We start from the raw sequence: 72089 nt of genomic DNA on the forward strand, positions 1-72089 counted from the left end.
AGACTTTAGTGAAATTCGAATCAAACGATTGATAAAGTCTTCATCATCATGAGGAGTAGCAATGATTCTTCTTCAGCGTCTTGAAAGTTATGATGATAATCACATGAGCCTTAATTAGTAAAGAAGGAATGATAGTGGAGAATTCTATTAACTCAATCTAAATATCTTTGGGTACGGGACGAATGACCCAGTTTCTCATCGTGTTCACCTTTACTCATAGAATTTAGTGTGGTATATATACAATAACTTCCAAGTCTTCTTCATATTCCATTATCATTTATCATTTATCTTGCCTCATTAGTTTCTTGATATCTTTGTTCGTAGTCAGCCTAACTACGGAGCTCTGACTTTCTTATTGCATAGTGAGAATACGTAGACACAAGGATTCAGATTCTCCGCGAGCTACCCTGTTTATTAATTCTTCATTCTCTTCCACTCATCAATCAATACCATCCTTTTGAAATCAAATGCATTTCCCTTTGGAATCCAGGATATCCTTTTAGGATGATTTAATTGGAGTCCACCTTGTAAACCAATAGTTGTTTGGCTTATTATCAAACACTTAATTGTCTTTGTTTTCGGTCATTCCAATCGAGTGATACCATACCTTAGGCCCCTCACTTGTTGATTTGCCTGTTTACTCTTTGGTTCAGAGTTTATTCCTTCATGGATTAATTATACCATTCTTTTGGTTTCAAATTGTTTGTTCCCTACAGTGATATAATGTTCCTTGTACCAAACGTCATTTTCCTTTGGGTCTCCCATATATCCTTTTAGGATGATTTAATTAGAGTCCACCTTGTGAATCAAGAGTTTTTTGGCTTATTTCCAGACACTTAATTCTCTTTGTTTTCGGTTATTCCAATATAGTGATACCATGCCTTAGGCCCCTCAATTGTTGGTTTATGCTTGTTTACTCTTTGTTTCAAAGTTCATTTACCTTTATGGTTTCCCATGCTACCATTGTCTTTTGGTGTAAGTTATACTTTTCATCACTTCCAATCTCTCTCTTCTCTTTGTTTTCATGGTACCACGAACTACGAAGCTCTGACTTTCTCATTACACTATAAGAATATGTAGGCACAGGGATGTGAATCCTTGGCGAGCATAATTATTATTTCTTCTTCCTTAGGGCTTCATCCATATCTTCAATGAACCATCATATACCTTCAATCATTAAAACCATTCATTTCAATGACATATTGTCTTTCTTTGGAACCAAATACCACTTTTCTTTGGAATTTCATATATACCCTTTTAGGACAATTATCCACCTTTGTACCAAGAAATGTGTTTCTTGATTCTAAACACAAAATTCCTTTATTTTTGGTCATTCCAATGCAGTGGTATGATGCCTATGACCCCCCACATCTTGGTTTCTACCACCTTTACTATGTGGTTTCAAATACTATTTCTGTTATGGATTCCAACAATACCTTTACCTTTGGTTCCAAATCATACATTTTCAGTCACTTTTACAAAATCCTTCATTTCTTTGACTTTGGTTACCACTCCATTCATCTTCGTGGACCATTAATCACTACATTCACTCAATACCTATTACCTTCATTCACTTCATATGATATACCCTATTTGAGCCAAATACATTATTTCTTTGAGCTTCATTCAGTGTCTACTTTTGAACTGAGAGATGTTTGCCTTGATGCCAAACACGTAATTCCTTTATTTTCGGCCATACCATATACAGTGATACCATGCCTTAGGGCCCTCACTTGTTTGTTCATGCTAGTTTTACTCTTGGGTTCAGATTTCATTCCTCTTTGGAGTCAAACAACATTATCCTTTGGTTCAAACCATATTTGTTATCACTCTTCTTTCACCTCCCACCATTAGTTTTATGAACTACAAAGCTCTGAATTCCTTATTTCACTATAAGGATACGTGGGCATGAGAGCCCTAATCCTATCCAAGCACTTTATTTATTTCTCTTCTTTTCCTTTATTATTTTGCGAGTAATCTTTAGATATAACACCTATCCAAGGAGAACAATCAAAATGATTCCTATTGAGTACAACGAATGTAAGGGGTGCTAATACCTTCCCATTGATAATACCTTGGTAAGATTACATTGTAGGAGGAGAATATGAGGCACAATCTGAATCAAAAGAGGGATAAGGCACTTCAAGCGGACAACGAGGTTCAGGCTGAGTTGTACAAGAGAAGGAAGGTAGGCAGAGCATTGAAAGGACCTTATGCTAGTCTATCTTCCAAGAGGAAGCGGTTGGAAGAAACTCAATATCAAGCCATCAATTTGGAAATCAACTACAAGGATCAAATCAAGAATCTTCAAGACCAATTGGAGGTTTGTAAGAAGGGGTTGAAAGATGAACAAAGTTATGTCAATCAACTAGAGGTTAATCATTTTTAGCGCCAGAGTGAACTGGACCAGTGGTTTGAAGAGATTTGAGGGCTGAAGGACCAATCACATAAGGATCTAGAGAATACTAATTTTCTCAAGCAAGAGACTGACCATTGGGAGATGCATAGTAGCCACCTTTAAAGACTCCTTGGATGGACCTTATCACACTCTATTGCATAACCTTTATAAGGACATTGGAAGGAAAGACATGCACGCATGACCCAATTTGCTGAACATGCCATTGAAGACCTTCCAGAATTGTTGAAGGAAGTCTTTGTTGTAGTGTTTCCGCGTAATGTTCCTTGAGATATATTCCATTTCATCTCTGTTTGCAGGGTGGTGTTTGATAGACTTAAATGAGCTTATTGTAGCCCTTCGGGAAGATTCTTGATTTGTATTTGTACTCCTTTTCTGGATATTGAATAAAAAAGAGTTTCCTTGTTATTTTCTTCATTTATTGTCTCTGTCTTTATGCTTTATGATTACTCATGATAATAAAAAAAACTCAAGGATTCCCTAGAAATTTTTCTTACAAAAAAATGAATGATAAAAAACGAAAATATGTATATGTCAAATTCTTTTACATGCATTTATGGATCCTTGCATTCACTTGTCTTTGGCTTACGGAAAACAAAATGCTTACCTTATTATCTTTCCGCAGTAATTACAACGACTCTTCATAGATATTATACCAGAGCTAACAAATCTAGACTCATGGTTGACTTTGAATATGATAACGCTATTGTCAAGGAAACTTTGGCCCAATTCCAGGGAAAATTGGACCTTTTCCAAGGCAACATAGAAACCATCATGGAGTACCTTCAGGCATAGAAGGCTACTACCTCTGCAAACCCTATTGTTGTTACTATCGTAACCAGTGCTACTGCGGTGACTACCTCTACTGCTCATGTTATTACTACTGTTGAGACCCCATTCGAGATAGTGGTTCCACCAACTGTGAATCAGCCCATTTTTGAATCTGCTCCCAATAGGAACGTTGCTTCCAATACCTAGGGATTACCTCAGAATTTTGATTCTCAGTTCTCTAATGGAGGTGCCTTCATTCTGCACTAACCCTTTGATGCCCCTTCTGCTGCTAGAAATTCTGCTTTTCCTTAGGGCATGCCCACACTTCAGTCTCCTCAGATGGTTGATGCTGGAAACTCTGAGACCCTTCAAGATCAGGTTCATCATGCTCCAGGGCCGATCAATGCTAACACTCCTGATAATGATACTGAATACTGAGGCTTGCGCCTCCACTTCTAGATTCCTTCCCAGGCTGCTCAGCCTGTGGTCCCAAATGTGGTACTTCCTCAAAAGTTTAAGGTACTGGATTTACCATAGTACAAAGGATTAAGTTTTCATCGGAGTCATGTTACGATGTACTGTAGGAAGATGGAATCCACATTGATAACGATGATTTTATGATTCATTATTTCCAAGATTGTTTATCTAGGGCTTCCTTGGATTGGTACATGAGTTTGGAGCATACAAAGATTAGGTCGTGGAGAGATTTGTCTAAAGCCTTTTTAAAACAATATAAGTACAATTTGGATATGGCACCGACTAGGTTGAAATTATAGAATCAATCTTAGAAGTCCAGTGAAACATTTAAAGAATACACGTAGAGGTGGCGCAAAATGGCTTCTCGAGTCAGGACAACTTTATCTAATAATGAACTGATTGACATATTCATGGGTGCCTTGCGGGGTTTGTATTTTGATAAAATTATTGGAAGTTCCTCATCCATTTTTTCAAATATTGGGACTATATGAGAAAGAATTGAGAATGGGGTTAAGTTAGGAAGATCGCAGGTATTGTTCCTCAGCAAGTTGTGACTAAGAAACCACATGGTAGCTTCCAAAGATGAAGTAAGGTGAGACAATTGTTGTGACGGCAAGTGTCCACCCTCTGTTTCAGAATCTTATGGCTCATGTGTCGTATTATCCTTATCCATACATTGTTGTTGCTCAGTATCAATAGCCTCCTTTTTAGTACCAACCTCAGAACCAAAATCAGCAGTCCGTATCGGCTCTGCCTGCTCAAACTCAACAAACTGCGCAAGATAATAAGGGTCAAGGCAAGGGGCAAAATTGTCGTTGTAACTATGGTAGACGTCCTCAATATGAAAATATTTGTGTACCATACACTCAGTTGGTACCTGTCATCCTAATTTTCAACCCTAAGATGCCACCATCATTTGTATCATTTGCATGGCATCTAGAATCTTTGCATTACTAACCTATTGAAAATACAAAAAGATTTTTTACTTTGTTTGTCTTAAGCTAGGGTTTTGCACCAAGAGCTTTCAAAGATTGATAAATCAAGACTTGCCATGAGTTTCAAAATTTCAAACTCCTCATCTTTCCCAAGTTATCAAGTGACTTCCATCAATAAGAATCAATTTCAAGATAATTCCATCTCAAATTCATCAAGGCCAGAGTCCATCTGATACCCTCAACTAGGGTTTTAACCCAAAGTCAAATGTTTGACTTTTTAGCCAAGGCATGATCCCAAATCTTGAAGTATGATTCAAATACTTCAAATACATCATAAGTTATCCAATCACATCATCCAATGTGCCCAAGATATCCCATTCATTAAAGATTTCAAGAATTGGATTCATCTGATACAAAGTCAACTAAGGCAAAGTCAAAGTTTGACTTTTGACATTTTTGGTCAACCATGGACTTCTCAACTCAAGGATCATGAAAATATGTTTGATATATGTATTTGATCAAGAAAAAAAAGAAATTGGAGGTTACTTGCAAAAAGGGCAAGATTTGGTTTTGTAATTTTTTCTAAGTTATGAAAAAATACATGTTTAAGTACCCATCTTTCCATAACCATAACTTGTGATCCAGGCCACCATTTTCTTTGCTCCAATGATCAGATTAAAGGTCTTACTTCATACTTCAACTTTTCCTTTTATGATTGATTCCCAAAAAAAGCAAGGATTTCAAGTTATGAAGCCATGAAGTTGGTACCATAAAATTAAAACACTTAGAAAAAATTTCAACCAAATCTGCCTTCAAAAAATGGCTTACTTGATCATCACTTTTTACCATAATCCACATTGATTCAAGGAAACCTCACAACATGAAAGTTGTATAGGATTGTCTTAGATTTCCAAAAAGTCCAAGAGCATAAAATTATCATATTTGATATAGGAGTTTCAAAGAGATGAAGTTGGCTATCCAAATCTGAATTTTTGGGTCATTTTCATGACAAGTTCATCATGCAACCTTGAGCCAAATCTACATAATCTTACTTTGTAGGTATCTTCCTTCTAAATATCACCTTAATCAAAACATAAACCCCTGGTGCATTGCACAAGGGATTGATCCATTGACCAAGTTTTGATGCCATATTTGGAAGGTTTTGCAAAAAGCGTCATATCCATTTTGATAAAGGACAACTTTTCCAGCCACTCTTGCATTGAGCTTCCAACTTGTTTCTTCTGATAACACTTAACCTCTAAACCATAAGCAACATCCTAAACCTCAAGAAAAGTACCTCTAAACTCCTCCTTTCACTCCACTTTTTCATCACGATCCATTATGAATTTTTATGCAAAATGAAACCAAGTCACCAAACTAGCATTCCAATTGAACCAAGATTGATTTCTGCAAGTTACATGAACCATATGGAGCCTCTATAAATAGATAGACAAGCCTCATAACTCAATACACCATAATTGGCACAAAAACTCCATTGTAGCAAATTCTCCAAACCTCAAACTTCTAAATTCCATTGTGCTTGTGTTTTCTCCAAACCAACGCTTCAAACAACTTCTAAACATCCATTAGAAATTGTCCAAACACTTGAACAACTTCTGTAACATCCCTACCATCATCTTCCAAATCATATTTTAATAGCTAGAAACTTGATTTGGAAAGGAATAACCAAGCACTCTAAACTCAAGTCAGGCATTCAAACACCTTCCTTGAGGTGTAAGGAAGCTGTTCAGATCATAAAATCATATCTGGAACACCCTTATTCCAAAGGAAGATTTTCTTTTTTGAGGTATGTATTCATTTCTGCAATTTATGATTTAAGGTACCATTTTGCATCATTCTTGTTACCATTTCACTTGCCAAGATATGAGGAACAAAACCCCTATGATCATTGGTCTTAATCGGTGATGTTTGGAATTTAATTTTAAATTCAATTTTTAGGGTTCATATGCATTTTGTTCGATTTCTGAATATTTATGAAAAATAAATGAAATTGGTGAGTACCATTAGATTCCTTGCGAAATTCTAAGCAATTTTGGTCTTTACAATTTTTGATTTCATTAAGAATTGAGAGAGTTAGAGTTTTGACAATAAGTGAAAATGGTGGAAATTATGGACTACGGGATGAATGAGGAAGTTAAAGTTTGGAGCCATTTTTAAATTTTAAAAGTGACTTTAATATATATTTTAATTTATGTAACTTAATACATGAATTGACATTGTGTCCAAGTGGTAAAACACTGGTTTGTTAAGTCACTGGGTGTGGGTTCGAACTTGGGTAGTGTAATGTTTAATTTTTTCTCACTTGTTAAATGTTCATTTTTTCATAACTTCATGATCCCTTAACATTTTTGATCCATTCTTTTTTCCATGTGTTCATGAGAATGTCTATTTTATGATGACGCCCAAAAAATCGCAAAAAAATTATTTATTTCACCACTTTTGATTGGATGGAAAACATGTGTTTTAAGTGTTTTTTAAGGCTCATAACTGATTCTTTTGGCTTATGTCTTACTTGTTCTTGATGTTGAAAGTTTGTATGATTAAAGAAAACTCTTTTAAATGTCGATTATTATCATTAACATGTTTTAACTTGATTATCTTCATACAATGTATCAATTGATTCACCTTGAAAACATATTTGAATGAATGGTTAGGAGGTGATTAGGTTTCCACTTAAGTTTGGTCTTATCATGAACTTTGATTCAAGTCTAATGTTTATTTTGTGAATACTTATAATGTGATGCATGTTTGACCTAAATTGATTCATGTTGTGTTTACCATGTACCAATGAATGCTTTTACCATGTCAAATATGATTTTGTCTTCACCATCAATATGTTGTGTCTTGTGATGTTATGTGAAACTTCGTCATGTCTTGTTTATGTTTATCTCAATGCCTAAAAACCATGATTAATATTGTCATCCATACCTCACACCTTGTGATTGCCATTGTATTTAGCCATATTTTGTGCCTTAATGTTAATGCATGTTCAACCTTGCTATTGTTTATATCCAAGGGAAAGGAATCATGACATTATTGTCATTTTGCACGCGTGTGTTTATCTGCATTCTATACAACTTTGCTTCCCCTTAATCCAAAAACTTCTAGATGCAATCTTAGGTTCCCCTCAATGTAAACCTTAGGATTATATCTCTCTCTCTCCTTCTTATAACCACTTTCATAATAAACTTTGACTTATGTCATTATTTTCACTTTTATTTCTTAATCAAGTGCTTCAAAACACTTAAGCATATTCAAAGATCTTTTCATAAGACCTAAAAAAACACAAACTTAATTCAAACCATTTTGCCACTTTGGCTTTTCCATGTTTAAAACCTTTTCATAAAAGGATTAGACATGAGTCATCCCTAGTTAAGATTTAAATCTCCTACCCCATAACATTGTTGAGATTGATATTAATTCTTTTCCATTTGGAAGAGGTGTGTGGCATACTTGTTGATTTTATATCCAAGTGAGGGCCCTTATTTCAATTTGATGCAAAGATCTATCTTCCACATGTTTGTGGTGGTTTAAAAGTGAGTTTTCTCCTTAAGATGACAGTTTGTCTCTTTCTCATAAAATCAACCCCAACAAATCCCTTCTTACTTTTGGACCCAAATTACGAGGTTTTGGTCCTTCACGGGTACGTAGGCATAAGACTCAATGTCTTTACAAATCATCAAATAATAAAAAGATGTTCTTTTTCTCATCTCCCCAATCAAATAGCAAACAATTTTAAACCAAACACATATATTTAAAAGGTTCATGTAGAGTACTACATATGATTAGGGTGCTAATACCTTCCATTTCCATAACACACCCCCGTACCTTAGAATCTCCCCCCCCTTTTGCTTAGCTTAAGTTTAATCTTCTAGCTTTGCATATACATATTGGGTTATTTGTTTAATTTGTCCCCCTTCCCTTGGATAAATTAAAGTTCGGTGGTGATATTTTGATTCATGAGTCAAGTCTAATCAATAGCTTGGTCTCCGATTCTTCACCGTGACAGAAATGGCAACTTCACTGGGGACAGAATATTAAGTGGGTGATACCTAACTTGTTTATATGTATTTATTATTATTTGCTGATATTTTTTCTTTGGTTTCATTATGGAGATCTATAACTGGTGAGGAAATCATAACCCAGATTAGAGAATACAAATAAGATAGGATGGTAGTATAATCAAAGTTACATGTCTGGAGTAATCCTAAACATGATTAACATATGATATAACCCCGCTCAGTGGAGACCCCTTTGATGGTAATATTTGTTGTTACGAGTAAATCATAGTGGCATTATTATCTTCGATCTGGGAGTCTAAGAAACTGAGGATCTTTAAAACCTTTTCAACCCCTCTAAGCCTTTTTAGGATGCAGTGCGGAGATTATCTAGGTGTAAGATCTGAGGTAATTGTTACGCGATGCTACACTTAGACGAGTTTCTCTTGAGAATATTATTGGTCTACGAGCAAGTCGTTAAACTGATAATGACATTCTGGTATCAGATATGAGATGTCGAAGGTAATGTCATGACACTAATATCAGAGTAATGCAAACAGGATAAAGATAGAGAATAGTAATGCAAGAGACACAAGCAATTGTTAACCCAGTTCGGTCCAACTCACCTACATCTGGGGGCTACCAAGCCAAGAAGGAAATTCACTATAATAGAATCAGTTCAAAGACTCTCCGTACACTTCAACAAGTTACAGTCTTTCTCACCTAATCTCTACCCGTGCAATTTCTACCTAAGCACTCTTACATATGAGAACCCACTCACTTCCCTACAATCACACCTGTGATTTTAAACAACAATCCCTTGAGAAAAGAAAACACTTTTCAATAACACACTCTTGATTTTACTTCACAGTTTCAATCAAGAAGACACACACTTGATCTTGCTTCACAACTTTGATCAAGTAGACACACACTTGATCTTGCTTCACAGCTTTGATCAAGTAGACACACACTCTTGCTTAACAGCTTTAGAGTGACAAATTACAACCACAAATCAGTCCAATTCAATCATCAAAATATGACTTGAATGGCTTACAAGTCTCACGACTAAACAGACACAAACCCTAGCTCTCTCTCTATATTTCGCTCAGTATTGGTTGTGTTGTAAAACAGGTTTTCTAAGTCCCTTTTTATAGAAGCTTTCAGCTGGGCTTGGACATCTTGAAAACCCTAAATCTATTTTCCAATTAAATCTTTTCATAACAGCTGGTTAGATCTCCTTGGAAAATAAGTAAATCAGGTTGTAATCCATGATTGGATGTGCCTGCAAATCAGATCTGCAATCATACATAGACTGCCATTAATTGTGCAATCACAAAATACCAGATATTCACACTGAATATTCTGTATACAGGATGTCATGACATCGGGTCTGACATCCTGGAAAAATCCTGCATAATTCCATAATTCCTTTTATAACTTCCAGCAGGTACACAAACATCAGATGCCATGACATTGTATATGACATCCTGATACAATCCTGCATAATTATGTTCTTCCATTTTAACTCCAGCAGTCACATTATCAGAAGCCATGGCATTGTATATGACATTCTGAAAGCATGATTATGTTCTTGAACACCAGCAGGTACATAGGATATCTTATGTTAAGACATCACACATAACATCTTGTGAACACTCTTTGTTTTACCAAAATTGATGCCAACACTTAGAACCAACAAACTCCCCCTTTGGCAAATTTTGGCAAAAACATATATCTGTCCTTTTTGTTCACAAGAGAAACTATCAGCAGTTAAACAGCATAACGGCAGTTTAAACAGCAGCAGAAGCAAACACAATTACTAGTTATGGCTACTAGTAATACACACATGCACAAGGGTACTTCTCCTCCCCCTAAATTTGTGCAACACAAACAAAATTACTAGTTATGGATGCAACTAGTAAGACACACAAATGCACAAGGGTACTTCTTCTCCCCCCTAAACATGTGCATCACAAACATCTCCTTTAATAATAACAGCACCTATAACCACAACACCTGTAACAATCAGAATATCATTCTGACATCTGCTTCAACATGTTAACATTCAGAATTTCCTTCAGACATCTCCTTCAACATGTTAACATTCAGAACCTCCTTCTGACATCTCCTTCAACATCACCTGTACAACATAGAGCTTGCACAGAACATTAGACATCTCCTCCAACATCTCAGAACAGAACACCATTCTGTCTTACATCAGACATCTCCTCCAACATCACAGAACAGAACACCATTCTGTCTTACATCAGACATCTCCTCCAACATCACAGAACAGAACACCATTATGTCTTACATCAGACATCTCTTCCAACATCACAGAACAGAACATCATAGAACATCATTCTATTCAACATCATCAGTTGTCATCTGTTTAGCCTAGCTAGCTACATCAACACTGCAGATCTCCCCAACCACACATTTAACTGCAGCTCTCTACATAATCACTTCTCCCCCTTTTTAGTCAAAATTGACCAAAGGTGACTTAAAACATAAATGCTAGGAGATACATACCATAATTATACACAACTGTAATAGCTGAGATAATTAGAAATCCATGGAACTCATTAAGAGCCCAAATATTACATCAAGGCATCAGTAAGGACTGCGACAAAATACAAAAATTTCAATAGAAACAAAACATCCAAGCTTCCAAAACAGTCATAACAGCATCCAAAACAGTACACATGTCATCATAACAGGGGGACCATCACCACAACTTAGTCTGAGGAGGTAGCATCTTCTTCACTTTCAGATTCAGAACTGCCACTAGATTGATCTTGAGAATTAGACCTCTCACTTGAGGTATGGGCATCTGACTCCTTGGCTTCACCATCTTCGAGATGGAAGGAAATGTTGTCCAAATGCACAACTGCAACCTTAGCTGGAGACTTTCTAACAGTTTGCCTTTTAGCAGGTGAGATGTCTGGGACATCGTCTTCGACATCATCTTCAGAATCAGAGCTTTCTTTGATTTTCCTCTTCTGAACCTCTACTTTACTCCATGATTTAGAAGGACCTACAGCAGCAGCCTTCCTACTAGTTCTAGCTGTCAACATCCCAGCCATAGTCTTGCCTTTCCTGGTTTTCATTTTCTTTGCAACACTTGGTTTCAAGTGATGAACCAAGGTGTTATCTTCCTCTTCTGAACTCTCTTCCTCCAAATCAATGACTCTCTCAGCAGTGTCATACTTCTTTCTTGGCCATTCTTTGACTTGACCAGTAGTGATTATCCTACAGACTTCATTGTCTGTGGCTTCTAACTCAACAACTCCTTCTGTTCCTCTCCCTAGGAACTTATTCATTATAGTTGAGGAGAACCTTACACACCTTCTTCTCACAAAGACCTTGCAGAATTCTTTGTTATTCTTGTCGAAAATATCCTCTGGGATATTCACCACAAACTCCTCCACTAAACCTTCAAAACATTGGGGTAATGCACTGACTGTTTTCATCAAACTAGAAAACTTGATTAATTCCATAACCTCCTTCACTTCTACAGCCTCCTTCCCTAGCTCCCTTTCTACAACAACTCTCCTCTGTATAACAAATTTCCACTTTAATTGCTATAAGTTCTCATGAATACAAATCCCCAATTTCCCTCTTAAACATTCAAACTGATTAGCGTCCAAAGCTTTTCTAAATATGTCAGCTAATTGCATTTCAGTAGTAACATGCTCCAGTGCTATGATTTTCTCTTCCATAAGTTCTCTAATAAAGTGATGACTAATATTAATGTGCTTTGTCCTGCTGTGCTGAACATGATTTTTGGAAATAGTTGTAGCACTCAGGTTGTCACAGTACACTGTCCTGACATCTTGTGTGACATTGTGTTCAGTCACCATTAGTTTCAACCAACCCTGTTGAGAACAACTACTTCCAGCTGCTATGTATTCAGCTTGATATATAGCACAAACACCATTTTCATCTTTGAATACTTTCGAATGTGTAGAAGCAGGAGTCCTTGTACTCTTCATGCCAATCTTCTTAACATTGTTCTTGGCACATTTGCTTTGAGATAGAAAAATAGACTCTTCTATCTGCTTGACTTGTAGCCCAAGTCCAACAAAGCTCTTCTAAACTTCAGACTGCATTTGACGAGCAACCTGTTCTACCATCTGATCTGACCTCCTACCAAACCCAATATTATCCACATCTGTTTGAGCCACCATGAGCTTTTCTCCTTGAGGTTTCAGACAACAATCTTTGAAGATTTCAACCACATCAAATTTGTTTTTGGTCCAGATGTATCTGGAGAAATCATCCACCACTGCAAACTTCTTTCCACCAAGGCTTTCCACTTGCATGGGTCCCATCAACTTCATATGGAGGAGTTTCAACCCTTTGGAAGTGATGTTAAGTCTGAGTTTCTGGTGTGACATCGTTGTTTGACATTTCCCACAGACTTTCAATTTGGGAGTTTCTCTAGCAGATATAATCATCTTCATCCCTTTCTCCTTGACTGAGGTACATTTTGAGGAGTAACTAATTTGAGAGTTCCACATGTAACAGTTGTCTTTGGTTCTGACTCCTTCCATGATTACTTCACTTTCTTTGTTGGTAATCAGACATTCAGTTTTAGTGAAGTTAACATTTAGACCTTGGTCACATAGTTGACTGATGCTTATTAGATTTGCAGTCAAGCACTTAACTAGTAGGACCTTGTCAAGTTTAGGAACTCCAAGACAATCAAGCTTGCATATCCCCTTGATTTCACCCTTTGCTCCATCACCAAAGGTTACATAGCTTATGGCATGAGGATGAAGTCCAGTTATCAGGTCTTTGTTTCCAGTCATGTGTTTGGAACATCCACTATCAAAATATCACTCTTCTTTGGCTGAGACTCTGAGGGGAATGTGAGCTATTAGACTTGTAACATTAGTCTTAGGAACTCATTGCTTCTTGTTGACAGGCCTGTGCTGTTTGGGTCTGGGTTGATAGTGAGTCTGATGATGAACAGGGCTAGGATAACCATACAACTTATAGCAGAAGGGCTTCAGGTGACCAAATTTCCTATAGTAATGGCATCTACATCTTTGGTGTTTCCCTTTCTACTGTCTTCTCTTCTGATGTTGTGACATATGATGTGACATCACAGGTTTGCTTTTACTATGGCTGCATTTAGGTTTGGCTTAAGGTTTGCAACCAGTGTAACTGCACTCAGGCTTAGATTCATTATACCCAATGCCAGATTTGTCTCCTGTTATTTTTCCAGTTTGGAGAATCTTGTCTAGGGAGTCAGATCCATTGTTTAACATTCTTACATACTTGGTCATCTCTTCTAGTTTAGAATTCAAGAACATATCTTCAGTTTTTAACTTGGAGATGATTTCCACATGGTCTGCCTTCTCATTCTTCAACTGTACTATCTTCTGGCTTTCAACTTGTTGACTTTCATATATCTTGGCCTTCAGAACCACTACTTCTGTTTTTAATTTGGAGATGGTTTCCAAGTGTTCTACCTTCTCATTCTCAAGTTGAGTTATTTCCTTCTTCTGGCTTTCAACCTGTTTACACCACTCTACACTTTTGAGACACAACTTTCTGTAGGTAGTGGCTAACTCTTCAAAGGTTACTTCACCATCACTTGAGTCTTCATCAGAATCCCATCTGACCAAGTGGAAGCAAGACTCCTATTCTGTTTCTTGAGGCAGGTCCCACATTCAGTTCTAATGTGTCCATACCCATCACATTCATGGCACTGAACTCCTTTTTCTTCTTTGGGCTTTTCATCTGACCTTGTTCTTCTTCCAATATTTTTGGATTTACTGATGTCAGATGCGATGTTCTTGACATTAGCCTTAGATCTTTCATCCATCTTTTTCACTAGCTTGTTGAACTGTCTTCCCAGCATTGCTACATCATTTGCCAGATCTTCATCAATATCTGGACCACCTTCCTCCTCTTCCTCCTCAGTGTTTGACTTGAATGTTATGCTTTTGGCTTTCTTTTCAGATCCATCACACATTCCCATCTCAAATGTTTGAAGGGATCCAATTAGCTCATCAACTCTCATATTGGAAATGTCTTAAGACTCTTCTATGGCTGTCACTTTCTTGGCAAATCTCTTAGGGAGTGACCTGAGTATTTTCCTCACTAATTTTTCATCTGACATCTTCTCACCCAGGGCTACTGAGGCATTAGCAATTTCAAGGATATTCATATGAAATTCATGAATATTTCCATCTTCTTTCATCCTTAAATTTTCAAACTTGGTAGTGAGCAGCTGCAATCTAGACATCTTCACTCTAGAGGTGCCTTCATGAGTGGTTTTGAGAATGTCCCAAGCATCTTTAGCCACTTCACAGTTGTTTACCAATCTGAAGATATACTTATCTACACCATTGAATATAGCATTAAATGCTTTAGAGTTCCCAAGGGCTAAGTCATCCTCCTCCTTGGTCCATTGTTCTTCAGCCTTCTTATCAGCAGTAGCTTCTCCATTCTTGGTAACAACTGGATGTTCCCAGCCTGTTAACACGGCCTTCCAAGCCTTATTATCCATAGATTTTAGGAAGGCTACCATTCGAGGTTTCCAGTAGTCATAGTTGGATCCATCTGTAGCGGTGTATTCGTCACTTTATGATTTATTGACTAAACCAAAAGCAAAGCATCAAAGAATCGAGTCGCCACCGCACTTTTATTTATCCAAAGGAATGGCTAAAAAGCGAACAAAAGCCTAAGAAGTTTTACACATAGAAAACCAATGAAAAGATCAGAGAGATCTGGGTAAGGGGTTAATTACGCAATGGGGAGGTGTTAGGCACCCAAAACGTCCTAGGTACTCCTAGGGAGCCCTTTTTCACAACTTGTTGTATGAAATGTTATTTGTATATGAAACATTTATTGTGCAAACATGGATTGAAGAGATGAGAGAAAGAATATACAAATTATTATTTTTGTGTTTGGATGGATAGCCATTGCCTACGTACCTTTACAGGATCAAAACCTCGTAGTTCGGCTAAAAGATTTCCAAAATATGAGTGGGTTGATTTTAAACAAAAGCCCTAAGGTCTTTCGTTATCCACGGGATAAAACTCAACCTATACAACCACAAGTCCACCATGTGAGAAAAGCTTCAACTTGCTAGTGAGGGGTTAACCCTATAATAAGCAAGGAAGTCTTACAATTCAATCACTAAGGACAAAAGGTGTGATTAACATCAACCAACTAGGATAAATCAAACCTAAGGCTAATGTATGAAAACTTATCAAGAATGGACAAAGCCACAAAACAATTGAATGAGTGGAATTAACCAATTAGAATTTATTCATAAAAGATGGTCAAAGTGTGATTAGAATTCAATTCAAGAGAAGTATTATGAAAATGAAGTTTGAAAATCAAAGGCCTAAAGCCTAGGTTTCTAATTTGAAAACAAATGAAAATGTTTGCGCAATAGTTTTCAAGTTTGGGTTAACATGCAAATGGAGGTTTAAAGAAACAAAAGGTGGGAGGGTGAGGAAGTAAAACTTCTTAGATGTTCACCTCTTGAGATCATATGTAGATGATCCAAGTGATTCCTTTGGAAAAGGCAACAATGCAATAACAAATGGACAAAGCAAATGGATACCGGATGCCAATCAATGGACTTATTCCAATCTCACAAAACAAAACATGGATACCAGATGCCAATCAATGGACTTATACTAGTCTCCTAAAGAAACAAAAATGGATATCGGATGCCAATCAATGGACTTATACCAATCTCCCAAAGCAAAAAAACAAACATGGATACCAGATGCCAATCTATGGACTTATACTAGTCTCACAAAACAAAGAGAAACATGGATACCAGATGCCAATCAACGGACTTATACTAGTCTCCTACGATATCACAGGAAACAACTGCCAATCAATGGACTTATGCTTGCCTCCTCCATGGACAAAACAAAATTTTACAAAATGATGAACAATGTTTATGAAATGATATACAAGTAATGATGACAAATGCACAAAGGCACACATAAGAAAATATGCACAGATGAATCAAGTAAGCAAACAAACAAATCAATTAGCACACACTATATACAATCAATTAGGCTCAAGCATGGTTAGGCTTTACAGCCAACTGGAATGGGGTATTTTGGAGCTCTTAACCCTAACATTGAGAGTTAGGGTGAAGCAGATGAAATGGAGATGAGGGGTGTACCTCATAGCTCTTATCCCTGGTCAGGGAGAGCTTTAATCAATGGAAAGTGTGGGAGTTCAGAAAGTTGGAACTCTTCTCCACAAATGGACTCTATAAGATCTTGGGTTATTATTCACAATGCATCAACACACGGTGTGAGCAAAGTGAATGACACACTGAGTAGCAGGAGATGGATTATACATCTCTTTTATCTGCCAATTGCCTCATAAGAGGACTTTACCTGCTTGGCACAACATTAAACAAACACAAGCATTGCCTCTTAAGGAGGACTTCAGACAGGTGCCTACCAATAACAGTAGGTCTTCCAGACTACATGAAGATTAGAGATTATACCTAAGTGGTTAAGCAACCAAGCAAAATCAAAGTTCAAATGAACTTAAAGCAACTTAAGTACCTGTGGAAACAACTAAACCAATCAGTACAATACTCAGACAATCAGACAACAGTCAATAAGCAACAGACAATCCCAATGTACAAAAATGTGTAAGCCAAAAGGCAAACTCAAATGAGTTAGCATCAACCTACAAAACACTCAAGTGTTAGTAATCAAAAGCAAACAACAATACTCAAATGATGGAGCATCATCAACTATGGAACTTGGATGTTTAACCTGAAATCAAAGCTCATAAGTAAGTAACAAACCACTAGGTCAAAGCCTAGGGTCAAAGATGGAGAAAAAATTCAAAACAGGAGCTAAAATTTAACATGAATCAACTTCAATCACATCTTGACACATTCCAAAAGGTCTCACATCAAAATCAATCACCAAAAGCATTTCATGATCAAGTGATGTTCAAGACAATTTCAAAGCTCATATGTGATCAACAAGAATAAAAAATTCAAATCAAAATAGAAATGATTCAAATAAATGTGGAAAAATTCATGCTCAATCAAGACATCTAAAACATTCATCACACAAAAAATCAGAGGCATTGGACATCATTTGGCATGACAATCACATGGTACAAGTTGAACAATCAAAGGTGTGACACAAATTGTCACACCAAGTTAGCACAAGCATAAAACAGCAATGGAGCATAGGAAAAATACCAAACCAAAACCAAAATGTCAAGCAATGTGTCTAGTTTCATCATGTAAAATTTCAAGTTCATTGGATAAGAAACAAGAATTTCACAATAGTTTGAACAAGGCAAGGTCAAAAGTAGACATGTGATCAATCAACCTAGCACAAAATATTTTTTCAGCCAGGCACAACTTGCAAATTTATGCTTATAAAAAAGTAGACAAACCAAGGAGCATTGTGCAAAAAATTGGAGTGAAATTGATGCACTTTTCAATTTATAATGATTTTTGGAAGTTTGGAAAGAATTTGAAAATTAAAATGAAAATAGCATTGCAAAATGGGAGGGAAACATGGAAAATGGAATAACGTTTGAAAAAACGCCTCAGCCAAGGATCGAACCATGTGGATTTCAAATTTGCGCGCTTCAATCAAAACGGTACCGTTTTGACTGTAAACCCTAGCGCTGCAAAAATTCGTAGCTAATCAAAATTTCGTAGCAAAAGTGCAGCAGTTTCGTAGCTAATCTGGAAAACGATGAAGTTCCAAGGTTGAAGATGAAGATCATGATGATCTTCATCTGGATTTTCCAGATTTTTCAAAAAGTGTCCAAAAATCAAAATCAAGCACAGCATTCGAATCCTCATGACATGTACATTCAAGATCCATAATCATTTATACATAATTCATCACAACCAAGCCAAATCGAAGAAAATAAAAATCAACATCAAACTTTCAGTTAAGCATATCTAGCTCAAAACAGCAGCAAATCACATGATTCAAAGCTCAAATTCATCATGACAACACGATCTACAACAAAATAGCAATGAATTTCAAAAATAAGAGATTCGAATTGTGACCTCTTGAAGTGCAGCAAGCTGAAACTGTGCTATCCAAGACTTGAAATGATCAAAAGCTTCTTTGTGATGCTTGTATAGATGATTGGAGGAGAGATTGAAGCTCAATTGCACACGAATCCAGCAAATTTTGAAGTCACCATGGATGCTTCAAGCTTCGAGTATGGCTCAATATGGCACGATTTGCTTTGATTTCACGTCCAAATCTCCTCAAAAACACCTCAGGAGCATCAATCAACCAATAGAATGTGCTTTTGTTTGAAGAATTTGCAAAAAAAATTGAGAGAAAAGTTTTGATGATTTTTGGATCTAGATATGAAATTCAATGTTAATGGCAAATGTAGTTATGATTATTCTTATATATGCTATGCTAATCATGTTTAGAACCTGTTTAAGCCAAATGCAAATGAGATTAATCAAGTTTTAAGGTGTATGCCCAAATTGAATTTTCACCCCCATGCATGGAATGCATGTGTAAACAGTGCACGAATCTGATCCATTTTCACTTAAAATCAATTTTTAAAACCAATGGTAATGGCAAAAAGTTCAAACAATGCACCATTTTTGAATTTTGTAATTTCCCTCCAAAAAAATATGGATTAACAAGTGATCATGTGATGGCAATTCATGTAATGTGATGCATGATTTGGAAATTAGAGGTCAAGAGGAGAATATTGAAAAAAGAACCACTCATTTTGGATCTTTGGTTGAAAAGTTATGCTCATTTGAAGTCCCATGCACACTTTGCCATGATTTGATCATATCTCCTTAACCACACATCATATGCTCATGATCTTGGACATTTTGGAAATGGGAGAGAAAGATCTACAACTTTCATGTTCAACAAAATTTCATTTGAAGCTTTTTTGATGATGTAATATTGAGTTGAAGTTGGTCCAAAATCTTTCCATTTTTGGAAAGTTCAAATTATAGGTCACTTTCTATTTTTGGAAATTCTTGACTGGACCTCAAATTCTTCAATGTGAGTGTTTGAAATGTCAAATGAGACTTGTTTGAACATGAATGAAGTATTTCTTATCACTTCCCACCTCCAAATCTACAGTTGACTTTGCAAATGACTTTCTAGGTCTTCAGATGACTTGACAATGTTCTGATGAAATTCAAGCGTCTACCACTTGGGATTTTGCTTCAAAATGACATCATAGCTCATATGAACTCTTGTGAATGATTGTGGGGTCCAAATCTCAAGAATGACCATCATCTATTGCTCAATGAATGCCTTTGATTGCCTTGACCTGTTATTGCTTCATCTGCAAGACAAAGGTTAGATGACATATTTTTGTACTTTTTGGTTAGTGATAAAAAGAAAAGCAAATGATATACAAATGCAAGGAATGCTTGGTGATCAAGAACCACTCAAAAAGGATCCCACCCACAGGGAAGGAAGCAAGGTGTCCAATGATCCTTGAGGCAATGTGATGATATGATATGATGCCATGAGGGATCTTAGGGACAAAATTGGGGCCTTACAGATGCCCCTATTTAAGGTCATTCTAGCCGGAGAAGTGAAGGTTAAAATCTTCATCTCGACGTGGTAGAATGGGCTTAAATAACAATAATGAGACAAATTTTGGTCCCTAAGAGACCTCATGATGCAAATGTATGCATGCAAAAGAAACAACCTCTGTGGGGAATAACGGTCCACAAAGAAAAGACGATCCATCGGAGTAATGCACTCACCAGGAACAGAGACTCTAACAGGACTCTGACGGGGATAATAAAAAGAATTCGTGAGCAAGACATGACTCTGAATTAGGGGAAACTGACGCGGCGCGAGCAGGACACAACTGGACAGGAGACCTCACTGGGGAGTAAAGGACTCCAACTGGGAGAAAAGAGTTCCAAAGGAAGACACATCCATTGGAAAGACTCAAACTGACTCAAACTATCCACAAAGGATACTTCGGATAAAAATCCGGACTCGGACTGGGGAAAAAGATTCACACAGAATCTCCCTGCCGGGGAAAACTGCATATATTGGGGAAAACGCCAATACAACAAGAGGGCAAAAACACAACGGAGACTCCACTGGAGAATGTCTAACAAAGAGACTCTCCTGGAGAAAAAGCTGCAAGATGAGGTGTTACCGGTTACTGGGTAACAAGCTCAAAGAGACATGTGATCTAAACACCGGCTACTGGGTGAAAGAACAACAAGCTCAGGAAGAAAGAATATCTAAGACCGGTATAAGGGTGAGAGATATCAATCGACCAAACATCTGAGAAAGCCCTGAAAAAGGTACATCAACTCAGGAAAATCTGACTCCACAGGGGACCAAGGTTATAATAGGGAGCAGAAAGCAAGGAACACCAGGGATACCGGTTACTGGGTATATAATAGGTGACCGACCAAAGTGTGAATTGGTATATATGCCAAAACACTCATCATCCGAAAGGAGGGCTTGAAAAAGCAAATCAACTTACAGGATGGACATTCGACTCCGCAACGGGAAAACGAACCTTACTCAGTTGGGAAAAAACCAAAGAGCGCATGAGATATAATATCCATTACCGTCAGAACATGGATAGTATACTCGCATGAGATATATTATCTATTACCGTCAGAACGTAGATAATATACTCGCATGGAAGGAACACCAGGGATACCAGTTACTGGGTATATAATAGGTGACCGGCCGAAAAGAGAGACAATCGATACCAATACCAACAGGGTAAACGAAAGATAACTCACAGGGGATAAATTGCAAGCATCCGGCAATTATCCAGGAAACATATCACCGATTACGGGGAGATACGCTAAAAAAAAGGAGAACAAAGAATATTTGATTCCACAAAGGAATAACAAATCTTACTCGACTGGGGAAACACAACAGGCTTCGACTGAAGAGTGCATGAGATATATTATCCATTACCGTCAGAACGTGGATAACATACTCGCATGGAAGATTATCCACAACCGGTTACTGGGTTAATAAAGGATAAATCGACCAAAAAGAAAGGCATCGGGATGCCAAAACTAGGTATATGAAGATGACCGATCAAAGGGAGCAACCATCATTACCGTCAAAGAGGGTAAATGAAAGAGAAACTCACTGGGGGATGCATTGATAAACATCAATGATCCGGGGAACAAATCACTGGCATACGGTGAAAGGACCCGTTAAGGATAAAATTGCTAGCATCCGGCAATTATCCACAAGGAAAGATCTATTGGGGGTACAACTGCTAGCATACGGCAATTACCCAGAAGAAAGAGGGAATATCAACATCGAATACTGGATGAAGATAACTGTCGCATTACGCGAAAAACCGGCGGGAAAACAAGAACAACAGAGCCGCCACCGTGCGTTATTTATCCCAAAAGAGGGAAAGGAAACGCTCAGAGTAAACCTGGAAAAGACATGGTCTCGCGACCAAAGAGAATGGGATCGGGAGTCGGTTATGCGAAGGGAAGGTATTAGCACCCCTACGCATCTGTCGTACTCGACGGGATCCATGCACAATAGGAAGAAAAAATGGTTGCTAAAGACGCTGCTCACACACATACACACTGGCTGAAAGAGACACAAGAAAACTGACTGAAACTGACTCGGCAGAATACCGCATCCTGGGCCTACTTAGTCTATCAGGCATAGACATCAGAGTCGAAGTAGTTCGGACTGGGGAAACGACACATGCTCGCTAGGATATCGCATCCTATGCATACGTATCTTCTCGGACGAGAGAAGAATCAGAGCATTCGTAGCTCGGCTGACACGCACACCAACAAACACAAGCAAAGGCAAACATGGAGCCTGAATGCCAATCACTGGACTTACATCAGCATCCGAACCAAAACGCACTCAAGAAGGCAAACATGGAGCCTGAACGCCAATCACTGGACTTACATCAGCATCCGAACCAACAAACCCACACTGGAACCCAAATGCCACTCAATGGACTTACATCAGCTTCCAAGCACACAACAAGACAAAACAAAGACACAGGCGCCCGGAGAGATCAGCTCATCTCCTGCCTACGTACCTCATCTGGTATGAGGATCAGGGCGACGTAGTTCCCCTACAGAGGGACAAAGGACTAGCCTAACCAGATAACAGAGGGAGACACAACACTAGGGAGACTACGACTCGAGCCTAGATGTTGTCATGCAAAATCAACCCTAAGTTAAGGTTTCTAACTAACTGGCACAGGGAGCCAGCCTATCCTAGACATGACTTGCACAGGAAGCAAGCCACACACACACCTAACTTGCACAGGAAGCAAGCCAAACAATCCTAACTTGCACAGGAAGCAAGTCAAACAATCCTATCTTGCACAGGAAGCAAGTCAAACAATCCTAACTTGCACAGGAAGCAAGTCAAACAATCCTAACTTGCACAGGAAGCAAGTCAAACAATCCTAACTTGCACAGGAAGCAAGTCAAACAAACATACAAGCACAGGTAGCACACACTATACACAAGCAAGTGGCTCAAACAAGGGTTAGGTTTTAGTCGAGGGGTCATATCAACCTCAACAAACAAACCTCTGGAACTGGGTGAATGTGCTCTTAACCTTGCCATTGAGGGGCTAAGGTGAAGCAGATGAAAGCTGAGTGAAGATAAGACTTCACAGCTCTTATCCCTGGCCTGGGAGAGCTTAAGACAAGAATGTGTGGGTTCAGAAAGTGGGAACCCTTCTACACATTTAAAACTGACTCAACTGTACAATTGTACAAGATCTTGGGTTTGTATCTGCAATGCATCAACACAGTGGTGTGAGCAAAACAGAAGACACACTGAATAGCAGGGGATAGGTTGCATATCCCTTGGGTTCTGCCAATTGCCTTTTCACTTAGGAGGTCTTTGACTCTATGCAAGGACAAAATTAAACATCCACAAACATTGCCTCTTAAGGAGGACTTCAGACAGTTGCCTGGCCAAGTAACAGGCCAGGTCTTCCAGACTACATGAAGTTAGGAGATATACCTCAATGCAAATTGCTTATACAAGCGAAGCAAAGCAAAAGTTCACAAAGAACTAAGCAACTAAAAGCACCTGAAACGGTCAAGCAGACATTAGTATACAACTTCAAACAAAGCAAAAGGAAACAGAAGTCAACAGTCAGTCAGAAGCAAATGAATGTGCAAGGCACAAGGCTTAAGGCTTGTGGGCCAAGCCACCTACAAAACAAACAAGTTAGACAATGATATTTAGGCAAGCTCAATCAAAAGAAATTGGTCTCATTGGTCATTTATTGGTCAACCTGAAAACATGAGCTCAAAGGTGAGTAACAGGACCATTAGGACAAGCCTAGGGTCAAAAATGAATGAAAAAGTCAAAACAGCAAGCAATGCCCAATCAAGGTCAAGTTTAAACATTTAAGAAACAAACCCAATTGGTTTCACATTCATATCAATCATCATCATCATTTCATGAACAAATCAGGTCAAAACATGGCATTTAGAAGCTCATAAAAGTCAACAGCAAGACTTGCATCAAAACCAATCTCAAACATTTCCAAAAATCACCAAATAAATCATGATCAATCACAACCCACAGAATGGTAAGCATGTCAAATTCCAGCTCATTTGGACAAGTGGAAGGCAGTCAATGAAAATCAGAAAGTCAAAGCAATTTTGAACATGCTCAAAGAAGTCAACCAAACATGCATCAACTTGAAAAATTCATAAATCAGAGATGGCATATGATAAATGAATGGGACTAAAACCATGGCACAGATGAGGATGTCTAGTTATCTCATGTAAAATTTCATGTCCATCTAATAAAGTATGAGAATTTCACAAATGAAATGGGAACATGTATCACACAAAGTCAACATTTGACTAGACAGGGGAGAAAATCTCAAACAATTAGGAAATGCCACAAATAATTCCAAGAAAATTCACATGTAAACTAGACATACAAGAGTAGGTTCATGCAAAAAAATCAGATCAATTGGAGGTCAAGAAGCATGGTATCAAAAATCATCAAATTGGACATCAATGGTGTGACACAAATTGTCACACCCTAATTCAAAAAATCATAACTCACAAACCACAAATGATAAATTCACAAACTCTACACCAAAATCACCATGAGTGTGTCTAGTTTAATCACAAAAAATTTGGGAGCCATTGGATAAAGTATGACCATTTTACAAATGTTTTGGCAAAGTGTACAAAATGTGCATACATGTCACAAACCCTCATACAAATTAAAATCCATTGATCACAAAATTCTGGAAAAATTATGATAAAAAAGTAGAGATCATGATGAACACAACACAAAAAATCCCATTAAATTTGGATCAAAATTGGATGAATTATGAATTTTGAAAGATGAAGATCACAAATGAAATAAAAATGGAAAAATAACATGATTTAATGGGACATGGGGGCACGCTGTGGCATTTTTGTAATTATTTGCGCCACTTAACAAAACGCTGCCGTTTTGGGCCATGAAATGAAATAATTTGATTGGCTCTGGGATTGGAACAGTAACCATGCGCAGAAACAAGCCAAGCACGAATATTCTGGGCAAGCTAGGGTTTTGGTACTGTAGCATTCATCATTTCAAAATTCCAGCAAGAACTTTTGTCAACCAAACTCAAAAAACAGCATATCAACGTGTTCCTCTTGCAGTGTATATCAACATTACAACATCCATTTTCATTAATTTATGCTAAGCAAGAAGAAATAAACAAAGAAACATTCACATATGAAACTTTAAGACAACATAACTTCCTTGATATGCAACTATTTTAAAAAATAAAAACATCACGAAGCTCAGCATGGAAAGATCTTTTTAAAGCATGTATTGGTTTAGCAAAATGAGGAGGTCGAATCCTTACCAGTTATGAGGAACAGTCGTGATTCAGTTGCTTTTTCGCGTGTTTGGCTTGAAACAGATGTGCTAGAGGGCTTTAAATGATGAATGGTGAAGTTGGCTTGGCTTGGAAAGGCTTGAAATGGCTTCACACTTGGACTGCCATGGATGATGTCTCTTTAGAATAGCAGTGGAAAAGGGACTTCCAGTTGGGAAAATATGGTTGCAACAGGTCCACAATGTTGCTTGGATATTGTATTAAGCAAGGCAAAGTTTTGTTCTTTTGGAAGTTTTTTGACAGAAAGTTCTCAAGATGAAGAATGAGCAAAAATGAGTTTTTTTTAGCATGAGTGAATTCTGTGTTAGATGGCTGCAACTGAGGCTTCCAATTGACAGAAAATGAGGAAAAGATCTGCTGTTTTTTTGGTACAAGGCCTGGTTCATGAAAGTATGGAGTAGAGTGGGTGAAAGTGTACTTTTCCTCCAAATTTCAAGCAACTAGGGCATGGCTGTGTGTACTTGCACAAAAAGGACTTCCAACAAGTTTCAAATGCATTTTCAGATCATATTTGGATAGTAGGAATGGTGGGAAATGATTAATTTGAAAAGTCAAAATTCCACTCACTTGAATTTAATTCATGCAAGTCCAAAAATGCCATTTTGATTGGTGAAGTTTTGGTACATGAAAGTTACATTTTTGGAAAGAGGGGATCAAATGTGGTTTGTAGGAAAAAACCCCACCCAAATTGGCCAAATGGTTTGAGAGATATGGCCTTTTGAAGTTCAAGAATTTCTGAAAACGATTCGATCATAACTTGCCAACCATACATGGGAATTGAGTGTTCTTGGACTTTTTGGAAATGGGAGAACAAGATCTTCACCTTTCATGTTGGGCAAAAATTCATTTGAAGCTTGTATCATGATGTAAGTTTGAGGATCAAGACTTTCCATTTTGGGTAGGTTTCAATTACAAGTCCAGTTTCCATTTTTGGAAATTTCTGATCTGGCTTCAAATTCTTCCATGATGGTGTTTGACATGATATATGAGGACTATATGGACATGAATGAGACCTCTCAAACCAATTTCCATCATCAAATCACTGATTAAATGGACAGTTGACCAACAGTTGACTTTTAGGGTTTCTGACTGACTGTGCATTGACTGATGACCTCTGAGCCTCCAATCTTTGACCTAATCACTTCAAATGGATCCCCAAGTCATGTGAACATGTTGGACCAACCCTAGGGCTTTGGCTCCTTGAGAATTGAGCTTGCTTGCTTGACTGACTGATCTCCTGATCAGTTTGACCTAATTTCTTGACTTGCTTGCACTTGAGGCAGAAGAGGCAATGCAATGCTATGCAATGGACGATGATATGCTATGACCTAATATGAAAATGTATGTACAATGATGGGTGCAAATTTGAGGTGCTACAGCTGCCCCTATTCAATCAGCTGGGAACCCGAATGGATGAGAGCAACGGCTGTCAGACTTTCAGGGTAAACAGGGATTGAATATCAAGAACCGTAGAATTTGCACAATACAGGGATCCACCAATGGAAACGTCCACTGGGATTTGATTTTTATTACTGGGTATATATTTTGGTTTTTGTTTTCAAAGGGTACGGCCACATCCAGACATCGCAACGACGATGAATGGGAAAAGAAATCACAACTAGATGCCAACGGACAACTAGGAAAAACTCAACGTTTACCAAGACCAACGGAGAGGTAACCAGACATTAATGAATGACTGGAAGGGATACAACCATACGTCAACGGACGTAATGGGAAAAAACTCAACGTTTACCAAGACCAACGGAGAGGTAAATCCACGTGGGGACAGGTACAACTAGACGTCATAGGACGAATAGGAAAAACTCGACGTTTATTGACACCAACGGAGAGGAGAATACTTCTTCGATTTGAAAATCGGAAATTGGCCTGAATGCCATGAGCACATCGACCTGATCGTCGGAAACTCCTTCGGTCTGAATACCGGAAAATTGGCCTGAGTGCCATGAGCACATCGACCTGATCGTCGGAAACTCCTTCGGTCTGAATACCGGAAAAACATAAGTACATCGACCTGATCGTCGGAAACTTCTTCGGTCTGAATACCGGAAAAAACATAAGTACATCGACCTGATCGTCGGAAACTTCTTCGGTCTGAATACCGGGAAAGTGGCCTGAGTGCCATGAGTACATCGACCTGATCGTCGGAAACTCCTTCGGTCTGAATACCGGAAAAGTGGCCTGAGTGCCATGAGTACATCGACCTGATCGTCGGAAACTCCTTCGGTCTGAATACCGGAAAAACATAAGACATATTATCTATAGCCGTCAAAACGTAGATAATACACTCGCATGGAAGATTGTCCATAACCGGGTTGTAGGTTGTTAAATGAATAATCGACCGAAAAGAAAGGCATCTGGGTACCAGACTAGGTATGCAAAAGATGACCAATCAAAAGAGGATAAAGTTGCTTATTCGGAGCAAGTATCCAAAAAGAAGGGGAAGACCCACTGGGGACAATACTGCTTGATCAAGGCAAGTATCCAGAGGGGAAAGAATGTCAATATCACGAACCGGATACTGATAACTGCAAAGAGGGGATTACATCTACCGGTTAGTAGGCAGAAAACCACGGAAAAGTAACCAGTCATCGATAGGATGAACACAAAGGGTTAACTCCAACAAGGGGATGAAAGTGGGATTTTACAACTACCAGCTAGTAGGTAGAAAACCACAAAGATAGGACATACAACTACCAGTTTGTAGGTAGAGGCCAACAAATTCCGCTGAGGATGAGATGAATGAGTGCCGGTTAGTGAGCGACTATTCATTTATGCCCCAGGGAAGCACAGGAGACAACGGAAAGCCAATTTAGGATTGATCCAAAAAGGCAGACTGAAACAAGACTCATCCTAATGAGGAAAGAACTCAATAGGGAAAACCCATCCCATTAGGGAGGGAACGGAAGCAACCGTCATCCACGAGGATGTATCTCAGTGGGGAAATGGCAGGAAAAGATTGACACTTTCTGCTTAAGGGGTAGACTCTACATGGAGAGATCAGACACACCCATATCTGCTTAAGGAAAAAGACCCAAGCTGGCAAGACGCTAACAATTGGGGAGTAACACTGCTGGGGATACCCACTCGACTGAGGAATCACTTGTTGGGAAAAACACCAACCTTTCAACCATGCTGATGAACCCGATTCTGAAGCCGATCCAATGGCGCGATGCTAAACTCTTTCCAACAACCCAACCTCGGTTGGTCGCCACGGCCTAGGGCTAATGGGTATGCTTGCAATGTTGATGCATGAGTTTTTTCTTGCTTTACACAATGCCCCATGATTATGGAAATGCTATGCACTAATGATGCGATATGCTATGCTTATCTAAATGACGAATGCATAAACACACGTCTCCTTCGGAGACAACACCGGGGAACTCCAGGAACTGTGCTGGGGATCCTATAACCATGTCAACTTCCATTCTGCTGGGGAAAGACAAACCTTGCTGGGGAAAAAACCATCAACATAACCTCTGCTGGGAAGACAGCTTCTGACTTGGAAAACAGTCACAACTCCGTTGGGGATACGGCCACCTTCAGGCTTGCTGAGGAGACACGGATCTCAAATCCGTTATGGAGGTAACGCTCTCACACCTACTGGGGAAATACAGCTTATTAGACACGGAACACCTGTCGAGTCGCCGAACTGCGGCATCCATCGTCCACCCATAGTGTCGGCTTTCCTCTTTTACGAACTTCCAGACGCTTCTGGACTTTTCTGCTCCATCATCTTGTATTCCCAATCTCGTCCGTACTCCACGGGGATCGAACTCCTGGTATTCATACAAACTTTCCAATCATCAGACTTTGAAGAGTCTTCTTGATTAACTTTCCAGAACCGTCGTCGTAATCCTTCACTGTCTTTTCACCGTTCAACCATCCCTTGCCCCTGATCAGGCTCTGCCAGGATCCCTTGTCAAAAAGGTTCAAATTACCACTGGTAAGTGAATGAAGATATCTAACAGCACCTGCACAAGAGATCGTCAGATAAAAAACGTGCCCCAGGTATGCCCCAGGTGTTCTGATATTTCAACACTTAGGTCACTCAGACTTCCAAGTAAGATTTCCAGATTTCAATCTCACAAGCATGCATCAGAAGGGACCTCTATGTTTCAAAAATGCAAATATTCTTATCAAAATGAATAGATGTTTTCGTAATCAAAACAGTAATGACACAAAAACAAAATTTATTTGACCGAACACACGCTTTATTTGACTGGAATAAAAGATGGCTCACAATTGAGCAACACACAGGAAGCAAACCCTGGAAAGAGGTGATTGCACATAAAAGAAAAAATCTATCCTAATGGCAACGTGAAACTGCGATCTCATCGGGTTCCCACTCAGTTACACCTCATATGTCCTCAGGACTTTCCGCACCTTCTGTCTTCTGAACAAGACGCTTCCGATCGGCCTCTGTCGGAGATTATCCAAGTCATCATGAGCAAAAACGATCATGCTGGACGCAGTTGTTCGTTTCATTCCCTCTTTTGCCTGGACCGCCATTTCGGGTTTCAGTCCACCGGGATACCCTTTTTTGCCCAAGCCGCCCTTGCGGGTTTTCAACTTGCCGGGTGTACAGTTCTTTTCTTTTATTTTCATCCCTAACTTTTGCCCGAACCTTTCTCTTTTTCTTGGTTCGCCGGGATGCCCCTTTTTTGCCTGGACTCCTTATTCTTTTTGTCCAGCGGGTTTCTTTCACGAAGTATTTTCTAACTGCGTCCGCACTCACAGTGGATGGAAAATCGTCGTCATCCGTGGTCGTAAACAACAAGGTTCTGTCAGATGGGACCCTCTTGACCACGAATGGACATTCATAACTGTTTGTCCCTTTGCCCCACAATCGTCTTGAGGAGGAAGGATCCTTTTCAACCAATTCTTCCACGCGGTACGCGCGAGGTCACACTTCTTGGTTAACAACATGCTTCGTTCACTGGGTACAACTGCCCCATGCCAGGTAACTGTCAGCCCTTTCCTTCAGCTGGGCTCAACGTGTCATTTCGAGTCTTTATCCATTCAGTCTTCTCTGATTTCTCATATTTCTGTGAGGAAGACACCGCCCCAAGTAGATACACATCCCTAGGTTCAATATCCAGGATACAGACTTTATGTTCAGCCACCATTGTTGGTGCAACCAACTGTGATCTAGGAAGCACTAACTTATTCACCTCATCTCCTTCCCCCTCAGACATCGGAATCCGTTCGGATTCGGGGTCAGACCCCTCCTCCGGGATCAGTCACTCTCAATCTTTCGATTTGAGTACCTCGAGATGTCCTCATCAGGGACCTCAAACTTCCTTGGTTGATAACCTTTCCATGGGTTGCTACTAGCTTCTCAAACACATATCTGATCAGATCCATTTTGGATATCCACGAAGTGGTATGAATCAGCATACACTGTCTCAGTCGGCGAGCAGCCTATGCCAAAGTACATCAAGTTTTTTCGAATAGTGAGTGTATTGTTTCACCGTCGATAAACTTTTTGCTGAGGTAAATTGCATACTCTTTTCGACAAGACTAGTCATGCTAACTCAGTACGCACCTCGTAGACCCCTCGAGGGTTATCAAGTACCGGATTGACAGTTATTTCTTTCATTGAGGTATCGGAATCAGAGGTTCCTACAACTTACCCTCTCTTTTTTTTTTTTTTTTTTTTTTTTTTAGCAGGATCGGCCTCGATTCCTCTGATTCGCTCTCAACAACCCTCGGTAGCTTGATGGACAACACTCCATAAGTGCACTGATTCAGACTCAAAAGTATGAGTTATCTCAACTGGTCAAACAACTTGCCCCAAGTCTACCGGATGCCCCTGTTCTGCTTGGGACTTTGCCATCATGTCATCAACATGGCATTTGCTTTCACGATGAATCATATCACGAAACAAAATCACCGTAGACCTCTGATACGTGGCACCGACCTCATGTGACGGAACGACATCACTCAGAACAAGAAGGTGCCCCTTGTGTGATGGACCTGGTTTACTTCATATCATCTGGCAACAATTCAATCTGGACTTGGCCGAGAAGCCATCCATGAAGATAAACACTGAGACCTGAGCCATATAATCAACCAATACCTCATTGTGAAGTACCGGGAATCCATCTTTCAGATTAGCTCCAGTCACATTTTAACAGCCCACACACATCCTCTCTTTCTCATCCTTTTCTGACCTTAGCTCCTGCTTCTCTAGAGAACAGCCTTCTGTTGATGGTAGCTTGTGTACCAGAACATTGGCATCCCACCTTGGTGTATCTAGACATAACCAGGCAGACATATTTAACCTGCTCTTCCAAAAGGGCTACCATTCTGCTCTTGACTTGCCTCTGAAGCGGCCTCAGCTTTTCGCTTTCTAACCTCGGCGGAGCTTGGAGTAACAATCTTGAATCGCTCCTCGTGCGGTTGAATCACCTTCTCCTCTTATTTCAATGACCTGGCTAATTCCAGCAAATCACAATCTTCTTCGCCTTTTTCTCTGGCATGACAGATCGAATTGTCGAAGTCATACAGAGGTGTAACCAAATCGTTATCGGTGAGATCAGGAGAGTAATCACTTTGGAACGAGACAAAATCAAAAGGAAAGAGAATGAAAAAAACGTTGCCGTTTTTATTTGTTTTTTTTTTTTAAAAACTGCAAAAAGTGAAAAACAGGGAACGCCGCTTTTAATTACAAAAAACATCCATTCATTACTGATGCAAAATGTTGCATAATGAAACACATGAGATGGCCCTTACAATGGACCATTACGTTTCGGGCAAAACGTATGGCTTTCATGCAAACAAAAATTTGAAAAACAGAAATACTACTCTTCAGAATGAGTGACAGTGATGCTTTTGGAGTCCTTCCAGTTTCCTGGTACGCACGACTTTATCCATGACTCGAGTTCGCGGTCGCTGTCAACATCTTCACCCACTGAACGAGCATGACCAGGATCCAACATTCCTGCACTGACGAAGGTGTACGGTGGACGACATCTTCTGTCCGGTCTAGACGACTCTAAATCCGGCTGATAACCGACTCCAAACATGTCTGCTTTTACCACGATGTCAATGATCCTCCCCCAGCCTTGGGCCTCTTTGTTCTTCACCACCTCCATAGCTTGTTTATAAGAAGAAATGGACAACTTCTTCTCTTTCTCAGCAGCAAAGCCATTCTCTACCTGGATGGTTTCAACTGCCAGACTGGGTGCTTTGCATTTTACATTATCCATTTCTACCTTCTTCATCTTCTGGGTCGGGTCCTCCATCAATACACTTCCCTCTATGGTGACGATCGCACAAGAATTAACACTAACAGGGAAAACTCCATCCTGTTCCAGAGGTTTTGGGACCACAGCCATTGGAACCTTTAGCTGATCCTCCTCAGTCATCTCCAATCCTTTCTTGGCCTTCTTCACCATCTTGACTTTTACAGGACCCCTTCTGGGCGCAGGGTTGACATCCCCCTTCATAATCTGGGCCAAGTTAATGGTCTCGGAGTCCACCATGTCCTGGACGACATGCTTAAAAGCTCTACAGCCCTCAATGTTGTGTCCGGGTGCCCCAGAGTGAAACTCGCACTTGGCATTCTCATCATAGTTTGGTGGCCTCTTCTGCCGTTCTATGGGAATCAATATCCTTGGCCGTACTAGAGCAAGATCCATCAACCTCTGGAACAGAAGGGCGTAAGTCACGGGTGGTTCCTCGAACTGACGATCCTCCTTCTTCTTCTTCACCTGGCTTTCAGCTCTCGGTGTCTTCTGTTGAGGTGGCAGTTGTTGCTGTTGAACAGGTGGATTGCCGACAGGAGTGGTTACAGTGGCAGCATAAGGATGATAACGATCTTTACTACGTTCTTTCTTTGCAGGCGCACCTACTGGCTCAACTTCCCTCTTGAATGGACCACTGTCGGAGGATTTCCTTGCTACAGTACCAGAAGGTTTGTTCACTTCGGAGGACGGAACCTTCCCCTGGACTTTCTCCATTATCAGCCATTTCTCGATCCTTTCCAATCTTTCAGACATGGCTTTCTGCCCCAAGGCAAGTCCTTGCACAACACTGAACAACTCCCTCATCATCTCTTTCAGCTCAAGGACGTCGGCGTTGGGAAGATCCATCAGCTTGGATTTGTTGACCCCCAGCAGGTTATCTGAACAGACGAGCTATGCGTACCGGTTGAATACTGAAACCTACAAAACAGCAAATGGGTTAGTATGACTCACACATGCAATGTCTGTCCATACTAGGAACATTCAGTCCTCTTTTTTTTTCTGGTTTCATTGAGACAGATAAAATTTAATCAACAACATTTTGACATCTGGATGCCTCTCAACCGGGGTTTTTTTTTTATAAAAAATAACGGGCCCTGAGTACGGACAGACATGAGTTGAATGCAGATGAATGCGAGATGATATGATGCAAATGCATGAATGCAGGCCCTTGTGCCACCAAGTCAACTGTAGACCCTCTGCTTTTCTGAACCAGTCAATTTGCGGGACCAAGTCACCATAAATCCAACTTGGGGGGTTCCGAAATAAACGGAACCGGAGATTACATCACCATCTTCACAGGAACAATCACTGAACGGATGACAAACAGATCCTCTGAACAAGTGCTCTCAATTCAACCCGGGGATCCGAAATAAACGGAACCCGCTGATAAACCACGGACAAAACTCTGGCGTCCCAGAAATAAATGCCCCATAATTCACAGTCACCATTAGTACCAAGAGTCACCAACAAATCACCAACCAATCAGCAACTGTACCTGTAATGATCAAACCCTCCCCACTCACGGGTGTTATCTAGGCCAGGGTAAAGTCGAAGAGAAACGCAGCATAAATAACCTTTCGCAGAATACCATCATATACACACCTGAAGTATGTAACGACAATATCCCACCAGGGTCTGAACTGCTCGTGATATCAATGTTCCGCTAAGTGGCGCAATACCACCCGCTTCCCATGAATCACTCTATTCCTAAGTTCCCTAGATTTCACTCATAGCCTGGGTATTGGGCCTTTTACCTCAAGTAACTCCCACCCCCAAACAGAGAAACACAGACAGCACAGCAGATGAATATGAATGAAATGCAAACATTAATGCAAATAATAAATGCAAACAGTAAGTGCACATATATACAAATGAATGCAATAAATACAACACAAAGCAACCAAAACCCCAACCTAGAGAGCGCTAGGAGAGACTCGCTTAGGGAAGATGGACCAGCACAGGTCAACTTCTCTAGCTCCCCAGCAGAGTCGCCAGCTGTCGCATTACGCGAAAAACCGGCGGGAAAACAAGAACAACAGAGCCGCCACCGTGCGTTATTTATCCCAAAAGAGGGAAAGGAAACGCTCAGAGTAAACCTGGAAAAGACATGGTCTCGCGACCAAAGAGAATGGGATCGGGAGTCGGTTATGCGAAGGGAAGGTATTAGCACCCCTACGCATCTGTCGTACTCGACGGGATCCACGCACAATAGGAAGGAAAAATGGTTGCTAAAGACGCTGCTCACACACACACACACTGGCTGAAAGAGACACAAGAAAACTGACTGAAACTGACTCGGCAGAATACCGCATCCTGGGCCTACTTAGTCTATCAGGCATAGACATCAGAGTCGAAGTAGTTCGGACTGGGGAAACGACACATGCTCGCTAGGATATCGCATCCTATGCATACGTATCTTCTCGGACGAGAGAAGAATCAGAGCATTCGTAGCTCGGCTGACACGCACACCAACAAACACAAGCAAAGGCAAACATGGAGCCTGAATGCCAATCACTGGACTTACATCAGCATCCGAACCAAAACGCACTCAAGAAGGCAAACATGGAGCCTGAACGCCAATCACTGGACTTACATCAGCATCCGAACCAACAAACCCACACTGGAACCCAAATGCCACTCAATGGACTTACATCAGCTTCCAAGCACACAACAAGACAAAACAAAGACACAGGCGCCCGGAGAGATCAGCTCATCTCCTGCCTACGTACCTCATCTGGTATGAGGATCAGGGCGACGTAGTTCCCCTACAGAGGGACAAAGGACTAGCCTAACCAGATAACAGAGGGAGACACAACACTAGGGAGACTACGACTCGAGCCTAGATGTTGTCATGCAAAATCAACCCTAAGTTAAGGTTTCTAACTAACTGGCACAGGGAGCCAGCCTATCCTAGACATGACTTGCACAGGAAGCAAGCCGCACACACACCTAACTTGCACAGGAAGCAAGCCAAACAATCCTAACTTGCACAGGAAGCAAGTCAAACAATCCTATCTTGCACAGGAAGCAAGTCAAACAATCCTAACTTGCACAGGAAGCAAGTCAAACAATCCTAACTTGCACAGGAAGCAAGTCAAACAATCCTAACTTGCACAGGAAGCAAGTCAAACAAACATACAAGCACAGGTAGCACACACTATACACAAGCAAGTGGCTCAAACAAGGGTTAGGTTTTAGTCGAGGGGTCATATCGACCTCAACAAACAAACCTCTGGAACTGGGTGAATGTGCTCTTAACCTTGCCATTGAGGGGCTAAGGTGAAGCAGATGAAAGGTGAGTGAAGATAAGACTTCACAGCTCTTATCCCTGGCCTGGGAGAGCTTAAGACAAGAATGTGTGGGTTCAGAAAGTGGGAACCCTTCTACACATTTAAAACTGACTCAACTGTACAATTGTACAAGATCTTGGGTTTGTATCTGCAATGCATCAACACAGTGGTGTGAGCAAAACAGAAGACACACTGAATAGCAGGGGATAGGTTGCATATCCCTTGGGTTCTGCCAATTGCCTTTTCACTTAGGAGGTCTTTGACTCTATGCAAGGACAAAATTAAACATCCACAAACATTGCCTCTTAAGGAGGACTTCAGACAGTTGCCTGGCCAAGTAACAGGCCAGGTCTTCCAGACTACATGAAGTTAGGAGATATACCTCAATGCAAATTGCTTATACAAGCGAAGCAAAGCAAAAGTTCACAAAGAACTAAGCAACTAAAAGCACCTGAAACGGTCAAGCAGACATTAGTATACAACTTCAAACAAAGCAAAAGGAAACAGAAGTCAACAGTCAGTCAGAAGCAAATGAATGTGCAAGGAACAAGGCTTAAGGCTTGTGGGCCAAGCCACCTACAAAACAAACAAGTTAGACAATGATATTTAGGCAAGCTCAATCAAAAGAAATTGGTCTCATTGGTCATTTATTGGTCAACCTGAAAACATGAGCTCAAAGGTGAGTAACAGGACCATTAGGACAAGCCTAGGGTCAAAAATGAATGAAAAAGTCAAAACAGCAAGCAATGCCCAATCAAGGTCAAGTTTAAACATTTAAGAAACAAACCCAATTGGTTTCACATTCATATCAATCATCATCATCATTTCATGAACAAATCAGGTCAAAACATGGCATTTAGAAGCTCATAAAAGTCAACAGCAAGACTTGCATCAAAACCAATCTCAAACATTTCCAAAAATCACCAAATAAATCATGATCAATCACAACCCACAGAATGGTAAGCATGTCAAATTCCAGCTCATTTGGACAAGTGGAAGGCAGTCAATGAAAATCAGAAAGTCAAAGCAATTTTGAACATGCTCAAAGAAGTCAACCAAACATGCATCAACTTGAAAAATTCATAAATCAGAGATGGCATATGATAAATGAATGGGACTAAAACCATGGCACAGATGAGGATGTCTAGTTATCTCATGTAAAATTTCATGTCCATCTAATAAAGTATGAGAATTTCACAAATGAAATGGGAACATGTATCACACAAAGTCAACATTTGACTAGACAGGGGAGAAAATCTCAAACAATTAGGAAATGCCACAAATAATTCCAAGAAAATTCACATGTAAACTAGACATACAAGAGTAGGTTCATGCAAAAAAATCAGATCAATTGGAGGTCAAGAAGCATGGTATCAAAAATCATCAAATTGGACATCAATGGTGTGACACAAATTGTCACACCCTAATTCAAAAAATCATAACTCACAAACCACAAATGATAAATTCACAAACTCTACACCAAAATCACCATGAGTGTGTCTAGTTTAATCACAAAAAATTTGGGAGCCATTGGATAAAGTATGACCATTTTACAAATGTTTTGGCAAAGTGTACAAAATGTGCATACATGTCACAAACCCTCATACAAATTAAAATCCATTGATCACAAAATTCTGGAAAAATTATGATAAAAAAGTAGAGATCATGATGAACACAACACAAAAAATCCCATTAAATTTGGATCAAAATTGGATGAATTATGAATTTTGAAAGATGAAGATCACAAATGAAATAAAAATGGAAAAATAACATGATTTAATGGGACATGGGGGCACGCTGTGGCATTTTTGTAATTATTTGCGCCACTTAACAAAACGCTGCCGTTTTGGGCCATGAAATGAAATAATTTGATTGGCTCTGGGATTGGAACAGTAACCATGCGCAGAAACAAGCCAAGCACGAATATTCTGGGCAAGCTAGGGTTTTGGTACTGTAGCATTCATCATTTCAAAATTCCAGCAAGAACTTTTGTCAACCAAACTCAAAAAACAGCATATCAACGTGTTCCTCTTGCAGTGTATATCAACATTACAACATCCATTTTCATTAATTTATGCTAAGCAAGAAGAAATAAACAAAGAAACATTCACATATGAAACTTTAAGACAACATAACTTCCTTGATATGCAACTATTTTCAAAAATAAAAACATCACGAAGCTCAGCATGGAAAGATCTTTTTAAAGCATGTATTGGTTTAGCAAAATGAGGAGGTCGAATCCTTACCAGTTATGAGGAACAGTCGTGATTCAGTTGCTTTTTCGCGTGTTTGGCTTGAAACAGATGTGCTAGAGGGCTTTAAATGATGAATGGTGAAGTTGGCTTGGCTTGGAAAGGCTTGAAATGGCTTCACACTTGGACTGCCATGGATGATGTCTCTTTAGAATAGCAGTGGAAAAGGGACTTCCAGTTGGGAAAATATGGTTGCAACAGGTCCACAATGTTGCTTGGATATTGTATTAAGCAAGGCAAAGTTTTGTTCTTTTGGAAGTTTTTTGACAGAAAGTTCTCAAGATGAAGAATGAGCAAAAATGAGTTTTTTTTAGCATGAGTGAATTCTGTGTTAGATGGCTGCAACTGAGGCTTCCAATTGACAGAAAATGAGGAAAAGATCTGCTGTTTTTTTGGTACAAGGCCTGGTTCATGAAAGTATGGAGTAGAGTGGGTGAAAGTGTACTTTTCCTCCAAATTTCAAGCAACTAGGGCATGGCTGTGTGTACTTGCACAAAAAGGACTTCCAACAAGTTTCAAATGCATTTTCAGATCATATTTGGATAGTAGGAATGGTGGGAAATGATTAATTTGAAAAGTCAAAATTCCACTCACTTGAATTTAATTCATGCAAGTCCAAAAATGCCATTTTGATTGGTGAAGTTTTGGTACATGAAAGTTACATTTTTGGAAAGAGGGGATCAAATGTGGTTTGTAGGAAAAAACCCCACCCAAATTGGCCAAATGGTTTGAGAGATATGGCCTTTTGAAGTTCAAGAATTTCTGAAAACGATTCGATCATAACTTGCCAACCATACATGGGAATTGAGTGTTCTTGGACTTTTTGGAAATGGGAGAACAAGATCTTCACCTTTCATGTTGGGCAAAAATTCATTTGAAGCTTGTATCATGATGTAAGTTTGAGGATCAAGACTTTCCATTTTGGGCAGGTTTCAATTACAGGTCCAGTTTCCATTTTTGGAAATTTCTGATCTGGCTTCAAATTCTTCCATGATGGTGTTTGACATGATATATGAGGACTATATGGACATGAATGAGACCTCTCAAACCAATTTCCATCATCAAATCACTGATTAAATGGACAGTTGACCAACAGTTGACTTTTAGGGTTTCTGACTGACTGTGCATTGACTGATGACCTCTGAGCCTCCAATCTTTGACCTAATCACTTCAAATGGATCCCCAAGTCATGTGAACATGTTGGACCAACCCTAGGGCTTTGGCTCCTTGAGAATTGAGCTTGCTTGCTTGACTGACTGATCTCCTGATCAGTTTGACCTAATTTCTTGACTTGCTTGCACTTGAGGCAGAAGAGGCAATGCAATGCTATGCAATGGACCATGATATGCTATGACCTAATATCAAAATGTATGTACAATGATGGGTGCAAATTTGAGGTGCTACAATAACCACAAAGAGTAACCATCATCGGTTAGGATGAACAACAAGGTTAACTCTGCAAAAAGGAAATTAGGATTTACAACTACCGAATACGGGGTAGCAGACCAAAACTCTGGATGAGGATTAAATTGCTAGCATATGGCAATTATCCACAAGAAAGCACAGACTCCGCTAGGGAGACAACAATAACATAGGATTTACAACTACCGAAAACTGGGTAGAAGACCACAAAATCCACCATCAACCAGAATGAACTACAAAGGTTACCTCTGCTAGGGGATAAAAGTAGGGTTTATAACTACCGAAATACTGGTAGACAACCAACAACTCTCTGCGTGGGGAATGAAAGAATCACCACTCCGCACGGGGAAACAAAATAGGGTTTATAACAAACCACCAACTGCTGAGGAGCAAGAAGAAAAGGATTTACGACTACCGAATATGGGGTAGAAGACCAATCGACCCTTGCTGGGGAATAAAAGGTATATAACCACAAATTCCGCCAAGAGGGAAAAGGGGATATAGGACTTACAACTACCGGTTACTGGGTAGAGGCCCAAACTCCGCTGGGGATAAAAAGAGTTTTTGCCGGTTACTGGGCAATTCATTCATTTATTCCGCAGGGAAGCACGAGAGATAGTTGAAAAATACCAATTTAGGATCAAACCAAAAAGTCCAAACTGAATCAAGACTCGTCCTAATGAGGATATAACTCAATAGGAAGATCCATCCCAATATATGTGTCGGGAGGAAACGGAAAAAACCGTCATCCATGAGGATATATCTCAGTGGGGAACTGCAGAAGGAAAGACAAACACTTTCTGCTTATGGGGCTGACTCTATATTGAGAGATTAGACACCCGACATCTGCTTGGAAAGATCTACTGGAGAGATCTATATTACCATTAGCAGGAGACAACAAACAAAAGATATATGGCAAAAATGCAACATGAATATCTGAATGTTGAAAGTATGCATGAATATGCGTGATTTATGTTTGATGAATGCTGACAAAACAGACATTTCTAACACAAACAGGCCCAGGAATCAAACGCCCGGTACTACACTTCCAGAGGAAAATCCAAGGAATCCAACTGGAAAGCCGATCTACTGGAGATCTGAATGCTAAAAAGCAAAGATCTACTGGGAAAATCAAGAGATATAAAAGAAATCACAAAATCTCTGAGTGATGGATCATCAATCAACCCAACTAGGGAACAGAAATTCACAACAGGCAGAAACTGCCACAAAGACAAATCTGTTGGGAAAATAGGGAAATCCCGAGATTTCTACAGGGGGTCCTCAGTATCAACTGGGAAACAAGAGTTCACTGCACAAGCAAGAACTGCTGAAGAGAACAGAACACACAAGTAGAATTTAGCCGCACAAGCAACTCTACTGGGGACACTGTCAGCCACTCCATTGGGGATAAACCCGCTGAGGGAAAAAAGATCACACAAGTAGACTCTGCCACAAGCCACTCTACTGGGGATCAAAAGCATCAAGAAATCACCAAGTCTAAGAATGATAGATCACCAACCAACCCCACTAGGGAACAAAAGTTCACAACAGGCAGAAACTGCCAAAACAAGCAACTCTGTTGAGGATATCAACTCTGTTGGGAATACTGCAGGGAAATCACGAAACTTCTGCAGGAAACATCACAGACACAATCCACCATACCACAAATCTACTGGAGAATATCTGAGGAAGAGAAGGAGAACTGGGGATCAACCACCAAATGCTGCACCTTCCAAGAGGAAACCACCAACTGCTGAGGAGGAAATAATCACTGCTCTGCTGAAGGGATAAGAGGTGAAAACCTCAACAAGCACTCTGATGGGTAGAAATAGCATGAATGAAGTATATCATGCCAACAACTCCGCTGGCGACCTTACTGAGGAAACAGACGAGGTCCCGGGATATCAACCCACCAACTTCCGAATCTTCGAAAAGGAAAGCACCCATGCTGGGGAGAGAATATTGTCGGAGAGGAATGTGAAGTTCTCAACAAACACTCTACTTAGGGAACAACCCTACCAACAATCTGGATAAAGAGGATACAACCATGCCAGGAATATGAACAAATGTCTTACCCTGTTGGAAATCATGCCACCCTTGGGAGAGCACTGAGAAGTTCTTAAGTATCCTTTCATTATTGTGAATGTTCACTTTGTTTAAAACAACAATTTTGAAAAATTTATTTGTTTAAAACAATGACATTTTATCAATTAAAACATGCAAAACATTTGTTGAATTGAAACAAATAAGAATGCAAATAATTGGATAAAAGCTCAAATTTATTTGATGGAATGGTAGCCTGCAAATGGCGAGACTCCATAGATCTGTACAAATTTGAAATCAGTGATATATATTGTAGGTGTTTAATTGGCTGCATTGTATGGTAAAACACTAATGTCTTGACTGATGTCATGACATGTATATGTAACTACATTGTAGTTACTGCAGGACTAGCTAACACAGGATTATTGAATGCTGTGACATTCATACCTGTCAACAGATACTAAGGAACAGAAGCTCTGTTAGAACTTAGTATTCACTTGCAGTCTGGTTATCAAGGAAGAACCAGACCTGGCATAAGGCCTACTGACTGAATGTCAAACTGGATGTTGTGACATTCATCATTGACAGCAGCTACTGAAGATTGGGCAGAGTGGTGTTCTGCTATACTTCAGCATTTTACTTAGTTTGTTCTTCAAGAGAATAACAGAACTAACTTAAGGCCAACTGTGTAAATGTTAAGTTGGACACTTTGACATTTACTAATGTAAGCTGGTACTGTAGTATGGTCATTTTGATCATGTACAGGTCAGCAGATTTGTACAGTCTGTTTTCTGGAAAAACAGACTCAGCATATGGACCTTGATGTCAAGCTGAATGTCGTGACATTCATTCCTGACAGCATATGCTAAATTGTAGGTTGTTCAGTTTTCTGTTACAGCTTTCTCAGGCTATTCTTTAGGAAGTCAACAGCTTAGAGAAAATCCAGGAAATCAACAACCAAGCTACATTCAATGAACCTAACAAATAGCCTATTTGTTAGCAACCTAAATATTGAATTTGTGGGAACTTATGTGACCTAAAATTCAGGAAAATACAGGTGCAAAAGCCCAGGTGCTGCAATATAAAAAGGAAGGCATTCCTCCATTCAGTTTAAGGGATTTTGAGGCGTGAAGATTTAGTGTGTCCATCTTACTTCACTGTTGTATTTTTGTGAGTCTAGAATTAGACGTATCTTGTAAGCCAAGTCATTATCAAGTAGATGATTGCTTTGGCATAGGGTGTTCATTGAGTTGTAAGTGTTGTGTCACTCGAAGCTTTTAAGCGTGAGTGCTGTGTATCTTGGTTTAAGCTGTGAAGCATAACCAAGAGTTGTTTTTGAAGTGTGACTTCAAAGTGTTTTTAATATCACTGAGGTGATTGAGGGGGAGTGAGTAGGAACTCTGATCTTAGGTTAAGATTGAAATTGCATTGGGTAGGGATTAAGTGATAAGTTGTAAACGGGTGAGTTTAGCTTTGAATTGATACTACTAATAGTGGATTTCCTCCCTGGCTTGGTAGCCCCCAGATGTAGGTCATGTTGGACTGAACTGGGTGAACAATTACTTGTGTTATTTACTGCACTTACTGTTAAGTTCTGCATAATCCCTGTCTGTGCAGAATTGGATGTCATAACAACCAGTGTGACATCCAAAGTCTGATAACTAGAATTTCAATTGGCATCAGAGCAGGCACCCTGCCTGTGAAGTTCTGGGTGAGATCTAGGGAAGTTACTTTCTAGTACCATGGATAAGGATTTAGGACACTCAAATAGACCACCCATGTTGGATGGATCTAATTATGATGACTGGAAGCCTCGCATGATAGCCTTCTTAAGGTCTCTAGACAGCAAAGTCTGGAGAGCTGTCAACAAGGGATGGGAACATCCAACGAGGACTGATGAAGATGGAGTCAGTGTGCAGATTCCTGAAGAAGATTGGGACAAGGAACAAGAGGCATTAGCTCTTGGAAATTCCAAAGCCTTGAATGCACTGTTCAATGGAATCACTAAGAACATCTTCAGGCTGGTACACCATTGTGAACTTGCTAAGGAAGTTTGGGATACCCTCAAGGTAACTCATGAAGGTACTTCCAAGGTGAAGATGTCAAAACTTCAGATGTTGACAACCAAGTTTGAAAATCTGAGGATGAAAGAGGATGAGACTATTCATGACTTTCACATGAATATTCTTGAAATTGCAAACACCTCTGGTGGACTAGGTGAGAAAATGACTGAAGAGAAACTTGTAAGAAAGATTCTCAGGTCCTTGCCTAAGAGGTTTGCTATGAAGGTCACTGCCATAGAGGAGGCTCAGGACATCAGCAATATGAAGGTAGATGAGCTCATTGGTTCTATCCAAACCTTTGAAATGGGCTTAGGTGAGTATGCTGAGAAGAAGAAAAGCATAGTCTTTATAGGAGAAGGATATACTGGAGGTGATGAAAGTATATCAGAAGCCTTAGCCATGCTTGGGAGACAGTTCAACAAGCTCATAAAGAGAGTTGATCAACAGGGTAAATCTAATGTCAAGAACATCCCGTCTGACATAAAGAAAAGATCAACTCATAAAGAAAAGGCCAACCAAGGCAAGGGAATCCAGTGCCATGGATTTGAAGGATGTGGTCACAGTAAGGCTGACTGCCCTACCCGTCTCATGAGACAAAGGAAAGGGCTATCTGTCACCTGGTCAGAAGAAGACACTGAGAGTGAATCTGAAGGAGAATCGGCAAAACAAGTCACTGCCTTAACCAGTGTTTGTGCCTCAGAGGATAACTCAAGTGGAGATGAACTCACATTGGATGAGCTTGCTGTTTCATATAAAGAATTATGTGTTAAAAGTGCAGAAGTTTGCATCCAAGGAGAAAAACATAAGAAACTCATCAAAGAACTAGAAGCTGAGAAACTAGAGCAGCTGAAAGTCATAGAGGGTCTGAAGAGTGAGATTTCGTTGCTAATCTCTAAGCTAGACCAAATGACCAAATCCTTCAAAATGTTGAGTAAGGGATCTGACACCTTGGAAGAAATCCTGAAAACAGGACAAAAGTCTGGAAACACATCAGGTCTAGGCTTTGGGAAAAGATCCTCAACTGAACGCAAATGCCCAAAGGCTAAAGTTCAGAAATCCAAAGGGAAGTCTCATCCAAAGTCACAACATCGAGGAACCAGAATGAACAACCATCAGAAGAAGAAATTCAAGAGATGGAAATGTCATTACTGTGGTAGATTCGGTCACATAAAACCATTCTGCTACAGGCTGCATGGTTATCCAAACCAGACCCCTCAAGGTAGGCCCAAGAAAAAGGTGTCTACTCATAATGCCCCCATTAAGAAACCAACATGGGCGGCTAAGCAGACACCTCAGGTCAGTCCTAAGCAGCTAGCATCTAAAATGCACTTCTCTCCTGAGAATCAACAGTGTGTTGCTAACCTTGCTCACACTTCTTCAAGGGGACATATCAAACAAGATTGGTACCTTGATAGTGGCTGCTCAAGGCATATGACTGGGATGAACTACCTAGTGGTGAATCTACATCCCTCTAACACCAAGTCTGTGACATTAAGTGATGGAACTAAAAGAGAAGTCATGGGTGTTGGGAAGCTGGACTGTCCAGATGCTCCACAATTGAGTGATGTATTGTTAGTAAAAGGACTAACGGTGAACCTCATAAGCATAAGCCAGCTGTGTGACCAAGGACATAAGGTGGAATTTACCAAGGGAGGTTGTGTGGTAGTGAATGGGAGCAATCAAGAAGTGATGAGAGGAGATAGATCCAAAGATAATTGCTATCTATGGAAATCTAAAGACTCTATCAACCCTCCCAAGTGTCTTTTGACCAAAGGGAAGGTGGGACATGGAAAACTAGATGCCCCTCAGGTAAAAGGAGTGATAAAGAGCATTACCAAGGGAGCTATGAGGAGAGTCTCATATCTGTCCTTAGATAAAAGGACATACTATGGAAATTGTCTGCTCAAAAGTAATGAGCCCTTGGTTACCTTTGGCCATCATACAACTGATATGACAGCAAAGGATAGATATAGGTGTATGTTATTGACGTCTGCAGAAACTCAGTACCTTGATTGTGGAGGCAAGTGGTCATCTCTAGTTTGGAGGAACCTGATGCAGACAGAGTACAATGTCACCCAGAATGTCATGACATTGTACAGTAAGTACAAAAAGGGGATGTGTGCGTCTGAAAAGTTATAGCAACTAATGAAGTTAGTTAGCTACTGTTTAATAAGTCAAATTATTAAACAAATGGTGAGCGCTGAGTGGTCAAAATCTAATAGACCTTACTCTAGCACAAAGCGTTTCACATTCAGTCGTTTCATTCTCCACTCGTGCAAACCCTCGCCCAAGGAAACGATCCATCTTCCCTCTCAAAGGTTCAGCATGGCTCGTCAATCCGACACCTCCTCGTACACCACCATGTCAGATTCTCACAGCACCGAGTCTCACCACCCTACCAGGGAGGATCCAGTTGTTGACGCAGCAACTTCTTCCCATGCAAGAAGACCTAAGGAAACGGTCACCGGGTTTTCATCAGAAATTGCTCTTAATGAACACACAAGGGAAGGGTCAAGGTATGTACACAACTCCATTGCAACTATCGTCACTCAGATTCTATCTGGCAATCGAGATGTTCCTGGGGTCTCTGTTCCCTTGAACACAATCATTCCTGACATTGCTGCATGTCAAGATAAAGCTGTAGTGCTGAGAAAAAATGTCACTGACAATGTTGAGCAACCGGATGCTCATGAGGGATCAAAGGTTGAAAAACCCTCAGGCAAGGTGAGAAGTGAGAAGGCCAAGGTTACTCAAAGTGTTGAGGTCAAGTCTAGGGCTGAGACGATTAACGTGGAAGAACTCTCAGACAATGATCTTCTGGCTACAGTTGTTCCTAGGATAGCCAAGAGAGTCAGGACCAGAAGGGAGAAAAAGGCTGTGGAGTTGAAGTCCCCCTCCAAGGAAGTTGGTGCAACAAACCCTCACAAGCAACCAGAGTCAGAAAGCACACACAAGAGGAAAAGCTATGGACCTACAAAAGCTTGGAGCAAAGAGGTGCCTAAGAAGGTGAAAACCAAAGCTGTGGTAGTTGAATCTGAATCTGATGCCCCATGTGATGTCACAACATCCATGTCCAGGAAGAAGCCCTCTTCCAGTAGGTTGGCAACCAGTGTCCCAGAAGTTCCCATTGACAATGTGTCCTTCCACTTTGCCTCCAGTGTTAACAGGTGGAAGTATGTATACCACAAGAGGCTGGCATTGGAAAGAGAACTGGCACAGAATGCAATGGACTGTAAAGAGATTGTGGATCTCATCAAGGAGGCAGGGCTGATAAGAACTGTGTCACAACTTCCTAAGTGCTATGAGACCTTGGTGAAGGAGTTTATTGTAAATCTGTCAGAGGAGTGTGCTGATGGGAGATCCAAGGAATTTCGAAAGGTCTATGTGCGCGGCAAATGTGTGACTTTTTCCCCCTCTGTAATAAATCAGTATCTGGGAAGAGCGGATGAAGAGCAACCTGAGCTTGAAGTGACTGACAATACAATCTGTCAAGTCATCACAGCAAAGCAAGTCCGAAAATGGCCTCTCAAAGGGAAGCTAGTAGCCAGCCAACTAAGTGTTAAGTATGCAATGCTGCACAAAGTTGGATCAGCCAACTGGGTACCCACTAACCACAAGTCAACTGTGTCTGTGGCATTAGGGAAGTTCATCTATGCAGTGGGAACCAAAGCTAAGGTGGACTATGGTGCCTACATATTTGATCAGACAATGAAGCATGCTGGGAGCTTCAGTGTAAAGGGTCCCATTGCCTTCCCCTCTCTAATATGTGGAATTGTGCTGAATCAATTTCCACACATCCTGACAGATAATGACTTTGTGAGGAGAAGGGAGAGTCCATTGGCTTTCAGCTACAAGCTGTTCCTGGGCAAGCATGTCCCGGACATTGTCGTGACATCGGGAGAGACTTCCAAAACTAGCAACCAACCAGACAAAGCTGATGTTATTGCAGTTCTCAAGGAGACCTGCAAAGAGCTGGGAGCTAGAAAGCATGCACTGGAACAACTCATCTTGCAGCTGGAGTCTACTGCTGAGGACACGGATGGAGCTGAAGGGCAAATGGCTGAGGGGGAGGAAGAGGCCAGCTCTGAAGAGGAGGCTGATGAGGAGGCTGATGATGAGGCAGAGGATTAATCCTTTTGTTGCTGTTTTTTCTGTTATGTGTGTAATTCATATTTCTTTTGTGGGTCTGTATATTAAAGTGTTGCTTTGGCAACATTTTTGACAAAAAGGGGGAGTGACAAGTGATACCCCAGGACAACAGAAGTTTACATTGTTAAACTTTAGTATTAAAACAGGTACCCTTTCATAACAGATTGAAGTTTTCCCTACTACAGCTGCTGTGTGTTGAAGTGTGTAGTTAACTTCTGTGTGCACACTGTTGTATGCCTCTGTGTGTTTGCTGATATGTGTGTGAAGGTTTTATTTAACTTCCCCCCCCTGCAGCAGATATTGAAGTTTAGGTGCAACTTCTAATATGTGTGTGCTGCTAAGTGAAGTTTTTATTTAACTTCCATGTGTGTGAGTGTGCTGCCACTCTGAGTGTATTAGCTAGTATTATTCCGCTGCCATGAACTCTGATATGGGGATCAAAGTGTTTTAGCCAAAAATTTGCCAAAGGGGGAGTTTGTAGGTGTTTAATTGGCTGCATTGTATGGTAAAACACTAATGTCTTGACTGATGTCATGACATGTATATGTAACTACATTGTAGTTACTGCAGGACTAGCTAACACAGGATTATTGAATGCTGTGACATTCATACCTGTCAACAGATACTAAGGAACAGAAGCTCTGTTAGAACTTAGTATTCACTTGCAGTCTGGTTATCAAGGAAGAACCAGACCTGGCATAAGGCCTACTGACTGAATGTCAAACTGGATGTTGTGACATTCATCATTGACAGCAGCTACTGAAGATTGGGCAGAGTGGTGTTCTGCTATACTTCAGCATTTTACTTAGTTTGTTCTTCAAGAGAATAACAGAACTAACTTAAGGCCAACTGTGTAAATGTTAAGTTGGACACTTTGACATTTACTAATGTAAGCTGGTACTGTAGTATGGTCATTTTGATCATGTACAGGTCAGCAGATTTGTACAGTCTGTTTTCTGGAAAAACAGACTCAGCATATGGACCTTGATGTCAAGCTGAATGTCGTGACATTCATTCCTGACAGCATATGCTAAATTGTAGGTTGTTCAGTTTTCTGTTACAGCTTTCTCAGGCTATTCTTTAGGAAGTCAACAGCTTAGAGAAAATCCAGGAAATCAACAACCAAGCTACATTCAATGAACCTAACAAATAGCCTATTTGTTAGCAACCTAAATATTGAATTTGTGGGAACTTATGTGACCTAAAATTCAGGAAAATACAGGTGCAAAAGCCCAGGTGCTGCAATATAAAAAGGAAGGCATTCCTCCATTCAGTTTAAGGGATTTTGAGGCGTGAAGATTTAGTGTGTCCATCTTACTTCACTGCTGTATTTTTGTGAGTCTAGAATTAGACGTATCTTGTAAGCCAAGTCATTATCAAGTAGATGATTGCTTTGGCATAGGGTGTTCATTGAGTTGTAAGTGTTGTGTCACTCGAAGCTTTTAAGCGTGAGTGCTGTGTATCTTGGTTTAAGTTGTGAAGCATAACCAAGAGTTGTTTTTGAAGTGTGACTTCAAAGTGTTTTTAATATCACTGAGGTGATTGAGGGGGAGTGAGTAGGAACTCTGATCTTAGGTTAAGATTGAAATTGCATTGGGTAGGGATTAAGTGATAAGTTGTAAACGGGTGAGTTTAGCTTTGAATTGATACTACTAATAGTGGATTTCCTCCCTGGCTTGGTAGCCCCCAGATGTAGGTCATGTTGGACTGAACTGGGTGAACAATTACTGGTGTTATTTACTGCACTTACTGTTAAGTTCTGCATAATCCCTGTCTGTGCAGAATTGGATGTCATAACAACCAGTGTGACATCCAAAGTCTGATAACTAGAATTTCATATATTGGCAGAGGGCTACATTGAACATAATGATCCTTTCTCTTCAAATTTGAATTTCGATGTATTCGAAGCTTCGGTCGGCGACGAATCGAGAATCTCTGATGAAAAGACAGTTGTGGAACAGAAAGTCTTGTCAGGATGCAGTTACTTGCCAAATCCCTAATTTTTGCCTAGATTGCCCCAGGGTGAGGTACTCAATCTAGCGGGATGCAAATACATTTTCTTTCAAGTCTCTAACTTTTGCCTGGATCGCCCTTTCGGGTTTTCCACCGAGACGCTCATTTTTGCCTTAGCCGCCCTTTCGGGTTTTCAACTTAGCGAGCTATTCTGTTTTTCTTTTATACTCTTTTTTTTAGGCAAAGTATTTCTTGACTGCATCTGAATTCACAGGACGAGTGAGATCCTCCCCATCCATAGTTGTAAGCATCAAAGCTCCGCCTGAAAAGGCTCTCTTAACAACATATGGACCTTCATAGTTTGGAGTCCACTTGCCCCTGGAATCGGGCGCGAAAGACAAGAATTTCTTGAGCACGAGGTCACCTTCTCGGAACACACGAGGCTTGACCTTCTTATCGAATGCTTTATTCATTCTCTGCTGATATAACTGACCATGGCACATGGCAGTTAATCGCTTCTCTTCAATCAAATTCAGCTGGTCGTAACGACTCTGAATCCATTCAGCATCAGTCAACTTGGCTTCCATCATGACTCTCATTGATGGGATCTCCACCTCTACTGGGAGAACAGCCTCCATGCCGTAAACAAGAGAGAAAGGGGTTTCCCCTATTGAAGTGCAGACAGATATACGATACCCATGCAAAGTAAATAGCAGCATCTCATGCCAATCTTTGTACATAACAACCATCTTCTGGATAATCTTCTTGATATTCTTGTTAGCAGCTTCAACAACCCCATTCATCTTGGGTCTGTAGGGAGAAGAGTTATGGTGTGCAATCTTGAATTCAGCGCACAACTCTTCCATCATCTTATTATTCAGATTAGATCCATTATCAGTAATGATCTTATCAGGCACACCATAACGGCAAATAAGTTGATTCTTGATAAACTTCACGACCACTTGCCTGGTCACATTCGCATACGAAGCGGCTTCAACCCATTTGGTGAAGTAATCAATTGCTACGAGAATAAACCTGTGTCCGTTGGACGCTTTCGGTTCAATCATGCCGATCATGTCAATTCTCCACATAGAGAAAGGCCATGGTGATGAAATCACATTCAGAAGTGTCGGAGGAATATGAATCTTGTCCGCGTAAATCTGACACTTGTGGCATTTCTTCACATATTTGCAGCAGTCAGACTCCATTGTCAGCCAATAGTAGCCTGCTCTCAACATCTTTCTAGCCATGGCATGTCCATTGGAATGAGTACCAAATGAACCCTCATGGACCTCAGTCATCAACAGGTTTGCTTCGTGCCTATCCACGCATCTAAGCAAAACCATATCGAAATTTCTCTTGTACAGCACTTCACCATTGAGGTAGAAACTGCCTGACAACCTTCTCAAAGTTTTCCTATCTTTCACAGATGCCCCAGGCGGGTAGACCTGGTTCTGGAGGAAATTCTTGATATCAAAATACCAAGGCTTGTCATCGTTCACTTCTTCCATTGCAAACACGTGAGCTGGTCTGTCCAAGCGCATCACAGTGATATTAGGAACTTCATTCCAATACTTGACCACAATCATTGAAGCAAGCGTAGCAAGCGCATCTGCCATCCGATTATCCTCTCGAGGAATATGATGAAAGTCAACTTCTGTAAAGAACGTTGAAATTCTCCTCGCATAATCTCTGTACGGAATGAGACTAGGCTGATTCGTCTCCCATTCACCCTTGATCTGATTGACAACCAAGGCCGAATCACCATAGACATCAAGATGCTTGATTCTCAAATTAATACATTCTTCCAATCCCATAATACAGGCCTCATACTCAGCCATGTTATTCGTGCATTTGAAAGTTAGCCTTGCTGTAAACGGAATATGTGTGCCATGAGGAGTAATGATTACTGCCCCAATTCCATTTCCATACTGATTTACAGCGCCATCAAACACCATCGTCCATCTGGAACCAGGTTCCGGACCTTCATCAAGTGTAGGCTCATCACAATCTTTCATTTTCAAATACAGAATCTCCTCATCTGGGAAGTCGTACTGAACAGACTGATGATCTTCAATAGGCTGATGTGCCAAATGGCCAGCCAAGATACTACCTTTGATAGCTTTCTGAGCTCGATACTCGATATCATACTCAGATAACAACATCTGCCAACGGGCAATCCTCCCAGTTAAAGCAGGCTTCTCGAAAATATACTTGATTGGATCCATTCTGGATATCAACCAAGTTGTATGATTTATCATGTACTGGCGCAAAAGCTTAGCAGCCCAAGCCAAAGCACAACACGTCTTCTCAAGCATAGAGTATCGAGACTCACAATCAGTAAACTTCTTACTGAGGTAGTAGATAGCAGATTCTTTCTTTCCCGATTCGTCTTGTTGACCGAGTACACAACCCATCGAGTCTTCAGGAACAGTCAAATACATGATCAGAGGTCTTCCTTCTACAGGCGGAGATAAGATCGGAGGTTCAGACAGATACTCTTTGATACTGTCGAAAGCTTTCTGGCAATCCTCGGTCCAATCAAGAGATTGATCTTTCCGGAGGAGCTTGAATATCGGCGTACATGTGGCAGTCACGTGGGATATAATTCTGGAAATATAATTCAAGCGACCAAGAAAACCTCGGACTTGCTTCTCAGTTTTGGGTGCAGGCATCTCTTGTATTGCTTTGACCTTTGCAGGATCAACCTCAATACCTCTTTCGCTGACAACAAAACCCAACAACTTGCCAGAACGGACTCCAAATGTACATTTGTTCGGATTCAAACGAAGCTTATACTTCCTCAAACGCTGAAAAAGCTTCAACAAATGCTCAACATGTTCAACTTCCGTTCGGGACTTAGCAATCATATCATCGACATAGACTTCAATCTCCTTGTGCATCATATCATGAAACAAGGTAGTCATAGCACGTTGATACGTGGCTCCGACGTTCTTCAAACCGAAGGGCATCACTCGATAACAGAATGTTCCCCAAGGTGTGATGAATGTTGTCTTCTCCATATCCTCGGGTGCCATCTTGATTTGATTATACCCGGAAAATCCGTCCATAAACGAAAAGACTTTGAATTTAGCTGTATTGTCTACCAACATGTCAATGTGTGGTAGAGGAAAATCATCTTTCGGACTAGTTTTATTCAAATCTCTGTAATCAACACACATACGGACTTTTCCATCTTTCTTAGGCACAGACACAATATTGGCCACCCATAGAGGATATGTAGAAGTCACCAGAAACCCTGCATCAATTTGCTTCTGAACTTCCTCTTTGATCTTTACTGCCATATTTGGATGGGTTCTTCTGAGCTTCTGCTTCACAGGCACGCACTCAGGCTTCAAAGGCAGGAAATGTTGCACAATATCTGTATCTAAACCTGGCATGTCTTCATACGACCAAGAAAAGATATCGGAATTTTCTCGTAGCAAACTGATCAACCCCTTCTTGATAGACTCTTCAAGGAGTGCCCCAATCTTCACCATACGAACACAATCTTCAGACCCCAAGTTGACTGTTTCCAGATCTTCGAGATGCGGCTGAATGATCTTCTTCTCGTGCTCAAGGAGACGGGTAATCTCGTCAGGAATTCCCTCAACATCATCTTCCTCTGCTTCAAGTACAGGGAACTCAAAATTGGGAGATGGCGTTGGATCATTATGTTCAATGGGTTTTAGAATCAACCTGCATAATGATTTTGGATAATAAAAACTTTAGAATTTGAACAAGCAAATCATTATGCAGATGAAAAAGGTTGCTTTTATTCTTGTTTTTAGGGTTTTTTGTGATCACCGATTTCATGCAAAAGCAAAAAGTGAAAACAAATGGAAAAACAAATGTTTAACAATGCATTAATTGAATGAAATATCATTGTATAAATGCTGCCAACAATGTCATCACTTCTCCTTTTGGCTTGGGAGAAAGGTTTTGAACAAAGTGAACAAATTACGCTGACTTATGAATGACTGTAGGAACATCCACAGCGACCCAATTATGGCAGATACCACCAGGGATAACAAAGTTGCTCAAATCCTCTGCATCCTCTTCCAGAATAGCAGCAACTTCCTCAACTTGATCAGCATGGATGAAACCTCCACTCTTGAACAACCCTTGCTTGTTGAATGCCCCAGAAGAATAGCCAATGCCAGCCCGGGATTTATTGTCTTCAAGCTCAATCATCTTCCCTAAACCAGCAACTGCACCACATTCAATGGCCAGTTTCGCATCACGATAGGAAGCAAATGAAGGAGACTTCTTCTCAATCGGCTCAGCAATAGATAAAGCTTGGAAAGGCGTTCCAACTTCATCCTCCGCATCAATATATGAGAAAGAAGACAGGTGGCTAACCAGGAGAGCCTTTTCTCCCCCTACCACAACCAGTTTCTTATTCTTGATGAATTTCAGCTTCTGGTGTAGGGTGGATGTCATGGCGCCAGCCTCGTGAATCCATGGTCTACCAAGGAGACAGCTATAAGATGGGTGGATATCCATAACCTGAAAGGTAACTTGGAAATCACTTGGTCCAATCTTGATTGGGAGATCAACTTCCCCAATCACGGTCTTGCGTGACCCATCGAAAGCTTTCACAACAACACCACTCTGGCTCATGGGAGGCCCTTGATATGACAATTTCGAAAGAGTGGTCTTCGACAATACATTCAAAGATGACCCAGTGTCCACCAACACGTTGGACATGGCATCAGTCTTGCAATTCATGGAAATATGTAAAGCCATGTTGTGGTCTCTTCCCTCCTCAGGGAGATCAGCGTCACAAAAACTCAAAGTGTTGCAAGCAGTAATGTTTGCAACTATACTGTCAAACTGTTCAATTGTGACGTCGTGATCGACATAAGCCAGGTCCAATACTTTCTGCAGAGCCTCCCTGTGGGGTTCTGAATTCAGAAGCAAAGATAACACGGAGATCTTGGACGGCGTTTGTAGAAGCTGGTCTACAACGTTGTACTCACTCTTCTTGATGAGCCTCAGCATCTCATCACATTCTTCATTCACAATGCCACTAGGGCCAACAGAAGAAGCAGGAGTCTTTTGTACGGAAGAGGGTTTGGCAACAGGCGTCGGGTTCGGAACATTCACTGCAGTCCCAACCGGACGCTCAGCAGAATCAGAAACAACGTGAGGCTTTGGGGGTGCAGAAAACACACGACCACTACGGGTCAACCCGCTCACATCAGCAATATTTACCATAGAGGTTGAAGGCAACGACACTTCTTTCCCATCTTCCACAGCAACTGGATTATATCAGAAGGGAATCGCTTTCTCTGAAGAATAAGGCACCGGGCCTGCAGTCTTGATCACCAAAGAAGGAGAAACCTTCGGCTTGCTACCATCATAACGGATGACAACAGGCTCAGGAATCTTGAACACAGGAGAAATCACATTTACTTCTGGTTCATCTTCATCAAAATTTCTGTTTTGAAGAATTTCAATGGTACCATCATCTAGCAGCTCTTGAAGCTCTCTACGCACTTGGCGGAAACCCAATCTATTGACGGAGCAGATACGGCATCTGTCATGGTCATGCTCCATATGACTGTAATTACACAGCAAATGATGCAACTCAACCAATGAGTGTCGAATATGGCTTACATATTTGACCTTATATTTTCCAGGGTAACCCTGGACCATGTTAACCGACTTCCCATGCTCGGGCAATGGGTTCTTTGTAACATTGGGGCCTGAGTCCTCAAAGCTCAGAATGCCGCATCTCATAAGGTCTTGAACCTTAGTCTTCAATGGATAGCAGTTTTCTATATTATGACCCGGAGCACCGGAATGATAAACACAACGCTGGTCGGGCTTGTACCACTATTGCGGGTTAGCAGGTACAGCCGGAGGATCCCTCGGGGTAATCAATTTCCGCTCTATTAAAGAGGGATATAGCTCAGCATATGACATAGGAATAGGATCGAAAGTGATCTTCTTCCTATCATAATTCAAATTAGCCTGATTACTGGTGCCATGAGGCTGGTAAGCCTGTTGCTGTGGGCGATGTTGCTGCTGATACTAAGGTTGTTGCTGATTATGCTGATTGTTGTCTCTGAAGACAGGTGCTATGTGAGCCACCTGATGCTGATTGCTGGCATGACGTACAGGCTTCCTCTTGGCAGAGGGTCTTCTAGGTTTAGCATGGGATTGCACAGCATGTGCCTCCCCATCTTTCTTCTTAAACGCCCCATATCGTTTAGAAGAGCCTTCATCCTTAGTCAAACGTCCTTCCCGGACTCCTTCCTCCAATCGCATCCCCATGTTCACCATCTCGGTGAAATCAGAGGGAGCACTAGCGACCATCCGCTCATAATAAAATGAACTAAGAGTCTTTAGAAAGATCTTAGTCATCTCCTTCTCTTCCAGCGGAGGAGTAATCTAAGCTGCCAGCTCTCGCCACCTCTGGGCGTATTCCTTAAATGTCTCTTTGTCCTTCTGGGACATAGCTCTGAGTTGATCACGGTCAGGAGCATTATCAACATTGTACTTGTACTGCTTGACGAAGGCTTCGCCAAGATCATTGACGGAACGGATGTTTGCACTATCAAGGCTCATATACCAACGAAGAGCTGCACCAGACAAACTATCCTGAAAATAATGAATCAGAAGTTGATCATTATTTATCTGAGTAGACATTTTCCTGGCATACATAACCAGGTGGCTGAGAGGGCAGGTGTTCCCCTTATACTTCTCAAAGTCAGGGACTTTGAATTTGACGGGTATCTTAACACCGGGAACCAAGCAGAGTTCAGCAGCAGACTTGCCGAACAAATCTTTCCCTCGGAGGGTCTTCAATTCCTTACGGAGTTCAAGGAATTGGTCATTCATCGCATCCATCTTTTCATTAACATCTGGGCCTTCAGACGGCTCAGAATGATAGATGGTGTCGTCTACCCTGGGAATGGTATGCACGACAGGAGGAGGCATTGCAAGGACCGGGCTAGATGCCGGCATGGAAGCAAATGTAGGAGCTGGAATATCAGGCATAAAACCTGGAGGCATACCCCATGGAAACCCGACTGGCATGGCTGGCATGAAATGAGCATTGCCAGCTGGCACTGTTGAGGAGACAATCTCTGATATAACAGTCCTCTGGGAGGAGTTGCAGGAGGTGGAGAAGGTTGATTCTGTGCAGCCAAGAATTGCTCCATCAGAGCGCTCAATCTGGCGACCTCTTCCTTCAGCTCACGGTTCTCTTATTCTAACTGATCCATCACTCTTGCAGAATTGGCTCGGGTGTAGTACCGATGAGTCAGCTTGTCTTCAAAATAAATGAAGAGCACATAATTAGGCCACAGATAAGAAGACCAAAACAACACCTGCTTATGCAAAATGATGCATGCAATGCTCGTGCATATGCTTTGTTTTTATTTCAAGGAACTTTTAGGGTTCTATTTGCAATTTTTGAAATTTAAAACATTTAATCGCATATGGAAAAATATCTCATCAAATATATTTGAGACAAAGAAGTACAGCATTGTTGATTATTACAAGGGAAAAGGAAAATAAACATCCTATGGATCCCTAGAAGCTCGAGATGCTGGAAGACGAGATGCACAAAGCCTCTTGATCTCTCTCTCATATGCTGCTTCCATATCCGCTTTCTCCTTAGCTAGTCGATCATACTTCCTCTTCCAGAATTTCGAAGACTGAGGAAGCAGAGAAGTCCAAGTATCATTCGGATCATCTATCACCTGGTGCTCGAGAAATTCGATCAGAGCGTCCTTCTCCTTAAGCTGTTGAAGCAACTCTTCTCTTTCACGGATCCAAGCACGTGAAAGGTCTTCGTCTCTCAACTCCTCTACGCCTTGGTTAGGGAGGGTTGAAGGCCCAACCATATCCAACGGTGTAGGTCTCAGATAATCATATGGCATAAGATACTCAGAAGCTCTCTGTCTGACCCAAGAAGTATATGGCTCCAAAGCAATGCAGTTCTTCGGGCCCAACTCACTTCTACCCTTCTTGTGAATCTTGCGCCAAGCGCGGACCATCCTGGCTTTCAGGCCTTGGGGATCTTTACCCTCCTGAAAGAACACACCTTCTAACAGAATGTTATGAGGTTTATCCTTTAGGGGGAACCCAAGCTGACGACGTGCTAATATAGGGTTGTAGCTGATCCCACCACATGTACCAAGAAGAGGCACATTAGGGATCATACCAAGAGATATCAACATTAGTGAGAGACATAAGTCTCGTAGACCACCGTAGAAATCCCTTGTTCTCCTTGAAAGCGACCGTCTGCGGTAAGTGAGAAATAAACCACTTATACAACAGAGGCAAACAACACACAATAGCTCCTCCACCCTTTGCATTCCTCAAGTGCAAAGAAACATAGGCATCACCCAACAGAGTCGGAACGAGATTAAGAACAGAAAAGATCCTAATAGCATTCACATCCACAAATTTGTCGATGTTGGGGAACAACACCAATCCATAGATGAGCAGCACAAATAAAGCCTCAAAGGCATCCTTACTCATGGCCTTCCCATAAACGATAGCTTGAGCAATGAGGAAATCAGAAGGAAGACCCTGAATTCCACCTTTGGTGGTCATATGCGCTTCAATAAGGGATTCATCTATGTGCAACAAGTCTGCAATCTCTCGAGAAGTCGGAATACCCTCCAAGCCACTGAACGACACCTGATCCAGAATAGGAATACCCACAAGATGAGCATACTCCTCGAGCGTAGGCAACAACTGAAAGTCCGGAAAAGAGAAGCAATGATACAGAGGATCATAGAACTGTGCCAAAGTACTCATCAACCCTTCATCAACCTGAGTAGTCAACAGAGGCAGAAGCTTCCCATAGCGAGCTTTGAAACCCAAGGGATCTAATACATAGGATGTCAGATTCCTTAACTCTTTCAGATCGGACTGTCTAAAGTTGTACTTCTTTGTATGCCTTTTTGGTCTTTCCATGTCTGAAAATTTTGCAAATAAACCCTTTAAGTTCCTTGAAAATTTTCTGATTTTTCTGATGACATGAATGCAGATGAATGCATAATTGCATGAATGCAGCAATCACACTCAAGGATCAAGCAAATCACACCAGACAAAGGTCATGGGAAAGCTCATAGTATCCTTAATATCAATCATCCATTTTGGTGGATTATGGTTTTCACCTTATCAACACCCAAGTTCCATTGATATTAACGGTACATGAACCGGCTCAATCATCCTTAATATCAATCATCCATTTTGGTGGATTGTGGTTTACACCTTATCAACACCCAAGTTCCATTGATATTAAGGATGTCTGAACGACTCAACCATGAATCACGGGTTTGTTGAGAGTCACGAGCATGGAGTCTCGGTTAAGAACCACCTGTAGCACCTCAAATTTGCACCTATCATTGTACATACATTCTCATATTAGGTCATAGCATATCACGGTCCACTGCATAGCGTTGCTTTGTCCCATTTGCCTCAAGTGCAAGCCAATCAAGAAATTAGGTCAAACTGGTCAGGAGATCAGTCAACCAAGCAAGCAAGTGCGATTTCCAAGGAGCTAAGGCCCTAAGGTTGGTCCATTTTGTTCACATGACTTGGAGGTCCTTTTGAAGTGTTTAAGTCAAGGGTTGGGTGTTCAGAAGTCACCAGTTCATGCACAATCAGTCAGAAACCCTAGAAAAGTCAAACTTGGTCAACTGTGACTGATTTTATGGTTTTGATGGATGGATTTGGTTTGAGAGAGCTTATTCATGTCCCAATAAGCCTCATATATCATGGCAAACAACATCATTGAAGAATTTGAAGCCAATCAGAAAATTTCCAAAAATAGAAACTGGACCTGTAATTTTAACTGCCAAAAATGGAAACTTCTTGATCCCAAACTTACATCATGATACAAGCTTCAAATGAATTTTTGCCCAACATGAAAGTTGAAGATCTTGTTCTCCCATTTCCAAAAAGTCCAAGAACTCTCAATTCCCATGTATGGTTGTCAAGATATGATCAAATCATTTTCACAAAATCTTGAACTTCAAAAGGCCATATCTCCCAAACCATTTGGCCAATTTTGGTGGGGTTTTTTCCTACAAACCACATTTAATCTCCTCTTTCCAAAAATGTAAATTGAATGTGCTAAAACCTCATCATGCAAAATGGCATTTTTGGACTTGTCTTATTTAAATTCAAGTGTGGTCCAAAGTTGACTTTTTGATTTAGACCTTTTTAACACATTTGGCCATTTGGGATTTGTTTGGAGTGATATTTGAGACATGTTCAAGGCCCAAACTCGGCCAGAATACACACCTCCATATCCATGTGGTCAAAATTAGCATGATTAGCATTTCATTACCAATGCTTAAACAGAAGTATATAATGACTTTTTCTGTCAATTGGTAAACCCTAGCAGCCATCTAACACACAAAATTCTCTCATTCTCTCTCAATTTCCTTTTCTTCACTTTGCATTTTTCTGCTAAAACTCCCAAAGGACCACGAGCTACCTTCATTGTTTCATCACCTAGCCGTCATTTGGAAGTCTTTTCAAGCACAAAACACCAGCTGGAAGTCCATTTTCGAGTTCTGTTTCTTCAAGACATTTCCATGGCAAGTTTCGATTTAAGCTAGATTTGAGTGGGCTGAGCTAAACTTCTTCAAGAATCCATCATTTGGGGCTAGGACCTTCATCTGTTCGAGCTCATACTAGCCAAATAGCAACTGAATCCCAACTTTCTTCAAAAACAAGTAAGGTTTCGACCACTTTCTTTCTCTAAACCATGCCATGTTTTAAATAGAGCTTGCTATGCTGATTGTTATGAGCTTTGCATCATGTGAAATGGTTGAGTATTGAGTGAAATATCTGGAAATGAAATTTGTTGTTCATGATGATTTTTGCTCGATTCATGTTAACTAGTTGGATTCAATGCAAATGATGTTTGGAATATGCATGCTGGATGTTTGTTGTTTCGATTGCCATGCTCATTTGCTGTTTCTGGGCATGTTTGTTTTCCACGATTTTTGGAGAAGATGAACACACACTGTTACTGTAGCAAACCCTAATTGCATTTCCAGATTTCTGTGTTTGAACGTGTATGTTGGACTTGAGTTACTGTTCCATTGGTGACAACCAATGAGAACATTTCATTTGCTTGGCTGATGCGCTGCGTTTTGTTTAATGAGGGTGATAATTACAAAATTGCCACCGGTCAACCACTTTGACCATTGAATCATGTTTATTTTGCTCATTTGTTCCAAATTGTTACCTCATCTTCCAAAAATCATAATTCACTCAATTCAATTCCAAAATTCATGAAATTTTTTGCATCATATTCACATGAATGTCTAATTTTTTATCATGATTTTTAATGATTTTTTGCATGGTCGAATTTTAAATGGCATTAGGGTTTTTAACATGTATGCATATTTTGTACATCTTGCCAATTCAATTGTGAAATGATGATGATGTATCCATTTGCCCTGAAACTTTTTGTGCTCAATCTACACTCATTCATGTTTGTTTTGATGTAGAGTTCTTGATTTTATCTTATCTGGTTATTAAGATATGAATTTTTGAAGTAGGGTGTGACAATTTGTGTCACACCAATTATATGCAATTTCATGATTTTTGTTGACATGCTTACTAACCTCCAATTGATGTGAAATTTTGCATGAACCTTCTCTTATATGTCTAGTTTATGTGTGAATTTTATTCGAATTAATTATGCCATTTCCTAATTGTTTGAGATTTTTCTCCCCTGTCTAGTCAAATGTTGACTTTGTGTGACACCTCTTGCCATTTCATTTGTGAAATTCTCATACTCTATTGGATGATCATGAAATTTTACATGTGCATACTAGACATCTTAAGCTTTGAACTGGTGTTGATCCCATTCATTTCTCATCTGTTGTCATTGAGTTATGATTTTTTGAAGTTGATACATGTTTGTTTGACTTCTTTGTGCATGCTTGAAATTGTTTTGATTTCTGATTTTCATTGACCATCTTCCCATGATGCAAATGTGATGAAATTTTACATGCTTACCATGCTATGTGTTAGGATTGATCATGATTTATTTGGTGATTTTTGGAAATGTTTGAGTTGACTTTTGATGCAAGTCTTGCTGTTGACTTCTATAAGCCCTCATTTGCCATGCTTTGACTTCTTTTGCTTATGAAATGATGATGATGCATGATATGAACATGAACCCAATTGGAATTGTTTCTTGATTGATTGAACATGATTTTGAATGCTTGCCCTTTGCTGTTTTGACTTTTTTCACTCCTTTTTGACCCTAGGCTTGCCCTAGTGGTCCTGTTACTCACTTTTGAGCTTATGTTTTCAGGTTGACCAACAAATGCTCCAATAGAACCATTCCTCTTGATTGAGCGTGTTTGAATATCATTGACTAACTTGTGGGTTTTGTAGGTGGTTTGGCTCATATGCCTTGAGATTTGTGCTTGGCTCATTTGTCTGTCTGCTTTGACTGTTGATTCCTATATCCTATTGCTTTAACTGTTGAATTGTGTACTGATCTGTTTGACTATTTCAGGTACCATTAGTTGCTTAGTTCTTTGAACTTGCTTTGCTTTGCTTTAATAGCAACTTGCTTTGAGGTATATCCCTTAATCTTCATGTAGTCTGGAAGACCTGGCCTGTTACTTGGCCAGGCAACTATCTGAAGTCCTCCTTAAGAGGCAATGTTTGTGTATGTTTAATTTGTCCTTGTACAGAGTCAAAGACCTCCTAAGTGAAGAGGCAATTGGCAGAACCAAGGGATAAGCAACCTATCCCCTGCTATTCAGTGTGTCTTCTGTTTTGCTCACACCACTGTGTTGATGCATTACAGATAAAAACCCAAGATCTTGTGCAATTGCACAGTTGAGTCAGCATCAAATGTGTAGAAGGGTTCCCACCTTCTGAACCCACACATTCTTGTCAAATGCTCTCCCTGGCCAGGGATAGAAGCAATGAGGCACACCCCTCATCTCCTTTCATCTGCTTCACCTTAGCCCCTCAATGGCAAGGTTAAGAGCAACACTCACCCCATTCCAGAGGTTTGTTTGTTGAGGTTGATATGACCCCTCGACTAAAACCTAACCCATGTTTGAGCCCCTTGTTGGTGTGTTTACTTTATGCTGTATGTGTTTGTGTGTGCTTATGTGGTGTGATCATATCCCCTAGGTTTGTTAGACTCTGCGTAGTCTCGTTTGCATGTCAATTAAGGTAGCACGGTTCCTTCGTATAGGACTTCCTTTCTTGCTTGAGCTTTCCTAAAACACAAACAAACATCATCCCCTCTTAAGGATACGTTAACTCCTTCTACTACAGGTGAGTAAGTCTCCAAAGGTCGAGCATCAGGTAGATTGTGCAGTGACGTTGTCCACTTAAAAAACACAAACCAACAGTATTAGTTTAGCCGAACTACGGCAACTCTGATTCTCATGTTCAGATGAGATACGTAGGCACGAGATGCGATGTCTTGTCGAGTTTGACTAACCACTAACACTAATTCTTTTCTCTCGCCCTCGTTGCGATTGAGACCTCCCCTTTCTCTTGCCCTAGTTGCAATCGAGATCCTTCTTTTTCCCGTGTCTGTTAGCTAGAAACCTTGACTTAGGGTTGATTTTGCATGACAACATCTAGGCTCGAGTCGTAGTCTCCCTAGAGTTGTGTCTCCCTCTGTTATCTGGTTAGGCTAGGTCCTTTTTCCCTGCGTAGGGGAACTACATCGCCCTGATCTTCATACCAGATGAAGTATGTAGGCAGGAGATTGAGCTGATCTCTCCGGGCGCCTTTTCTTTTCTTTTGTGTGTGTTGTTCGACAGTTATAGGCTCGAGTCCCCGACTCCCTATTAACCTGTTGTGTTGTTGTGTGCTTGGAAGCCGATGTAAGTCCATCGAGTGGCATTTGGGTTCCAGTGTGTGTGTGTTTAGGTTCGGATGCTGACATAAGTCCAGTGATTGGCAGTCGGGCTCCACGTTTGCCTGTGTCTTGTTTGTTTGTGTGCGTGTCAGCCGAGCTACGAATGCTCTGATTCTTCTCTCGTCCGAGAAGATACGTATGCATAGGATGCGATATCCTAGCGAGCATGTGTCATCTCCCCAGTCCGAACTACTTCGACTCTGATGTCTATGTCTGATAGACTAAGTAGGCCCAGGATACGATGTCCTGCCGAGTCAGTTTCAGTCAGTTTCTTTTGTCTCTTTCAGCCAGTGTGTGTGTGTGTGAGCAGCGTTTTGGCAACCATTTTCCTTCCTATTGTGCGTGGATCCCGTAGAGTACTACGGATGCGTAGGGGTGCTAATACCTTCCCTTCGCATAACCGACTCCCGAACCCATCCTCTTTGGTCGCGAGACCATGTTCTTTTCCTAGGTTTACTCTGAGCGTTTCCTTTCCCTCTTTTGGGATAAATAACGCACGGTGGCGGCTCTATTGTTCTTGTTTTCCCGCCGGTTTTTCGCGTGATGCGACAGCTGGCGACTCTGCTGGGGACTTAGAGAAGTTGACCTGTGCTGGTCCGTCTTCCCTAAGCGAGTCTCTCCTAGCGCTCTCTAGGTTAGGGTTTTGGTTGCTGTTTGCTGTTTGACTTATTGCATTCATGTTATTTATTGTTTGCATTTATTGTTTGCATTTATGTTTGCATGCATCATACTGTCATTGAGCTGTCTCCTGTGCAGGTGGTTCCTCTGTTTTGGGGTGGGTGTTCTGAGTGGGGCCCAATACCCAGGCCTGAGTATACACCTAGGATTAGCGTGGTCTCATGTATCTTCACATGTTGTACGACATGATGAGGAGACATGTCACCACAGCCGGACGAGGTTCATTTGAGAGAGTTCTTCCGGGTGGAGTTATTCCGCTTAGGTCGGATTATCTCTTATGAGCTGTTGACTTCGGTGACCGTTCTTTCCCGGATATTTGGTTTAGACGATCTTAAGAGAGCTACAACGGCACACCCGAGAGGGCAAACCCGTTGAGTATCCTTGCCCGATTGTCGAGACCATTGTCCGCCTTAGGATGACCTTGTTAGAATTCACCTGTGAGGGGAGGGTTTGATTCCTGCAAGTACAATTTCTGCCAGTGATGCTGTGTTGATGATCTTGAGTCGGATTTATGGATCGTTATTCCTGGACTCCGGAGGTTTGACCCTGGTATTGATCAGAGGGTTCCGTTTATTTCGGATCCCTGGGATGAATTTGAGGGTACTCGCTCAGATGGCGACTCAGTTCTCCAGACATGGGTTCAGATGCCAGCTCCTCAGATGACTTTGGGGTTTCAGATGGTTCCTCAGATGCCAGTTCCTGCCAGTCTTGGCTCCATCATTTGCATCATAGCATGTTTATCTTCCAAAAAAATAGTAATGCATGAAAATGAAAAAAGTTAACTCGCATACGCATATCCTTTTCAGGATCATTCATGATAAAATAGCATTCGCATCATATGCATATCATACACATATCATCCTTGCATTACAGACATGCTTGGGAGTGACTTCTCACTTTGGGTTTTGACTGAGACAGGATTGTTGATCACCGTCCGCACCACGACCAGACTCAATCATCAGAAGAAGTATGGATCAAGTTCAGACTGAGCTAGCTGAGATGAGGGCGAACATGGCCCAGTTCATGAACATGATGCAAGGGGTCGTTCAGGGGCAAGAGGAGCTGCGTGCCTTAGCCCAGAGACAGGAAGTTGTGATTCCAACTGCCAACCGTGCTTCACCAGTGGGTGTTCCTGTGGATGATAATGTTGCTGCTGCCGCTCCCGCCAGTAACTTTGATGGGGTTGATGAGTTGGGGGGCATCAGAATCAATGGACAACCTCTGGCTGCAGAGGTCAATATCAGAGCTACCCGGGCTCCGATTCGTCATCCAGCTCCGTTTGTCAACCAACAAGAGGACATGTTCACGTTGCTGAGTGAGAAAGATGAAGTGGTCAGAATGGAGGATAGGGATCGTAAAGTGGATGCTCTTGCTGAGAAAATTCGAGCCATGGAGTGTCAGAACTCACTTGGGTTTGATGTGACCGACATGGGTCTGGTGGAAGGGTTGAGGATCCCCTACAAGTTCAAGGCACCTTCATTCGAAAAGTACAGCGGTACCTCTTGTCCTCGCACCCACGTGCAGGCTTACTTCAGGAAGATCTCTGCTTACACTGACGATGAGAAGATGTGGATGTACTTTTTCCAAGATAGTCTATCTGGGGCATCTTTGGACTGGTATATGGAATTGAAGCGAGAATCAGTCAGAAGCTGGAGAGATTTGGGTGAGGCCTTTCTGAGGCAATACAAACACAACATGGACATGGCGCCGAGCCGAACCCAATTGCAGAGTTTGTATCAGAAATCCAAAGAAAGTTTCAAAGAGTATGCCCAGAGGTGGCGTGAGCTAGCCGCTAGAGTGCAACCTCCGATGCTGGAGAGAGAGCTGACCGACATGTTCATTGGGACCTTGCAAGGAGTGTTCATGGATCGCATGGGAAGCTGCCCGTTCAGTAGTTTTTCAGATGTTGTTGTCTGTGGGGAGAGAACTGAAAGCCTTATCAAAGCAGGAAGGATACAAGATCCTGGCTCTTCAAACTCTTCAAATTCTAAGAAGCTATACTCTGGGGCACCCAGAAGGGGAGAGGATGAAACAAATGCTGTGCACCGTCGAAGGAGTGCAAACAGGGGACCATATCGGCAAGTCGCCGCTGTGACTATTCCAGCCACCCAACCCCAACAGCAACAGAGAAGACCAGCTCAGCAGCCTCAGCGTCCACAACGTCATCCTCAGCAGCAGGTTTACCAGCCTCCCATTGACAATCAAGCTGGTACAAGTAATGAGAGGAAGAAGATCATTTTTGATCCAATCCCCATGTCCTACGCCGAACTGTATCCCACTCTGATAGAGCGGAACTTGATTACTCCTAGAGACCCGCCGCCCATACCCGTCAACCCTCGGTGGTGGTATAGGCCTGAACAGCATTGTGTGTATCACTCGGGTGCTCCTGGTCATGATGTGGATAGCTGCTTTCAGCTGAAGATGAAGGTTCAAGACCTTGTGAGGTCAGGTATTCTGATCTTGGAGGATCTAGGTCCCCGTGTTAATCAAGCTTGAAGTTCACAAAGTCTTGGGCTGGCGCCGACTTTTCTTCAGAAGGGTTGTTCAGAAAACAGAAGCTGCTGATGCAAGAGTTACTGACAGTTGTCATCCCCGGTGGGATCTATCACAATTGGGTCACTGTGGGCTTTCCTACAGTTGTTCATAAGTCTTTGTAATAATCACTTTGTTTAAAAACCCTTCTCCCATGCCAAAAGGAGAAGTGATGACATTGTTGGCAACATCTTGTGCAATGATATTTTCATTCAAATAAATTCATGTTAAAACCTTTGTTTTTCCATTTGTTTTCCCTTTTCGCTTTTTGCATGAAATTGGTGATCACAAAAAACCTTTAAAAAACAAGAATAAAAGCAATCTTTTCATCTACATAACGATTGTCTTGTTTGATTTTCAAAGAGCTTTTCATATCAAAATCTTTATGCAGGTTGTTTCTCAAACCCATTGAACATAGTGATCGGACGTCATCTCCCAATTCTGAATTCCCTGTATTTGAAGCAGACGAAGATGATGTTGAAGGGATTCCTGACGAGATTTCCCGACTTCTTGAGCAAGAAAAGAAGATCACTCGGCTGCATCTCGAGAATCAGCAGAACAACCAACTGGGGCATCAAAAAAAAAAGAAGAAAAAAATCAATAAAAAAAAAACAAAGAAAGAGAGGGTGCAAAATCAAAAGAAATCAAAAGCAAAATCAAAAGAAAACAAAAGAAAATAGCACCCTCAAAGTCCCAAGTTGGCTGATGCTGAATTAGATCAACTGCCATGTGTCATGGTCAAGTTATATCAACAGAGAATGATGAAAGCATTCAACAAGAAGGTCAAGCCTCGTGTGTTCCGAGGGACCTTGTGCTCAAGAAAGTCTTGTCTTTCGTGCCCGATTCCAGGGGCAAGTGAACCCCCAAGCTATGAAAGTCCATGTGTTGTCAAGAGAGCCTCTTCAGGCAATGTTCTGACACTTACAACGATGGATGGAAGTTCACTCGTCCTGTGAATTCTGATGCAGTCAAGAAATACTTCGCCTAAAAGCAAAAAAGCAGAATAGCTCGCTAAGTCGAACACCCCAAAGGGCGACTTAGGCAAAAAGGAGCGTCTCGGTGGATTGAAAACCCGAAAGGGCGATCCAGGCAAAAGTTAGAGACATTGGAAAAAAAAGGAATTTGCATCCCGCTAGATTGATCACCTCACACTGGGGCAATCTAGGCAAAAATTAGGGATTTGGCAAGTAACTGCATCTTGACAAGACTGCGCTGTACATCTGTCATCCGTCAGGGATTCTCGATTCGTCGTCGACTGAAGCTTGGAATACATCGAAAATTCAGAATGGTAGAGGAAAGGTCATTATGTTCAATGTAGCCCTCTCCAATATATATCACCGATTTCAAACTTGTACAGATCTATGGAGTCTCGCCCTTTGCAGACTACCATTCCATTACATCTATTTGAGCTTTTATCCCATTATTTGCACTCTTATTTGTTTTAACTCAACAGATGTTTTGCATGTTTTAAGTGATAGAGTATCATTGTTTTCAAAATAAACAAATTTTTCAAAAAAATTGTTCTTAAACAAAGTGAACATTCACAATGATGGAAGGATACTTAGGAGACCCGCAAGTGCTCTCCCGAGGGTGGTATGATTACCAACAGGTAAGACATTTGTTCGTATCTCGAGCATAACTTTATCTTTCTCCTGTCGAACCTCTTTTGGTTTCTCCTCAGCAAAGTTGCCCGATGCAGTGTTGTTTGAAGTTGGTCATTTTCACGTTCCCGGCAGTACAACTTTCTTCCTCCAGGTCCCTGTGAGCCCTTTTGTGGGGCATCTCCAGTATAGGTTTGTTTGAGCCCTACCGTGGGGCATTCCCAGCAAGGTTGCTGTTGAAATACTTTTGTGGGGCAGTTCCCCTAGCAGAGCGTTTACTGAAGACTTTAACTTTCCTCTCTCCAGCAGAGTAGTCTTCCTCTCTCCCCCAGCATGGGTGCTTTTCTTGGAAGATTCAGTATTCGGTGAATTGACATCCCAGTACTCCATCATGTCCTCAGATGGATCCCCAACGGAGTTGTTGGCATGATGAGCTTTATCAATGCCTATGTATCCTCATCAGAGATCTGGTTGCTTCTTGGTATCCCTGATTTCCAGCACAAGTTGTTGTGGCGCATCCGCCTGTATGTTGAACTCTTTTCTCCGGTTGTGACCGACGATCCCTCCGGAAACCTCTGGTGGTCTTTCTCCCCTGCAGGATGATGATTGTTCCCTATTGTCCCAGCCTCCAGTGGATTTTCTTGGCTCTATGGTGACTTTGGTTTTCTCTCCGGACGGTTGATTCCCGGACCTGCGTGTTAAGCATGTCTGTTTGTCAGCATTCATCATACATTTTTAGGTATAATGCATACATGCATAATCATAGCATTCGGATACTCATGTTGCAGCTGTTGCCATGTATCTGTTGATGGTTGTTTCCTGCTATTTGTTGATACAGATCTCTCCAGTAGATTTTCCTCAAGCAGATATGGGTGTGTCTGATCTCTCCATGTAGAGCCAACCCCTTAAGCAGAAAGTGTCTATCCTTTCCTGCCATTTCCCCACTGAGATACATCCTCGTGGATGACGGTTGTTTCCGTTCCCTCCCTACACGGGATGGGTTTTCCCTATTGAGTTCTTTCCTCATTAGGATGAGTCCTGTTTCAGTCTGCCTTTTTGGATCGATCCTAAATTGGCTTCCTGTTGGCTGTCTCCTGTGCTTCCCTGGGGCATAAATGAATAGTCGCTCACTAACCGGCACTCATTCATCTTATCCTCAGCGGAATTTGTGGGCCTCTACCTACAAACCGGTAGCTGTAAGTCCTATCTTCGTGGTTTTCTACCTACAAGCTGGTAGTTGTAAAATCCCACTTTCACCCCCTAGCAGAGGTAACCTTTGTGGTTCATTCTGTTTGTTGGCTTCTACCTACGAACCGGTAGCTATAAGTCCTTTCTTTACGGTCTTCTACCCACTAACCGGTAGTTGTAAATCCTTTTTCTCACTCTGTCTCTCAGCAGACTGTTTGTTGGCTTCTACCTACAAACCGGTAGCTATAAGTCCTATCTTTGTGGTTTTCTACCCACTAGTTGGTAGTTGTAAAATCCCACTTTCATCCCCTTGTTGGAGTTAACCCTTTGCGCTCATCCTATCGATGACTGGTTACTTTTCCGTGGTTTTCTGCCTACTAACCGGTAGATGTAATCCCCTCTTTGCAGTTATCAGTATCCGGTTTGCAGTATTGATATTCTTTCCCCTTTGGATACTTGCCTTGATCAAGCAGTATTGTCCCCATTGGGTCTTCCCCTTCCTTTTGGATACTTGCTCCGAGTAAGCAACTTTATCCTCTTTTGATTGGTCATCTTTTGCATACCCAGTCCTGGTACCCGGATGCCTTTCTTTTCGGTCGATTATTAATTTAACAACCTGCAACCCGGTTATGGATAATCTTCCATGCGAGTGTATTATCTACGTTTTGACGGCTATAGATAATATATCTCATGCACTCTTTGGTCAATCTTTCGATTGTTATCACCAGCAGAGTAAGATTCGTATTCCTTGTGGAATCGAATGTTCATCCTTTAACAAGTTTGCTTTCGCTCTCTTCAGGATGATGTCGGTCGATTGTCCATTTAACAACCTACAACCCGGTTATGGATAATCTTCCATGCGAGGTTATTATCTACGTTCTGACGGCTATAGATAATATATCTCATGCACTCTTTGGTCAATCTTTCGATTGTTATCTCCAGTAGAGTAAGATTCGTATTCCTTGTGGAATCGAATGTTCATCCTTTAACAAGTTTGCCTTCGCTCTCTTCAGGATGATGTCGGTCGATTATTCATTTAACAACCTACAACCCGGTTATGGATAATCTTCCATGCGAGTGTATTATCTACGTTTTGACGGCTATAGATAATATATCTCATGCACTCTTTGGTCAATCTTTCGATTGTTATCACCAGCAGAGTAAGATTCGTATTCCTTGTGGAATCGAATGTTCATCCTTTAACAAGTTTGCATTCGCTCTCTTCAGGATGTTTTTCGGTCGTTTATCCATTTAACAACCTACAACCCGGTTATGGATAATCTTCCATGCGAGGTTATTATCTACGTTTTGACGGCTATAGATAATATATCTCATGCACTCTTTGGTCAATCTTTCGATTGTTATCTCCAGCAGAGTAAGATTCGTATTCCTTGTGGAATCGAATGTTCATCCTTTAACAAGTTTGCCTTCGCTCTCTTCAGGATGATGTCGGTCGATTATTCATTTAACAACCTACAACCCGGTTATGGATAATCTTCCATGCGAGGTTATTATCTACGTTCTGACGGCTATAGATAATATATCTCATGCACTCTTTGGTCAATCTTTCGATTGTTATCACCAGCAGAGTAAGATTCGTATTCCTTGTGGAATCGAATGTCCATCCTTTAACAAGTTTGCCTTCGCTCTCTTCAGGATGATGTCGGTCGATTGTCCATTTAACAACCTACAACCCGGTTATGGATAATCTTCCATGCGAGGTTATTATCTACGTTCTGACGGCTATAGATAATATATCTCATGCACTCTTTGGTCAATCTTTCGATTGTTATCTCCAGCAGAGTAAGATTCGTATTCCTTGTGGAATCGAATGTTCATCCTTTAACAAGTTTGCCTTCGCTCTCTTCAGGATGATGTCGGTCGATTGTCCATTTAACAACCTACAACCCGGTTATGGATAATCTTCCATGCGAGGTTATTATCTACGTTCTGACGGCTATAGATAATATATCTCATGCACTCTTTGGTCAATCTTTCGATTGTTATCTCCAGCAGAGTAAGATTCGTATTCCTTGTGGAATCGAATGTTCATCCTTTAACAAGTTTGCCTTCGCTCTCTTCAGGATGATGTCGGTCGATTGTCCATTTAACAACCTACAACCCGGTTATGGATAATCTTCCATGCGAGGTTATTATCTACGTTCTGACGGCTATAGATAATATGTCTCATGCGCTCTTGGGTCGAAGTCGTCCTACCCAATCGAGTAAGATTCGTATTTCTTGTGGAA

The sequence above is a fragment of the Lathyrus oleraceus genome, chromosome 2, assembly GCF_024323335.1.
Source record: "Lathyrus oleraceus cultivar Zhongwan6 chromosome 2, CAAS_Psat_ZW6_1.0, whole genome shotgun sequence".
In the NCBI taxonomy this organism is placed as follows: domain Eukaryota; kingdom Viridiplantae; phylum Streptophyta; class Magnoliopsida; order Fabales; family Fabaceae; genus Lathyrus; species Lathyrus oleraceus.